The sequence below is a fragment of the Balearica regulorum genome, chromosome 3, assembly GCF_011004875.1.
Source record: "Balearica regulorum gibbericeps isolate bBalReg1 chromosome 3, bBalReg1.pri, whole genome shotgun sequence".
NCBI classification, from domain to species: domain Eukaryota; kingdom Metazoa; phylum Chordata; class Aves; order Gruiformes; family Gruidae; genus Balearica; species Balearica regulorum.
Genome location: NC_046186.1, coordinates 16,509,522 through 16,581,610, shown reverse-complemented (window position 1 = coordinate 16,581,610; position 72,089 = coordinate 16,509,522). Strand labels below are relative to the sequence as shown.

Below are 72,089 nucleotides of genomic sequence, written 5' to 3'. Positions count from 1 at the left end.
TGCAGAAAACCCTAAGAGATGTCTCCCTAGGTACTAAATGACCACTTTTTTTTTCAGGTCGTGCCTTTGTATTACGATGACATCTTTAGCATTTAGAAAAACTGGGGTGCAGACACTGGACAAACAGTGAGGCACAGAAGGGACAGTAACAGCGGCAAATAAAATGGGCCCAGACCCATCCTCTGATCCTGAGGTCAACGGCCCACCAGATCACATCTGTCCAGCTTAGCTTTCTGAAGCAGGGTGGCCACATCTGAATTGCTTGGTGAGACTGGGTCCAAGCTGATCCCCAAGCCATGGGCTGGACATTGCCTGAAGGTCCAAGTCGATTCAGGTCCAAACCACACTAGGCACAGCAGCAGCAGCTCAACAGGACTCCACAGACACCACACCAGCAAACCTCCCCCATCTTTGGGGAGGGTGCCCAGTCCAGCTTGGAGTGCACACACAGGCTGTGAACAGACTTTTAGGGTTATCTCTGCCAGCAAAAGGCATTTTCATTGCCAGGGGCACACCAGCACCTTCTTACAGTGGCCACCCCTGCGATCTACCAGCAGGAGGGACCCTCTACAGCAGGACGCCCCAACCTGCTGTTATCAAAATCAGCCAGATTATTTTAACGTACCAGAGCTGACTCTTCAAACCCATGCAGCTGACTGAAGCTCATCAGAGGTTGTTTGTATGGTCTTGTCCAGCATCAGAGCTTTGGAAATGGTCACCTCCAGCAAAGGGACAGTCGCCTGCACCCTGAAGAGGCAATAACATCTTCAAATGGCATAGCTGACATCAAAGGGAGGGTTTGCTTGTGCCCTTACTGCTGGGGCACTGACTTGTCTTTTCCAGTTGATGAAAAGCACTGGCTCAATTTTTCTGTAAAAAGAACTGTTGCAGCTACAACATGGGCAATGACAATGCGAGGAGAAAATTCAGACAGGACTCATCCAAAGGCTCACACCATCTTGGTGGGGATCAGGTTGAGAGCAGGTTAAGCTCAGTTGTGGTGCTGATTTACGACAAATGGGATTGGATTGATATGAACATGAATGAATCATATCAAAGAGACCACTAGAAAGCTATTGAAGAACAGCCTGTTTCAGTCATGACCGATCGGATTCATAGCCTAATCAGCAACCCAGATGGTGAAAGGCTCCATTCGCATCACCCATCCAGCCCAGAGGCTATCTTTAGACACAGCAGGAGCTCTGTCTGGTCTTCAGACCATCCCAGATCTCTGGGCGTGAGCATGAGGAGGTAAGAACAGGAAGGGGGAAATGTACCATGAAAAAAATAAAGCGTGTTTAGTCTTGTGGGCTGGAAGTGGAAAAGAGATCATAAAGGAGCATAACCAAAGTGCATTGACAAAAAGGAAACATTAGACCTTGAAAAGATAAATAGATTTAACGGTGTTGTGAAAGTATTTTTAACTCATGAGGACTTTCTTCTGCTTTACAGCATATAAAGAATAGTGGATACTTTTTTGGTTTTATTTCCTGTCTTTTTTAAAGCTTGTCTTCCCCAGTTCTGTCTGGCACAGTCTTAACTAGAAAGGACAATTACCAAATTTGTTTTCAAAGTATCAAAGAAGTATTTTGTCTTCTGATTTGAACTGCCACTGTTGTACAAGTAAAAGCTGGTCTAATGCAGTGCGAACAAGCAAACGAACAAACAAATCTATGCTCAGATTTCTGCACCAATGTAGTGCTTTAAAGACTGGTTTAGAAAATGGCTTAAGCAAAACCATGTTCAAATTGATTTCAAATTGACCAATTTGACAATATTAACAGGCTTTAAACTGTAGTTGTTAAATCAGTGCTAAACTGCCTTTGGAAGATGCTTCAGAGCTTCTACAAAACACTTCCCTGGTTTAACAGCAGGCTGTTGCCATTTGTGCCTGTAGAAGAGCCCTTGAAAACACGGGTTTGAGCAAAGCCAAAGCAGAACTGTCAACAGCTAAAATAAAGCAGCTACCTAATTTTAACTATTAACTGCCAAAACACGTGTTTCCCTTTGGAAACAGGAGGAGCAGTTTCAGAAGTAGCTGCCCCTCGCAGCTGGCCGCCTCTCTGCGAGAGGTTACTGCTCTGGCAGTAACCGTGTTGGCAAATTCAGCACGGTTGTGCTCCTCACAGCACAGAGGAGGCTGCTGCAGCTCGGTCTGCTTGCAGAGGGAGCCCTAGCTAGGACATCAAACTGCCTGCTGGAGCAGCTAAGGGCTGTAACCTCTAATGCTGGATGGGGCTGATGCTTGGGGAGCAAAAGCATCTTTAATTGCTCAGTGAAGATTCATTGGAATACAGCTGCCAGTTTATTCAAACAGGAGGGCCACCTTCATAAATCACACCGAAGTATCCTCACACCTAACTTCTTTTGACCTTATTGCTTATACCTGAGGTGCCCTCTCTACAGGAAAAAAAAAAAAAAAAAAAAAAAAAAAAGAGAGGGAATTTAGCTTATTTTACCATCAATCCCTAGCAAGCTTCAGAAAAAAATCAGGTTTTTAAGCTGTTGGCTCCCTCTCCTTAGAGAGAAACACTCGCAGTCTGCAGGGCAGATGACTTGAAAAGAGCACCAATAACTTCAACTGGCTGAGAGTATGGCTTTGTAGCAGCCCACTGCTGTTCCCACGGGTCTTGTGATCCCCCAGCCAAAGTCACTTACGCGCCTTCCCTTCTGGCTCTTTGTACCGGGCTCAAGCTCCATCTCTGCAGCAAAGCCCTTCTCCACCCCAATCTGGGCAGCACCATTTTATTGACAGAGGTTCCCACTTAAAAACACCTTCCACAGAGCAAAAAACATGGAGGACAAAAGCCAGATCAAAACCACTAATTGTGAAATTCAAATGCCACCCGAAGCTGCCGGGCAGTTCTCCGAGGTGCATCCTTGTCTTCTCACCACGTCCTCAGTGGTGGAGTGAAGGCAGCAGGGACAAATCAGCTAATCAGTCTCCATCCTGATCACGCTGCAGTTCTGGTGGCCAGTTCCCGAGACCACTTTTACCCAAAACAGGTGTTTCTAAAGAGATTAGCAAGTGCCGGGCCTGTCTGTTGGTGATGACAACATTGCGGGAATGTACTGTCACAACAGCCTCATGCTAACCATGAGGAAGGACTTTTCTTGATGGGCAAATTTGTCTACACACAGATCCTTCAAAGTTATACACAGCAGGGTAAAGTCTCTCCTTGCTATTAGACTGCATGCTCTAAAGATCTCCCTAACGACAAAAAGCTGAACTTCAGGTGTCTGTAGGAGACACCTCCGGAAAAAGCAAGAATGCCCACCAAACTCCAAGGACTCCTGCCGCTGTGATACCTTTACCACCATCAAATGGGATCCCCGAGTGCCACAGCCTACCAGCTTTTCCTCCTCTCACACTTGTTACTTGTTCAGCTCTCCTGACCATGTTCTCCAGATAAGCCACAAACTTTGATGACTTTTTCTGCTCTGAAATAGGGAATTGCTCCTTTTCCTGAAACACACACACACACACAAAAAAAACCAAAACAAACACAGTTTAAGTAACTTTCTCAAAATCACACAGGAAAGTGCAGGTAGAAACTAGAACTGCAGTTCAGTCCTACCAGCCTAGCGTCCCAATTGTAAGACCATCCTTCCTTCCAGATGCTCAGCTTTAACAGGAAGCCAAGATAAAGAAGAGGTTTCCACTGCTGCTGTCCCCACCGCTGCCTGCTCTGCAGGGCAGGAAGCACCACTGTTAGTCTGAGCTGGGCAATCCCCACGCATCCATCTCCGCGGTGAAAATACAGCCAGTATCAGCAGCCACAGCCAGGGACACTGCTGAAAAAGATGCCCCGTTGAAACAGATGTCTGGGATGTTTGTGATCATCAGGGTTGGGGGTTCTCTGCACCCAGACCAATTCTGATGTGGAGTTTTAGAGTCCTCAGCAGCCCAGATCAGAGCTTGCCCCCTTCCTGGCTCACAGCTGCTCTGTAGCTGAGAGTGGAAACATTTTTGCTTGTGTGTAGAAAAACATGGACAGAGAGGAATGTCCTTTGCAACACATCACACGAATAGGAACGCTCTGCCGCCATTCCCACCTTCCTCAATTGCCTTAATCGACATAAATCCTATAGCAGCTAAATAGACACGAGGGCCCTATCTGCTGCCACAGCCCTGGGAACAGGGAAACTCTGGGGACTCCAGGATGAGATGTGGAAACAGAAAAAAAATCCTGTGTCTGAATGCACGTTCACAGTGGTTTCTTGAAGACCATTGCTGGGGTGCCAGGACTGTCCTGGACTCCAGGACTGTCCCAGGTGGGCTTTTGACTCTGTGGATTTGAGCTTGCACGGGTAAAATTCTTGCTGCCTTCCAGCGACGGTTGCATTTTTACAGCATGCAAAACAAACAGATCCCCATCCGAATGAACAGGCCTTTCTGCCAAAAGGCTCAATCATACAAGCAGTCTCATCGACCTTGCGGGGGCCGATCCGATGAGTAAGGACTAGTCCCATGAGTAAGACCCATGGGACTGGACGCAGCTTGTCATTTTTTTTCAAGTGCGTGCAGGCCTGCTAAAGCTGACCTGCAAATCAGGAAAGAAAGCAAACATTAAAGGTTATACTGTCCTCTCTTCTAAAGCAAACCCTGGGATGCCCGAGGCACTCTTCTTCCCCATGGTACTTCCTTGGTCTCTCCAGAAAGCCCCAAACTTGGCAGTTACAGCGCCCTTGCCTGAAATGAGAACATCATCTGACAATTTAGATGAGCTCCACCAATTTCCCAAACCTCATTTACTCTCCTTGCTTGGCCTGGAGTGCCTCCAGTGCAGTAGTCAACATGCTAAACCCCCCAGCACGTACTTAGAAACAATCTTCTCTAAAAAACGCATGCAAAAGTGTTAACGCCTGCGTGGTGAGAAGGGCCGGAGCAGGGGCTGTGGGCGGGTAACACCACTGGCTTTCCTCTCGTCAGACATTCACCTCTGTTTTCTGGAGTGGGTCTGAATAAGACCCTCTTGCTAGACCTCCTTGGACAAATCATTTTTCCTTTAGAAATGTTTTTACTGATCCTACCACAACTGAATAAACCCAGACAAGGAGAGTTTGCTGGAGGCAGGTGTGCCATTCACGTTCCCTGCTCTTTCAGTAACGCATTCATACACGTACATTTACAATAATGTATGTTCACCATGTGTGACAAGAAACGTAACTTCTGCAGTGTCAGCAGCATTGTTAGCTTCTGGGAATGAAGAGCAAACAAAAGCACATTATAAATGCTGGTTTAGCAGGGAATGCCCCAAGACAGGAGTCACTGGAATTTGTCATGTGCAAAATCACAGTGAAGACATGTTTGCATTCTTCCTGCTCATTTTTGCATACTATTCTCGGATTTGTTATCACCAAATAGCATATGCATGCAAGATGCATATATTATCAGCTCCTGTACGTACACATAATCATTTAATTTCCTGATCTCTCTGAAACATCTCCTGCTACACAGCTGACACAGGACAACAGAGAAAAGAGAAAATATAGTGGTGACACTGACCTAGTAAAAGGTTTGCTGCAGCCTGTTTATGGGGGATTACTACAGTGTGCTGATTAAAGAGATTACGATTATCTCTTTATAAGAGATTTATCTGCTGTGATTGTGTGTACGTAAATACCTCACTGCAAGTAGCTGGAGGAAAAGCTATAGTCAGATAATACCAGATCCAAGACCATAAGTATTTGGGATGAGTGACAACAAATCTCTTAGAAAGCAAAGAACGTCTAGCCAGATGCCTCTAAATCTTGGCTAGGTAATATTTCATCTGACAAAGCCAGTGCCCAATCCCCATCTGGCAAGAACTGGCAAAGCTCCAGTGACCGGCTGAAGAGCTAGCCTATATCTAACAGAAATCCCATCTTTCCCTTCTGCTTCTGAAATAAACCGGGCAGAAAGTCAGGAAACCTAGCAAAGTGTCAGAAGTGAGCTAATGGCTGTTATGGGTTGAGGTGGGCTGCCATAAATCAGCTTTCAGATTAGCCTTTGAGAGGCCCTCTGCAGTTGCAATGACATATTATGCAGCGTACACAACACGGTTGGGGTAGGTCATGTCAAATCTATCACGTTGCAGACGTGAAGCAGGGGTAAAATCCAGACCTCTACTTTTTTTACGCATTATTAGTCCATGTATTATTTCAGCTTTAAAAAAACTTGCTGTTTGAAGATTAAAGGTCACACGAAGGTGATGTCAAGCTCACCTCCAAATAAAAATCACAAGAGATGAATTTGCACCATTGCTGACCACAAAGCCACAGAAGGGCCACCCCAGGCGATGCAGACGTGGGCGCCAGAGCAGAGACTGCGGCAGCGGCTGCGTTGTTCTGTGCTCCCTGACGGAGCAGCTACAGCTGTGAGATGCACGTCCCTCCTGCAAAGCTTCCCCAGTAAGCAGGACGCCTTGCCCGCTTGATCGGTACCCTTGGAGTCACTGGGGGATGGAACTGTTTAAATTGGGGTGTTGCAAAAACTGGGACTTCAGAGCAGATCAGTGGCAGCCAGTTGTTTGTGATCATCTCTTCTGGCATGACTACATGGGAAAAGGCCCCTTTTAACTCTGGGCTCTGGCATAGCAGCTCTAACAAATTTTGCCACAGTGGTTTAAGACATCCCCTTTATCTTGCAGCACATCCAGACGGGGCTCACAACTGCACCCCAGCTACCCAGTTCAAGGCATAGGGAATTAGTCTGTCCACCACACGGGCACCGAGGCCAGCTGATGGCACCTGCACTGCTCTGCTGCCATGTTGCCTCATCCTTCACCTGGGACAGCACGACAGTTTAGGGGGGTGACTACAGGGAGGATAGCACTGCAAAGCAATTCAGTGACAAAATCGCCCCAGTGGAGAACCATGGTGCGCACCTCTTGCTGTTTGAGATTTGTTGTTAGTGCCCCCGGCTCCTGGACAGTCCTGCTCAGGAGGGGTCACCTGCAACGGAAATCACTGACAGCCCAAAAAGCAGCAGCCACCTTCGTTACAACAGAGAAGCATCCAGCGAGCATCTTCTGTGCAGCAGCCCAGAGGCTAGTTCGTACCTCCTAAGAGATGGAAAGATGGATCCTAGGCTCTCACAGCTCCTAGGCTCTGCTCCCACGCTTGTGCCTTATCTTGGCACCTCTCATTCCTGGGTAGCCCTATCCAATAGCCCCAGGGACAGGTTCCTCTTTGGCTGTGAATCTCGCTGGCAAGAGGTGTCCTCCTCCAGCCTTGACCTGAGCGCTGGGATACAAGTCAGAGGTGGTGGTTTCAGAGATAGTCCTCTCATCATCATCTTTGATTTGCCTGTCTGCTTGTGCTAACTGGAGCAAATCTCAAGCTTATGTGACCTGCGCCATAGAGGGAATTAATGCTCCCCTTTCCCTCTTGAAACCTTTTCTGTAGCCCATGCTTTGGACTTCTGAGTCCCCACAGTAAATCCAGCTTCTGTCTCCTTTCACGCTTGTTTCCAGTTACAAGGGGTATGAGCAGGAGGTGGGGTGTCCCAAGGCAGGCTGGTAGGACCATCAGCTGCGTGCTGGCAGCTCCCCGTGCCCCTGTCCTGACTGAGCTCCCGCAGGAGCTGGCAGGCTCTCCTTCAGACCTTCATCTTCATCAGAGCCTCCAAGCTAGCAGAGGGTCAGGGCAGAGGCCTCATGGCTGATCACACCACTGTGTTGCTCAGTCCAGATTCAAGGGCCATGGAGTTCCTTTGCTGGGAGCTGAAAGGGTAGATAATTTCTCTGGGAAGCAGGGCCTAAACACAGAAATACTTTAAAAGAAAGCAGTTACTCTTATCTTCTACTTCAGTGAAGGCAAATGATTTACGGTTGCCTTTGTCTTCTACATTAATGAGAGGTGTTATTCCCTATCCCCTTAATTCTTTCCACCTTCCACGTTCAGCACTCCTCAGTTGTGAAACCTGGCAACTCGTCCCTGGGCTCATCCAAATCTGCTGCCCGGAAGACTGAGCTGTGGCACTTGCTTTTCCTCTTGCTTGCAATGCTACAGAACAAATCAACATCTGCTACCAAGCCATGTGATAAAAGGAGACCGTTGCAAAAACGGTCTCTAACACTGAATGCAGACTTTTATTAAAAGAGATAAGAAAAAACAAATTATTAACACTATTCTGCTTCTCTCCATGCTCCTGCCAGGGACAAACCCAATTACATACCATGCTGCAAATTTAAAAGCAGCAGTAATCCATGGATCCTTGCAACTATGATTAATTCTATCTGGGAAGGAAGAAAACCTCAGAATTCAATGAAGAAGTTACCACATACAAAAGAGATGTTGCCTAATAGTGACCAGCTTTTATTTTATTAGAACTATAACACTGAAATTAGTTGCTAATGTTTTGAGGTCTGCCTTTGTTCTTAATAATATATGTGGTGAGAATTGGACAAATCAGTAATTGTCTCCAGCTGGAGACAAAGCAGTTGGAAGAGAAGTCATTTCAGGATTCTCTGTAGTTGCTTAAGTAAATCCTAGGATTAGGGACATGCAAATTTTACTGGGGAAGGCAAAAGAGGAGGGATTTGCAGTGTTGAACAGAAAAAAGAATAAAAATTATTTTAAGTGGGCCAGAAACTGAAAATGCTTGATTTTAATTAACTTCAAGAAAATGGAAAACTCAGTTTTGGGCTGCTCTGTCTGCAGTGAAAGCCAATGGCTGAGTTCCCAGCTGCAAGTGACAAACCTATCCAAAAGGTTTGGCAGAGGTGGTACCAAGAGGGAGAGGAGACACGACAGAGAATTGGTTTTGCAGGTTTCCTCTGCTATATGAGAGCAGTGGATGAAGACCTCCCTCTGAGCAGTGTCTGTTAACCACTTCCACAGGCCATTCTGAGTAGAGTTATTCCAACCTCACCTGATGAAACTGTCCTGGGATCTGCAAAATATTTAAATATTAATTTGGGCACAAGTGAGTAATGCTTCGTAGAGGAATGTTTTAACCATAGGCTGTGGAGTACTTGTTTCCTTCTGCAGTCCAAGCTACATTTTTCTGTAAAGGACACCTGCCCTGCTTGCTGAGCAAGGGCAGCCCTACCCTCAAAATGTCTTGCTCCTCAGAGGTGGAGAGATGAAGACTTCTCTAGTAGCTGCTGTAAGAGACCCCAGTTTTCTTGCCCCTGTTGTGAGCGATGCCCAAATCCTTCATGAGTCCTGCCTAAAAAATCTGGGGAATTCAGCTCAGAATGATCAGTAACAGGCCAAAACTGCACTTTTTAATGAAAAGAACACTCCCTATAAAGACTCATTAGGATCCTGGTTAGGATGTTGCAAGGTGATCTTTGGTTTCCCTAATGCTGGGAGCTAGTAAGGACACACAGACAGTAACACATCATCTTCCTCCTGCAGCTACCATGTGGTGGCTCCAGGATGCACCTAGCTTAAATGGATGCGATTCCTTCAGTCTATCTACATTAAATACAGAAGTACTTTTGGAACAGCAGAGGCATGTTACGTCCTGTCAGGCTCTGTTTTCCAGCAGGGTTACAGAAATGCCACCTTCAAGACTACTAGCAGTCAGACTGGCATTCTTTCAACCAGGTTTTATTCCACAAACACATTCCTTATGCTCTAATTTTTTGTGCTATGCCTGCATTTAATGAATGCAAATAACATAACAAAAAGTAAATGAAAGAAAAATGCTCTCTAATCACTTCAGAGGTTGTCAGCAACAGTTAAAAACAAGCTGGAAATATTTTCATTTGTTGCTCTGGTTTCAAAAGCATTAAAGATCTTGCCCCACAGGAAAAGGAGAAGGCTTGTGGAGGTGGAACACATTTATGGACTGCAGGGAGCTGTTTGCAATTATTATTTGTAGAACATACCTTAATGGAAGTACACTGAAGTGGTTTACTTGTGGTTCAAAGACTGGGTGTTACTCATACTTTATATGTGGTAGACACTATGAGGTTGGCTTGGGCAGGAGCCATCAAACACTTCTGACTGCTCAGCCTCATAACATGCATGATATGGGCATGGAAGGCATCTTCAGGTTTCTTCACACTAGCTACTCAGTGCCTGGAAGCTTTTTTGCCTCTGAAGAAGAATTTCCAGGCTTGAGTATTGTGGTTAGATGCAGGTCTGGTCTCCTGGACCAAGGACCGATGAGCTGGACTGAAAGTTAGGGGTTCAGCTATCTTCCTGGCAATACTACTTGCCTATAAATAACAGAGGACCTGAAACTAAGTCTCTGGAAACAAAAGGCTGTAGATCACACAAATCTTCAGACATCTTTAAAGAGGACATAAGGGAATATGCACTAATTCACTGTTTGCTTATACCTTTTCTTGCATGTAGTGATTTTCAAATGCCAGTTCTTCTTGTTTTGAGTTACTTGGGAGCTCGTTTGTCTCTGTAACTGCACGTTATGGAGGTTTTTTTCCATCTTTTTCTTCTAGCATAGTCTGTTAGCTCTTCAAGTTTGTTGCTGTCCAGTTTCAGTGCTATCTACAGGCATTGGTTTTGTTGGGGGAGAGGGAGCAGGACTTGGTCAGTGTTAACTTGCCCACGATACTGCCTTGAAGAACATGCTCTCTGAAATGCACAAGCATCAGCATCTACTGTAGCTGCCCTCCCCACCATCAATATTGCCCTGCATCTGGCCACATGGTCCTGCAGGTTAGCTTACAGTCCAAAACCACAATCACACCAAAAGGAGAAACTAAGAGCAGTATGTAGGGATGAGACTGCTATCTGTCCTGTAAGCCCATTCCTGTTTTGTCCTTTTTCCCATGGAAAGCTCATGGGCCAGATGTCTTGTGAAACTGCTCCTTAGATGCTTCATTTGGATCTTCACCACTTCTGCTGTGATGACAGCTCATACATACAGGCTCAGTGGTTGCAATTCCTTTCCCCCAGGGCCTGAAGCCACCTCGTTCTGCTGCTTGCCCTCCTCCGTAGGCAGGCTGCCAGGAACACAGCAGACTGACACAACGTTGGCTCCAGCTCCTACAGACCCGGCTTATGGCTTAGCCTGGCCTTTGAGTCACATCCTGGAGTGTCTGCTCTGGTGCACTTCAGAGGTGTAACTCAGCCTCAGCCTCCATGGTGACTGCAACAGTGGGAAGATGACATGCTGGCTTGTTTCAGCCTTTCCTTCCCTTTAGCAGCCAGGACCTCCTCCTGTCGTGTCCTGATGACAGCCCAGAGGTGGGAAGAGGAGAAGTAGGCACTTTACTCGTGGTTTCCACAGAATCACAGGGAACAGGACCAAAGTGACATTCAGAGGTCCCTAAGTCTAGGGACAGTCTAGTCTTTAGGCAACCTGGTCTAGTGGAGAGTGTTCCTGCCCATGGCAGGGGGGTTGGAACTAGATGATCTGTAGTGCCCCTTCCAACCCAAACCATTCCATGATTCTATAAGTCTAGCTTCCCTTCTGAAGCAGGATAAGCTCTACCTACCCCACATCAAATAGACATTTAGCTAATCTGCTCTTAAGCTCCTGTGATGGAAATCTCACAGCCTTCAGCATGCTCACAGCAACATACAAATATAGGCAGACCAAAGTTACCTGCTCCATTGCAGATACGTAAGGAACAGTATAAGGAAAAGGACAAGTACAGAGTGATCTTTTCTTCAGTAAGTGCTTCCAGCTTCAGGCAATCACTGGTTTAAGGATTTCTTGAGCTGGAGATGGCATCTGGGTTCTCAGGTACAGTAAATCTCAGTAGATTTATCGCTTGTGAGCATATCTCACCCCTTCTAGGACTAATACCTGCATTTGGCCTCCATAATAGCCTATGACTAGCTTCACAATGTACCTATACATCATATACATAAATACTCCATGTGTTTGTCAAACATGATCATTTCATTTGATGGTACCTGCATCTTACATTACGAAGAATATTTAATGGTAGTTCTGTAACCTTCCTCTACACACCATTCCAACTATTTTATAGGCTTCTACCATACGGCTGCTCAACTGTCTTTGTTTCCATGCTGAAAAGTCCCACACTATTTAATCTTTATTTGCAAGCAAGCTCTTCACGTCTGTCATAAAAAATACTGTTTGTCTTCAGTGCATGGCTATACCACCCCCTTTCTTAAAGTGAAGTGATCAGAACTAATCATAACACCCAAGATACAGGAGCTCTAGGGCTTTATGTATAGCACAGACATTTATCAATTTTTTTTTCTCTTCCTCTCCTTTCCAATAACATTTGACTATTGCCGAACACTGAATCAATGTTTTCAGAGAACTTTCTCCAGTGACAACATCTTTCCTGAATACCAATAACCAGTTGAGAGCTCCCTGTTGTGTCCCTGCAGCCAACTGGATTTTCCTGCCTGTCTCTGTGACTTTGCACAGCTGACGTGCCACGGCCGTGTCACAGCATGCCACGGTGACAGCTGTCGCTTTGGTTTCTACCCAGGTTTACTGAATTCTCCTACAGCTCTTTGCAGCCTTTATTTTTTACTTTCCTGGGTGATGATTTATCTTTCCAAATCACTTATAAATATATGGAAGAGCACAGGGCTCTACACAGATCCCCGGGAAACCCCACCGCTACCCTCCTCCCGCCAGGGAAACTGCCCTTTTACTGTCACCCTTTCTTTCCTATCTGTAACAACTTATTAACCCATGGGAGGGCCTCTCTCTCCTCTTACTCCATGACAACTGACAGAAATCAAGCCTAGTTTCCAAGCAAAAGGCAAAGTAAATTATTAATAGCATTTCAGAAAACCAAGTGCTCTGAATTGTTTTCGTGTTGATGGATATCCCAACCATGGGGCAGCTTCTGTACAAGGAATAATTGAATAGTTCAGGACTTCAGTTTGGAAAAGAGATGATTTAAAAGGGTCATGAAAGAAGTCTACGACATCAAGAGCATTGTAACAAAGAGGACAAAAAGGGAACAGCTGTCTCACTGCTTTCTGAAAGCCAAGAACTGGAATGAAGCTCAAGTGAAGCCACGGAGCCGGGCGCAGCACTAGCAATAGGAAGTGTCTCACCATGCAGTGGCAATAGATGTGGACGTTTAGATCTGCAGGCTTCAAGGGGAAGCTGGAGGAGTACAGAGAAGCTGAGGTACCAAGGACACAGAGACCACATCCAGCTAAGGCTGTCCCCAAGCTAAATAGTGCTGATAGCTGGGTGACTATTAGGTAGAACCTGCTGCTGTGGAAACAAGCGTCACATGGCCAAGTAGACATGGGCTACACCATAACTATCCACTGCTCAAAGAAAAGTTTCACAAGAGAAGTACCAACTCATCTGAAGCTGCAAACATTCACAGGGTTTTCATCTCTCCCCAAGTGCTCTGACAGTTTGCAATCCCATTGCTGTTGTCTAATCCTATAACCAAGCAGGAAAGCTAAGCAGTCACCTACAGATACTGAACATGTTCTCCAGGTGAAACTTCAAAGCCTTCTACATATAAAAGCCAACCAAAAATGGCATCAAAGATCTGAACTGTTCCTATTGTGGCTGCAGACGTCTTTGTGAGCAGGATCCATGGAGTTTTAAGGGCACAAACCACACAAAAGTAGACTCTGCTAGTCTCCCTTAGCTCATCAGAAGTAAAACAGAAAAAAAAAAATAATCAGTGAATCGTTTTATTTATAATTTTTTTTTTAAATATTATCTTTTTTTCTCCCTCCTAAATTGTATCTTCTCAGAGAAAAGGGTATCTTTGGTTTAAATCCTTAGCAACAGCAACTGAGGCACAGAGATGTTTTGACAAATACTGTCTCTAATTAAATCACCAATTTCAAAGGCGCATTCCCTACTCTTTTTTCCTGCCTTCTGCATAAGGCAGAACCCCTGTGCACTTAATCACCTTCCAGGTGTACAATGTGCCATACTGACAGGAAATCAAAGCAAAGATGTAAAAGGTCTTGTCTATCAGAGCAGACCAAAACTTCAGCTCCTTCCCACACCAGTTAAGGCAGTGTTCTGACAGAACCACTCAGTGGATGCAGAGACTTTCACCTTGCTCTTCCGAGACACAGGTCTTGTCTCATCCCTTCTGATTTTGGGACCCATCCATAGCACATACATCAGGAATGGGTGCGAAGTGAGGGAGCAGCAGAAATCTTACAGAGCTTCCATAGTTTTCCTGCATCCTCCTTCCACTTTGGGAAATTATGTGGCAACCAGGAACTGGGTCTACGCAAAGCATACGGCAGGTCCGACTCCCTGAGGAGGGCACCCTGCTAGATATACTCCTCCCCCTCAACTCCACCCGCCAGAACATCCCAAACCAACAGTCAATCAGCAAGCCAGACAGTACCTTGCAATTGTCACAGTAAACATACGGCCAGCATAATTTCAACACAGGCAAGACTCCTTTGATGTCAATGAGAGTGTGGCTTTGGTCAAAGCAGCAGGATTGACCCTGTTGTTTTGGAGCTGTGTAGGTGGAAAAGACAAGACCTGCAGGTGGAATAAAAGCCCCAAGAAAACAAATTGAGAAATTATTCAGTAACAGTTCAAAGCCCTGCATGTGGGATGAAAGCTGGCTTATGCTTAATAAATCTAAGAAATGATTCAGTAATAGTTCATCCTGTGCAATGAGTTCCCTGTAATTAATGTAAGCAGCATCCACAGGAGCCAATAGAAATTAAGTATCGGTCACTCAGATTAACTCTCTGCCTTTCGGGTGCTTTAGTTACGTACCAAAGTAAGAACTTTTAATTGAGAGAAAAGTAAGTCTTTCTTAACAGTAACATGCTAGTCAACCCAAGCTACAGATCTGTTGTGGAGGTATTTGGAGCATGGTCAACCACAGCTAGCTCTCACGGTATCACTGTTTCTCTGCTTAAACATAAAGAGATCACGTTGATGTAACAGAATTTCCCTCTTTCAATGCTTGAAATCCACATGCAAAAGGGGTGTTCAAAGAAAACTGTTTGAGTAGTTTTCAAATTTCTTGCTTTATTTTGAGGCATTTGTATCAGATGCTTTAAGAGACTGACAGTGAAATGCGTCAGAATCATTATTAGCCCTTGTTTACTTGCGTCCTTCTGCCTTAGGGGTTAGTCCTCTCTCTGAACCCAGCGGCCAGCTTTTCTTTACTTTCAGAGACCCTTAATAATTATGGAAGAAAATAAAATCTATGGCGGACAGTTTTGGTTCTACTGCCTTTCAGCTTGGTGGTGAGGAACATTGCCTGGGTCCCACAGGGAGCTTGTGGTAATTTTCTGAAACACCGAAGATATTTCTAGATACGTTGGCCTCAAAATGCACTGCAAAACTGAAGGCTTTCAAGAAAGAGCAGGATGATTGCTCAGAGAATGCACGGTAGAGGGAAGGCTAGAAGCATGTCTGTTGCCAAGTTCCTAGGACAGCCTTGTGCTGAAGATTTCTGTGCTGTGGTCAAAGCAGGGATAGGCCTTTGTTCTCATATTCAAGCACCTTTGAACTCGGAGCAAGCCTGGAGGCCACTCCGAATTCTTGCCTTAGCCAAGAGGCAGAAATTTTGACCTATAGGAATTACACAATCAAATACAGTAGAAGTTTGTTGGCCGTACGAGTACCTCACACAACAACAGATTCTTAATCCCACCTGGTTCTTCAGCCTGGTTTGTATCCTGGTGTATTAGTTTAGATGCCCTAAAATGTGTTACTCAGTATGGTGAGACAGATGAAGTGATGCATGAAGCAAGCCAGAAATAGGGACGTCTCAAAGTCAGAAGCTCCAAAGCTTCCTGTAATTAAGAAATTATTTCTACTTAGCTCCTATCAGTTAGTTGTCACCAAATCCCAGCTACATTAGGAAAACAGCTATCGGCACTGATAATAATTTTCATTCCTGCTGTTCCTACCTAGTACAGAAACTGGTTTGCTGTTAAGACTTAACAGCTAAAGACAGCTTGAAGAACTGAAGAGGCTGTCTATCAAACTTGCTATGAATGTTTTATCCTCTGAAGAGTATTCACTAAAACCATTTTCCACCAGCTGAAAGGAGGCTGGGAAACGTGTTGCCGACAGCTGCTGTTGGTCCCTTTCTTGATGCTGTCAGTGTCAAAACACGCCTACCCAGAAGGAAGGGAAGACAGAAAGGGTTCAGACAGCTCGGCACTCCGGTGCTCACAACCTGCAGGCACTTCAGACTGCTGCTCCACACGGGCACTCACTGACTCAGGCCTTGGGATTGCATAGTGCCCGCCTATCTAATCCCTGGTAACTCCAGACGTTGGGGAGGTCGGGAACCAGAAAATAACATTTGAAAGAGTTTACATTTCCATTTCTACCTGACCAGCTCTAGTAACCTTGTCATGCTGGCAGGAGGAATCTGGTTTTTAAAAGACACTGAAGTGCAAGAAACCAGAGCAGGTCAGGACAGGATTGGACCCTCTGGGAGAAAATGGTGGTAAAATTAAAAGCTAGAAAGTCTTCACAGAAAACCCCAAACCAGAACAGATTAGTTTCAGCTCTTGAAAATTTGACGTTTAGATCGATAAGCTCTTTTCTCTGTTGGAAAGTGTTTTAAGAAAAACCTTTGGCCACATCTCATATGATTTTCCACCTTTCTTCTCTCCCTTCCTTCCCAGGTGCTTTACTGACTGCCTTACTAGACAGTTGCTCTTTTTCCAAATTATCTCTTTCTATGAGAAATTCCTGTAATTTCATGGGGAGTGGTGGTCTCTTTGAAGGAAGGAGCTCTGCTTCCCCAGATCTTCGGAGCGAAGGGGAAACAGTACATCTTAACTGACAAAAAAGATGAATTACTTTTCTGTGATTAAGAGGAAGCACATAAGTAATCACTAGAGACCAAGACAGACATCCACCATTGGGTATTACTCTCTAGAAATTGTTTCAGTAGGCATCAAGTACACATCATGTAACAAGGGAAAGATATCCTCTGGGAAAATGGTGGAGAGACAGAGCCACCTGCCTCAACGGATTGGTTATTTCATCCTCCGGTACCCTGAGGCACAGTGTTCTCTCCACTTGGGTCTAAAATCTCCCCTGCTTTGGTCACATTAAATATCCACCATATACTAGCAGCCCTGTCCTCACATCTATCCAAAATACCACCAGAGAAGTCAGCTTTCATTGCTACCACTCCAGGGAGGTCAAGTGTTTCTTGAATACCTGAAATAGCCTCGTGCCTCATCTCTGCTCTGGAGAAGTTTCCATCATCTTCTAGTTTTGACTGGAACCTCTCATGGTTTGAGAGACTGACCACAGAAATAAAGGACTGTCTCCTTTGAATTCTCCTAAAATAACTTTCTCTGAACTTATTGATACTTCTAATTTCTTTCCTCAACTAGCTAAACCAAAGGTAATTTAGTGATGCTAGTCTCCAGCTACATGCACATATGGGATATTATACACGATGTTCTTGCCCATGTCTATACTCATACACCAAACAGCATCAGGCCCCGTCCTAAGCACTAATCATCTATGCTCTGCTTCTACTAATATTTAAATTGCAGCAATACAGTTACCATGGCATTGTGCAAAAGTGATTTGTTGTAACCTGTCTAAAATATCTCAGATAGAGGATATGTATTTGCTGTGGAGATTTGTTTAAAATATTGCCTCATATTTTCAATGCAACAGTGTCATAGTTCCATTGGGCAATCTCCTGTTTACATCTGGGAAAGGAGAAAAACGCAGTAGCTATGACGGGAGTGTTGCAAACCTCCCTTTTGATTCAGTTTACAAGAATATCAGGAAAATCCTAATAGACAAGATAATTACTTTTCACCACATTCTCATTTGCATAAGATCATTAAATCTTTACAGGGAAGCATGTAGTCTTTTATGACCCCTACTGTACACACGTCACTTGTGATATAAAGTTGCAATATTACAAAGGTTAAAATACATAAGAAAATATATTTACAGAAGAAACATTGGTAAACAGAATGGACATAATATTAATTACTGAAGTCAGATGATGTGTAATTTGAATGTTGAATCTTTTGTGTAACTGTACATAATGTAATTGTGCATGTATGTAATTGTACATTGCTCTTGTACTAATGCAGTAATAAAATTCTTGAAAAAATTACAAAACATAACAATCCCACCCAAAACACTCAGACCCTTACTGAAGTAGAGCTAGCACAGCAATACAGATGTACACAGAGCAGTAACAGTGGAATTTTTTTGGGTTAAAGCAACATTCCCCCGCTGCCTGTCGCCAACGATGTGCACAGCAGCACGTGCCAGCTCTCCGAACTCCCACCGTGCACTTTGATGTCACAGCTCTCCACATCTCCAAGTTCATACAAATCCATTCTGCTCAAGATATGCCTATATATAATCCATCTATGCTTACCATTTTAGTGCTCAATCTCAAATCTGTGCTATATCTGTACAAATTTGTAGTATGCATCCTGGTATTAACAGAAAAACTGGAGTGTAGAGATAGGCATCCCACAAGAAATAGCCAGATGTTAAAACAAGAGATAATAAGTAGGAGAGACAGAGCAGCTTTGGCAGAAACCGCTGTAGGGAAGGGAAGGGTGGTTCCAGGAATTGGGAGTATAAATTTTGATTAGGGCTGGGCTGGTATTTCCCACTTCAACTGCCTAGTTTTCTCTTTAATGAGGAAACGGGATTTTCACTTTTGCCCCACTCAATGAAAAATGGGAACAAGGACTTGCCTACATAGGTAAGCTGACCCACATGTCGCTTGTAAAGCATGACCACACTGGGAACGAGAGTCTTCTACACTCATACCTGATCTTGCTGTAAAATTACTGTACTTAAACTCTAATTGAATGTAACTGTCAAAGGAAATGAAGCACTTATCTCTGCAATTATTTCTTTCAAACAGTAAGAGAAAAATTACTCCTTTCTGAACATGCTCAGGGTCAATCTTCACCCCATGCACTGCAATCTAAAACACTAGGCAGAGAATAGAAGGTGAGATCCTGAAAAACAGTCAGCAACAGATACATTTATGAATTTATGCTAGTATCAATGATTTACAGTCATTGCAGTTTTCATTCACTTGTACAGAAATCAGTTTACCTCTGCTGATGTGCGAGCGTGCAAACTAGTCCGTACCATGGGATGCTCACAAGTATTTCGTATGGAAATGCCACGTACAGTACAGACACAGGATAACGCATGACATTATCCACAGAAATTTGCTACTAGACCCCATGTGGATCAAGGACCTGGGACAAATTAAAAAACAGAGGAGGAAGGAAGCGATACTAAAATGCAGTTAACACAAACAGAATCATCAGAGAGCGGAATGGGGCAGAGAGAGAATGCCTAAATTGTAGGTGGTGGAATGGGTGTGGAAATCAGCAATACCCCATTTTGTAGACAGAATGACTTACGAACTACGTTGCAAGGTTTACAGTAATCTACTACAGAGTCTTTAAAATGCAGGAATTCTTTTTCCTCCGGTTGTGTGAAGTACAAGCTCTGATAAATCTGATTCTTTTCTGCAGGCTGTACTATAAGTTGTCATTTTGGTGATAGGACTATTCTTTGTGTTCATCATAAAGAATCAGTTGTTGAGTAAAATGGGCTTTGAAACACAGAGATAACAATCAAGAGCTAAGGTTTATTAATAGATTTATGCGCTTCATTCAGCTTAAAACCCCCATACTTCCCAAGATCAGACAAAAAATATTAGCTGTGGAAACAAGCCAAAAAATGTATTTAATCTTTATGAAAGAGATAAAAAGAACTAGTGAGGAGTTCAGTTGAAGGATGGGACAAAGGGGGAAAATGACACCAGTCAATTAATGCTGCACGCCTCTTCCTTATGCCCTACAACCATTCATAGAGTCATTGGGATGGAGAGGTCCTCTAAAGTTCATTAATCCATTCCTCCTCCTTCTCAAGGCAGGCTTCACTATACCTGTGGGGTTCCTGCAGATGTTTAATCTGACATTGCAAGTCTTTCGGTGCACATTGCACAACCTCCCCAGGTAAGCTGTTGTATTGCTTCAGTCGGTCTGCATCTGAAAGTTGGTACTTTCTTCCTGGAATTCAAGTCCATTACTCATTTTCCCATCTGGAAACATGGAGAACACAAATGTAAAAGGCTGCTGCAAAGCAAGATGGAGTAATGTGAAAACTGGTACCCTCTCCCTCACATTTCTTCCTGAAACTGGTAATGTCAAATCATACCTACTTTAAGCTCTGTACATAAACAAACCCCATGAGTATAAAAATGTGTGTATATACATTTTACACACATCTGCTATTTATACAGGGGATATTTTAAATCATACTTCACTACAGTAAATTCATTGTTTTGTATAAACTGATGGATGCTCTCCATTTCAGACAGTTATACAGCCACAAGAACACAGCATGCTTCTTGGCTTGGTAATAGCATTTTTGAAAGAACATTACACAAATAATTTTGGTTCAATGTTTGTTCAATGACTAATAGCCTATCTGAAGTAGACTATATTACTTGTGGAGTAAGAAAATACTGAAGAGAATACCTACTGAAGTATAGGTGACAGACCTGGATCAGATCCAGGTCTTTTCTTTCTCTAGTATTTTACTCATATTTAACCACTATCTGTAAATTTATAAGGAGTTTTTAAACTGATTGTCACCACTAAGTCGTCATACATATGAAACAATCAGGGTTTCCATGAAGCTACAGCATCTGATCACACTTAACCTTGAGTATGAACCTTCAATGTCAAAAGGGGTCCACGGAGCTGTTCCAGCTTCAAGGAATGGCAATACTGGATCAATACTGATTCCTATGGTGGAAAATGAAGTGCTGTTAACTGAAAAAAAGGTCAATACCTAAGAAATGCCTGCTTTGGTTGCATTATGAAGTTAATTGATTGCAATGATGTTGCATTAATATGTCAGCTTCTACTGAAGCTCTCAAATCTTCCCCCAAATAGCTGTTCAAGGACATTAACCTGCTTTATCAATCTCAAGAATCTAAACACGGTTTATGCCAGACCTTGGGGCTCTGCTATGGCTCCCCGACCTTGCCAAGGGTTTGGCTGGCTGTGCTGAAAGCCAGCTCTGGTAACAGTATGGCCAAACAACTGGGGACCAGACTGCTACGAGAAGAGATGTGTGAGACAGAGCTCTGAGCAGCCTTGCCAAAGGCCTGCCCCCGCTCTGCTTGGCAGCTGCATCACCCTTGGTCCTCACCAGCGCTATGTCACAGGCGTGTCCACGCCTGCCCAAGTACCTCACTGATCCTGACCTGCTCGCTTGACCTTGGACCTGCCTTGTCGTTACGGACTCGTCCGTCTGGTCTGTTGGTTGAAGCTCACTGCTGTCACCCTACTGCTGCTCTTGTTCCATAACTGCAGGACTGCACCTCCTGTCAGGGGGGTCACTGCCCCTGCCTGCCTTGTCACCCCGAGCTCCCAGCCTGCCTTTCCCCACAGAGCTGCCCACTCTTGCTGCTCCCTGATGCCTCAAAGGCCAGGCTTGCAAGGACTCTTCGTCCCTATTTCACCAAAAAAGCTCTTGGGCTCAAATGCGTGCCAGGCAGCTTGGCACAGCCCTTCAACTATAGCTGACCTGCGTTCCAGAGCTGGACACCCTGGAGAGCCATGCCTCACTATTTGCAAAATGCAAACATTGAACACTTCTGACTGAAGCGAGCAGCACAAAGAACACCGACCTCTTTCAAACCTTGAATAGTCAGATCAAGGCTAGGAAATCCACTTTTCTGGTATCACTGGTTCTAACTGCTGCTGGTTTGTGGGAAAAAGTAGCCTGAGATTAAATATTCATTCAATTAATTTATGAATTTTTAAATTATATACTATCCTCCTGCTTTAGAGACATGCTGGGTATCCCTCTGCCTGTATTAGAATGACATGTCCTTCCTTCAGGAATATGGCTGCAGCAGGATAAACACCTTTGGCACTACAGACCTGGTTTAATTCTCTCTAGTCTTTCAAAATGTACATCAGCCACTGGTTATCTAGTAGAGCACAAATTCAGTCACAGCTAAGATGAAGAGCGCAGAGAGCTTTGCCTCTTCTTCACCTTCACCAATGTCCTGTTCCACCAGGGTCTCATGCAAGCCCTGAGCAATCCAGTGCACAAATGAAGAAACTGTTGAACAAAGAACCGTCCACAAGGCAGCTGTTCCTGGGCAAAGACAAGCAGATGAATTTACAAGGCAGTACAGTCTCCCTCCTTGGAGGAGCACATCACAACCAGTTGTAATGTATGCCTAGTACATTTAAGCACCATTTAAATTATATCCCAAATATCCTTTATGTGAAATAAACAGTGCGCATTTTGCATGTGCCTTCTCTCTAGCAGTATGAGGTATATTCCTCTAATCATACAGGCGCCAACCTAAATACATTATCAGTATTATCATAACAAGGTACTCTATAAGTGCATGAAAAACAAAGCATACACTCACCAAAATGGGTGTCAGTCATGAGAATCTCAAAACAGAAGAGACATGCTTTTTAAGCTGAAAGTTAACCATTTCAAAGCCTGTTCACTACTGTCCTGCAGGTGAACCAGATTTCTTTTTACTGCTCTTGACAGCCAACAAAATTATTGCTCAAATAAGGATGTTTTAAACCATAAATGCACGTCTACCTCTTGATCAAACATAAAAGGGATTTAGGCCTACCATGAGAAGGAGCAAACTCCTCCAAATTTCTGTTCTTACAGTGCCAGTTCTGTCCACCTAATCCCCAATTCTCCCTGTATCAACCAGAATCGCAGCAAGTTTCCACCATTAATCTTTCCATGTCTGGTACAGCCGTGCAGCTGAAGTGAATGCACCTGAATTGCATGCAGGTAATTTCTAAGAGATAACACAATGCTCCAGGGGAAAGATGTTGCACTAGTACAAATTTTAACTTGTCATTGCACTTGGATTTCAAAGGTTTGAATGTTATCAAAAGACAAAGACTCCAGAAAGAGAGACATATCCTGGAGCAACCATAACTGCACTAAATTTTCTCAGTGGCTAAAGAGAAGTAATAAGGGTACTTCTTGACATGCAGCACGGGTGAGACTGACGTTGGAATTCTGGATAGTTCTGTGTTAAATAGAAAGCATGAGAAGCTCATGGACAATGCAGAAATTTGACAGCTAGAGGTAAAAAATAGGTATTGAGAGACTCACCCTTTAGTTGAATGCAAGGACAGAGAGGTGATGATTACAGTGTATGTTTTAAAGATGAAAATACCAGGTACAAAAGGCATTTTTAAATTAAAGGAAATAATATAATTAAAAACAGCAGTAAGGAATTAAAGCAGTTAAAACTAAATCAGGGAGAAAAACATAAATTTAACCATGTGACTGATTATTCTACCATATAAATAAAAAATAAAAAAGCATCTGGCTATGGGAAACCAAAGTTTTTACTGAAATAAGTGCAAAAATTCTACAGTAAATACTGTCCAGGAGACCTGTCTAGATTAATCAGCTCTGGTTTATAAAGCAAGACACTTAAGAACCTGCAAGTCTCTTAAAAGATTTACAGTGATGGAGAGATTCACTGATTCTTGTTGGATCCAAAGTTCACAGTTTCTTGGATTTTGCAAAAAGACAATTTATAAAGCCTTTTAAAAAGTAATAAGCAAAGCTCCTTTAGGATCAAAGGTAAAAATTAATTTCCTTACTTAAGTAGTGAACTACTAAAATAAAAGATGGTTTGCAAGATAAAAATCAAGAAGAGATGCTGTATCCCGGTTAGCAACAAGCATTCTATGGGGAATCAAAAAGAAGACATAGAAAAGAATCAATCATTTCCCTTTTTAAAGAATCAGAAGCTACTGGCATGGCCTTAAGGTGCTTGTTATGTGAACACATACCACTTGATCTGCATTAAGCCATGGCTAGCTTATCGAAATATATTAAACCTGGTCCTAAGGATTTTGAGTAAAGGCAATATTCACAAAATTTAACTTAATAAGACTATCCTTGTGAGATTCCCCTTTGTGCACTGGTGTGGCAAGAGACGTTTCCTTACAGAGTGACTTAGAGGAACCTAAATCAGGCAGTCTCAATTGCCCTCATGACCACCATTCGTACCTCCTCCTGGCTACTAAGGCAACTCAAGAACAAAGCCAAAGTCAGTTTTTGAAAAACACAATTGTGTGTCATCCTTCAAAAACCATAGAAGAAAAATTTGTTGTGCCCTTGTAAAGATAAGTTTTCAGACTAAATAACTTACCCTTGATCTTCTATCTAAGCACAAATAAAGATCTGAGAAAGCAAAACCCACAGATCTTAAGTTAAATAAAAGACAGGCAGCCTCATTGTATACATAAATTCTTATATAAAAAACATCCAGGGTTACACAATAACCAGTTGCTGGTGATTTCTGCACAAATACAGTTCACACTGGAATTTATAACACGCCATACTTGTAATGTCCATTGGTCAATACTTTTACTTTTATAAACTTTTCAATAATTAACACAGGGTTTAACAAGTTCTGGTTTTTGCGTTCATCAGTGAATCAAAATACAAATACATTGGTACTGTGTCCCAATTTGAAAAGGTCCCTTTTTCAAATGAAAAATGAGATAAAAGAAGTTTCTTTAAAAAATGATATAAAATAAATCAACGAAACAGTCGTCCTCTTCCACGTTTGCTCTTGAGATGACTAGCAGAACGCCTAAGAGTTTTCCTTTCTTGACGATGTTGTTTCTCAGCTTCCTGCTGTTTCTTCTGCTGCTCTGTCTGGAATATTAAAATAAAAATAGACTCAGGTTCCTGTAAACTTATATAGATACTTGAAGAATAAGGTGATACGCATCAAGTCAGAATTCCATTTGGGAAATCTGGAAATGTTACTGTAAATGGTCCCATGCTATCTTGTCTTATATCGTACCTGTTGATTCTGGGTATCCTTAGGCATTACCATTCCAAATAATTCATAGCAAACATTTAAGACAAAGATATTGAAAAACAGTGAATAAAATCATGTATTTCAGATGAAAACCAATCTCTAACAACAGACTGTAAATTTACACTCCAGAATTTATGTTTTAATGCCCTTAAGAAGGTAAAGCACAATTTGAGGCTATTTAGGGTCTACTTTAGTTAACTAATATTACAACATCTAATATTTGCACAAATGCATTTTAAAAAGACAGAACACTTAATTAAATTTGCTGAAACATACAAGTTTTCTAAATAGTGTTCTTAAAGGTACTTGAAAAAGTGTTTAACATGCTGTATGCAATTCTAGAAAGACTTTCCACATGAAAATAATTTAAAATCTCTGCTCCTGTGGCACATGCTCTATGAATGTTTTTCCTCTTCATCAAAAACACGCTGAAAGGATTTCATTTACATGCCACATAGATGAAACGGCTCTTACAGCCATACACTACTATTTTCTTTGGAAGACTAAGGCTTGTCTTCAAGCTAAGCATAAATTAGAACTAGCAGACTTGAACTAGCCAAGCTCAGGCAACTGTCCATGCTATAAAATACTCCAGGAATTAGAGCAATTTCAATGGCAGCACTGGATAAATGCATTAACAGTGTGACAGAGTTACTGGTTACGCAGCTGTATCCACACTGCATCTAATTCTGCAATCAGCAGTGTCCATACATCAGCCCATCTCTTCCAGAATCTCCCATTAAAGTACCACAGACAACATTTTGGCTGAGGTGAGATATGACCCAATTTACCAAACCTAGCAATAAGCCCATACCAGTATCATGGTAATAAAAGCTAGTGGTCTTTAGATGTTGTTGAAATTTATTGACTTTGGTTTCCACTGCAAATAGGGAAACAAGAAACCCACACTGTGACAATGTAAGTAGTTTCTCTTTGTTTCCAGATTTTGTCTGAAACAGTCTTGAGAAATCTTATTTAATATAGTGTTGACTGCTACTGCTCGTATACTGAAAATGAATGATCTTGATTTGCATTTGAAGTTTTGGGTTCTTTTTAAAAAAATTCCTCTATGCCTCCCTAGTAGTGTAAGTACTTGGGTCTTTTAGAAACCCTGCTATTTTGTTATATCTATTTGCTATAATAAAGCATGCTGAAATTGGAAAACAGGATGCCACACTGTAGGAACCATACTAAAATCCCCTGAAAACTAAACTGTGAAATATCAATGACGAACAATTTCTTCACCGGATCTGACAGTTGTTGCTGGGCATTTGGGAGGCTGCTAACATACCACAACTGTAGCAGCCAAGTTCAGTCTCAATTCTACTGACTTACAAAGTCAAGTGATACCAATCCTATGGAAGCACAATTCTCTCCCACACTAAATCTTTCTACCCACTCCTAAATACACCTGCAGTTTATGGAAAGGGGTGCAGAAGCTGATGATCAGAGTAACACTAAAATCCCTTTTTTAGCTTGCCAACTTCATCTCTTCATCCTCTGACAAGGAGTGTAGAGACACAGCATACTGCATAGCGTGACTACTTCTTCCTAGCTCTCCCTTCCCTAGGGCTTCAGAATATACACACAGGGTCTGTTTATTTCAGAGAAGACTTGTAAGTCTTATTTTGCTTTTCTGTCGATAGGAGACAAGATTTCTGCTGTAGATGCATTATTTTTCTTTTAATTAGACTTAAAAAAAAAATATCTTTTTAATGCAAATGAACACCACGTAAGTATTTCAATAAAATGACATCAGTTGACACTCAGAGAAAAAAATCCATATAGGTTAGCAGCAATGTAATTTAAAAAACCCCCTCAAAGCTATAGCACATCTGATGGAATCAGGTAAAAATGGCATTCTGAACCACTGCCGTATCTGTCTTCTTCCACCTTACTCCCAAATTTTCACAAAACTATTAGTGAAAGGGGACAGTTCATTGTTCACCACTAATTTAAAGCTACTATTAAAAAAAGACTGTGCTTTCAAAGCCCTGCAAAGCCCATTTAATTAGCTGCAAGACACCGATATATCAGTTACAGCAGTTGGTAAAATCCCCAGATGGTTATCCTACACAGCACTGCAGAGGAATCCGTGACTTATTCCACAGTCAACGCATTTTAAATTCCAGCAATACAGGAATAAAAAACAGATGAAAAAGGATATCTGCAGACACTAATCAGGTAAAACAAGTAAGGTAGAAATAGTCCAATAAATCTCACTATTTGTTTTTTTTTTTCAGGCATACCCAATGCAACAATAAAATTACTACTTAGCCATTCTTGTGACAGCAGTTTTTACAGGTGAGAATCATATTTGACCACTGGTAAGGAGAAATGTATTATAGCAAAGAGGCTTATCTGAAGAAAACCAGTTTAATCTGAAGTACATTTTGCAAATTCAAGTATCAATTAATATGGGTCCTCAGCTTTTATAATGTGTCCTTTCCTCAGTTCTAAAGCAATTTTAAAGATTTTTTTTTTTTTTTTTTTTGCTAGAAGTGTTCTACAGCAGTAGCAGATGCACACATGCATTTAGTTCTGCCCACACTACAGAGTAATCACCTGTCTGCCAGCTACAAAATTCCTTACGAGGGGAAATCAAAACCCTTTGGGAAAGGTAGATAGCCAGCAGTCAATCACACACTTCAAATGGAATTTGGCAAGCAGAACAGGACCAGAGCTCGTTCTTGTGATCTGTGTTACACAAGTTCAGTGACAAAGGTGGTTAGGCGCTCTGTTTGTAACATGCTGAGACCTAGCAACATTACCAACCAAGAGCAAGCCTGTCACCTACAGCATCCTGACCGCATTTGGACCTGCAGACCAAGATCTGATCAGTCCTGGCACAGAAGTCAGGTAAGGTCACAAGCTTCTGATGGTATGTCTGCAAATAAACTATTAAAAGATAGAAGCCAGTATTTTCCACCGGAACACAAGATTTTATGAGTGCTGCCTGAGTTATAAGGGTATAAACACTCAGAGTACTACCGGAGGCTTTCATTCTCTTGGCAAGAAGCAGAAGAGTTGGCAGCTTATAAAGAAATGAAGAGGGACATTTGTTTGACGGTTTTAAAGTTCCTGTTCTTTCATGCAAAAACTAAAGTTACTTGTGCATTATCTTAAAAATTATATATATAGCTCACCTTCTTTAATTTGAATGTTGCCTGTTTGCTGCCTACTGTGGTATCAGACACATTGAGCGTGCCAAGTTTTTCTTCAAGCTTTAAACGATCTCCAAGAGTTTTCCTGCAGAGAATAATTAACATTAGTTCCTATTCTTGCCATCTTTTTCCTATAATAAAGGCTGATAATGCAGTCAAAACTAATCTCAATTTCTCTGAAACCTTGAAATGCCATAACTCTAAAAAATAAACATTCAGTAAACAGAAAAGAAACACAAGTTCAAATCATTCCCTCCAGATACTGCTTTCAGTAGAAACATTTTTAAACATTATGTAAAGTTCATTGTTTTTTCTGCTAAAAAAGCAACAGAAGTCTGGCTGAGAAAGAAACCACACCCTTCTATTGCTGTAGTTTCTATGAAATTTTAGAAAAAGCCAGGAATATTCAGCTGCAGTAATAGATACATACACAAACAAAAAAAATAAGGGTAGATATATCCAGTTTTCTTGAAATCTTACCACTTCTGAATTGGAAACACTTTTGAGGGAAGAAAATAATCTTGACTATAAATCAGAATGAATTCACCACCAAATGAACCACTTCACTGATAGAGGCAAACTACTTAGTCCAAATACAAATGACTTTTTGGACACCGTGCCCGCAACAGTCTAAAGCGAATAGTTTTCTAAATAAAAGACCAACGCAAAGAAGTGCGTGGGATAAATAAGACAGACCCTGACCCCAGAGAGGAGCTCCACGTGAGCATAGGCCTTCAAGCTCATGGTGCTCGTGAGTTTGTTTCTGCAAGCAAGCTGGTGTAGAGCCTCTCCCTTGGGCACCAACCTCCAGCATTGCTACGGAGGAGGAGGAAGCAGCTGTTGTGGCCAAAACCGATACTGCTTTCAGTTCTCCTCCACAGGAAGTTAAAGCCCCTACAAAGGCAAGACACATGGACGTGCCCCAGTTGCTCCAGGTTACGAGCTGGTATTTAACATCACCCTTGCTGACTTCGCTAAGTCGGGTTGTAAACTGGAAGACTGAGGACTGGAAATACACCTTGTTCCAGCATAGCCCCCAGCACAGGGGTGAGGCAGGCAGGGATGGTGCTGGTGTCAGCCAGCGTCCCTAAAGGCACCTGGGACTCCTAACATGGCTCGTCCTTCTTCTAAACGTGGGTCCTACGAGTAGTTAGTGCCGACTGAGAATATGACGTGGCTTGCATGATCAAATTTACTCTGCGATGTGCTCGGAAAACATTCGCCTCACTATAAACGAACTCAGTTTCTGCAATCTGAGATGCTGCTATTAGTACCTTATTAGATCTCTCTGAAGAGGGCTAAGAGACATTTTTGTACAAGTCTTAAAGTGGAAAATAAGTCATCATAAAAATACAGACGATTAGCAGCCACCAAAGCCAATGGCATTTACTATGGATGAAGGGCTCACGGACTAGGGCCGATGCGTGAAGTCTCTGAAGTTCGCTGAATTTTGGTTAATGAGCCATTTTATGTAACAAAGACTTTTCAGATTAACAATGAAAAATTACCGTCAAGAATTACTTTATTTCTCATGACTAGGTACTTTGATTGTATTTTTTTCTGTAGTATATTTTTCATTGAGTACATGTAAAAACTTGTTCCATCTGTGCGAATCGGGAAGACAAGCTAAGCCTTAGAGCTAACTATGGCAGAAGATCAGTCACTGACATTGTGGTGGGATTTCTACGTTCAAGTGAAGTCCCATTTTTCTCCCCTTTGAAAGTGAACCGGAGAAATATGGCTACTACCCAGCAATTATTTAGCATGACTGCCTAGATACTGCTTCAGTCAGGAGAAAAATTAAAATGAGGAGATATTAGCAAAATGCTGTGGGGTTGCAATTTTACTGAATAAATGCAGGTATGGCTATATTTATCTGCAAGTGTGCAGACCTCAAATGATAGTGAATTGCATACACTGACACACAAACACAACAGCTGGGTTGGCTGTTGTGCTGTTTTTTGGGTTTTTTTAAACCATCTTCAACAAATTGATTCAAGGGCTACATTAACAACGTTATTAAAAGCAACCCCTACCCTACAGTAAAAAACCAAACAAAAAGGTTGCCCAGGCACTTCTTTTTTCCTCATTATAAAGAGAGCAGTTTTTCAGGACTTTTCCTGCTGTTTTACTTCAGCAATACCTCGGAATGTCAACTATGCTTTTGTTGGCTTTTGTTGACTTTCTTGGCCACCTCTGCAGACATATACATTGACTGTCATACTTCATAAAGTACTACTACTGTGGTTTTTAATTCTGACATGCTCTAACCTCAATAACAAACCTTTTAAAGGGACATCAGTAAAATCAAAAGAGCTCTTAGCACACAGATAAAAACTTTCCTTTTATGGATTCCTTTTAAGTTACCATGTAAGGAACTTAAGCAGTAAGTAAAGAAAGCAAAGTTTTACAGGTTTTCATGTGTAAGCATAAGTGAGCAAAAGGAAAAAATGAAATGTGGATGGATTTGAGACAAGGCGCCTTTTTTTTTTTTTTTACAATCATGAGTAAATTTTGCAGCTTTCCTGTGCTAAGAAATGCACAGACTGTTGGTCTATAAAGAAATTCATAGTACGCACCACTGCTTTAAAAGCTGGGCTCGGAGCCGTGCTGAGTCAGGAACATGTTGAAAGAAACACCCAGTTTTATATAAGTCATAAACTGTTTCCTCAGGTAGAACATTATATGATTAGAGGAAAAAAAAAAAAGAACACCTAGCCATTAAATGCATAGTGAAGGTATTAAGGTACTTAATTATATTGGTCACAGACCATCATTCCATAACTTGGATAAATCAAATCAAAGACAAACATGCCAGCCTCACCAAATTGTACATGCCACTACAGTCTTTCCAATTTTCAGTACATTACTTGAATTAATTATTTTTATGCTGACTACTTATCACTGAATCAGGCCAGCAGAAAACATACTTAAATATTTTCTTCATAAAATTCTAATATGTAAAAATCCTTATTAAACAAACAAGTTAGCTCACAACACAGACTTATGATCAGTCATTATGATCACAGAACCATATCAGCTATAGGTTATGAGAAAAAGATACCAGCTCTTAATTTTAAAATTTCTTCTAAGAATTCGAGGAATATCAAACTCCATACTAAGGACAATGCTTGGATGAGCACAAATGGGATCAGTGGTTATAGAGCTAATTGCTTAGACAAAAATAGAAGAAAAAAACCATCAAGGACAGACAATTCAATGATAGCAACTCAGAAAAATATAAAGGATGCAATGCTATCACATCCATTTTTTTGGTCATCCTAGTTTATCTGCAATTTTCTCTCTTTTTTTTTTTTTTAACATTTTACATTACATCCCATCTGTGCAGCTATCACTCAGAGGGTATCTAACCTAGCCACCCTAGTTACGCAGCACGCCTTGCAAAATATTCTGCAGAGAATTAGCAGTGAATCTTAAGACAGATTCTTTTTCTCCCCTAAAAGCAGTCCTTTAAAACTCTTTCCATTGTTTATGTCATCACTGATATTCCTTCATCCACTAGACAGGTCTGTGGTATTTGCTTTCATTTTTCCCAAGCTGAAGCAATGATTTTTTTCTCCCTCTATACACCAGATGAAAGAATTTACTTTGTCCTGTGTCACACTGTACTCATTTTTTCTAAATGTTTCTCTTCCTTACACCTGTCTTGGCTTATTTACTTAACTTTCAGTATCCTTATTCACATTTAAACCTTCCATGTTTTGAACAAAATGAAATCTTAATACTTCAGATTGAGTGTCCTTGAGAATTTCCTTTAGAGGTCAGCAGCTGAATTTGTGTAAAAGAACAGCATGTGAGTAGGCTGCAGCCTTACTGCCTTTAGGGAAGTATTTCAATGGTAATGAGAATACAGTGCCGTTTGATCAGCGTCTCAGGCTCCTTCCAAGTCACTTGCTAGCAGGACCATAAATCTAAGAATGATGTAAAAAATATCCTTAACCTATAATACTCTGTGAGAGTGTCCAGAGGGGATTTTCTCCTGACAAAGAAGAAAAATTGACAAAAGTAAAAAGTTGCTTCATCTTCTGGAAGAAAGAAAGAAAAATAGTCAGAACAGAGTGGATGAAGTAATCTAAGAAAGTCAAAGTCCAGAATGAGTGGGTATATTCAATATAAAGAACAAAGAAAAATCCCTGTGTGAAAACACTTGCTGATAAAAAACAGCTAAGGAAAACTTGGGAAGCAGTTCTGCAGAACTGCTATAAATCCCAATTTATAAAGACTTCTATTTAAAGAGCTCTTACAGGTACAACATGGAAATCATAGACTACTGTAGAAACACTGTCTCAGTAATACTTAAAGACCACTGTACATGGTAATTCCAGTTAAAAACTCACAGATTTAAGGGACAGGCTGAATTTTATCAAATGTTTCTTGACATATCTCCAGAAAATTTCCATCATGAAACAACTAGATTGTAGAGTCAGTCATTAGTGACATAAAGAAACAGCCCCATTATATATATTATTCACTTCCTTTTCTTTGACTGTATCATTTCATTTTAAATAAAAAATAATGGCTATTACGAGATCCATCTAGCCTAGCAATCTGTTTCCAACATTAGTCAAAATCCTGCATCCAGTGTGCTGCAAGAACTTTGAAGCTATTGTCTTTCACGGTTTTAATACTAGTGTCTGAGCTACAAATAATAAAAGACTATTAAATCTCATTGTCTGAAGGGCTCAACTCACCTTTGAAAAAAAATAAATCAATGAGATTTGCTGGCATTAAGCACCTCAAAGCCAAGTCCTTCAGTTTCACAGGCTCTTTATACAGTACCCGATTACTTCAGTTGATCATCAATTTAAGGAAATCCAAATTAAAAAAACAAACAAAACCAAATCATCACCCAACACCCCCCCCAACCCCAAGTCTGATTTTTTTGTACTAAGTAACACCAAAACCAAACCAAAACTAGTAAGACTGGATGATGTAAGGACAGTATAGTTTTCTGAGAGTTTCTGGATGCCATAAAAATAACCAGACAACACAATTTTTCTTTTACCACCTTGATCCTACCCCCAAAACAGTAATTAGTCATGCAGCATTCTACGTCCTTTTAGAGGGTCAGATAAAAAACAGCCAGACTGTCAACCTCATACTGACACTGGTGGAGAAATATAATGAGTCTCTCAGCCATCAGCGATGTTATTTGTGAGAGCAGCAGTTCACCAACACTAGTAATGGATCCCCAAATCTGGCTCAGAATATTAATCTCTTACTCATCTCATTTGTGTTGTCTCTCTGCCATACTTTAAACTTTGCTGGTTTTTTTTAACCTACAAAACAAAGCTTTCAACAATGATGTCGCTTTAAAATATATCCCTGAATTGCCAGATGTGGCTTTACTAAGCGCTTCCAAGCCAAAACGCCACTGGCCTGTGTTGTAGAGAAATACTTGAGAATTGTCCACCCCCAGCTATTAAAATAGGAACATTAGTCTTACTTCATTAATTTTTGTTTTTTGGCAGAGTCTTTGAAGCTTCTGAATTCCTCTCCTTCTTTAATCTCAAAAAACTGAGGTTTCAGTAATGTTTGCTGATCCTCCTTGAACCTTTCCTGCCGCTTTACTTTTTCCTCTTGGCGTAGAAGCTTGCGCTGTTTCCTGACCTCTTCAACCCAGCCTTTTTCATCATCTGAACTCTCAGAACTTTCTGCATCACTTGCTTTTCCTTCTGGTTCTTCCTCCTCTTCCTGCAGACAAAAATAGTATAAACTAAGAAATCATCAACTAATTTTCTTTTCAAACTATTCCTGCAATTAGAGTACGTGACAGCTTTTACATAGATACAGTTGAAGAGAACTAAAATTTGAACAAAAGCAGTAACAGCAAATGAAGCAGAAGATATATTATAAAATTGTTTCCACCTACATATTTTATGTTTTTCAAAGGTATATTCATGTAGACACAATATTGGTCACGTCTAAAAACTAGGATAACATTACAAATTGCACTTAATTACTGTAGCTGATAAGAGATTCTTGCATTGCCTCCATCTTTCCTTCTTTCTAGGGGGAAAAATATGAATGCTTGAAACAAAGAAAAAACCCAACGAACTATGCATTTTTCCTAATCAAAATGGAAAATATTTTACCTGGTTTTGTGCTTCTAGTTCCTCTAAGATCTTTAGTTTCCTCTTTCTTTTCTCACTTATTTTAGAAACAAGTGGGTTAAGTAGCCTAAATTCTTCACTCTGCTCATCCACCTGGAAATCTGGATTCTCAAACATGACCTTAAAACGATCATCTTTGAGAAGGCTAGGCAGGTTCTGGAAAAGAAGCAAAGTATGAGTGAGTTATAAAATTCTGAAACAGCCATTGGTAAAGTCAGTAACACCTTTTAATTAAACAAAACCCAAAACCAACATGTGAAATGCAGGTTGCTTTATCCTTCCAGGTCATATAAAATTAAGATTTATGCTTATTATATTTTATTACTTTCACAAAGATCAAATAAATATCATTCTAAGCTACCTGTAAGCAAGACAGGGTTTTTATGCACACTATAGATACCTTAAATACACAATTACTAATATTTTTGAATTAATGTTTCTCATACATTCAGCCAGCTTGTCTGGAGATGTGTTGATATCTATTGACTAATCAGCAGTACCTCCGAGGCAAATACTCTGCCTTACAGGGATGATTCTATAACATGTATAACAAATTATCAGGGTAAACATGTCTTTATGCAATGCTATTACTGTTTTACTGTAAATACATAAGAGCAAGTTTTTCTATACATCTTATAACACTTTATTTTACTGCCCTTGCCCACAGAACAGAAAAGGCAGTTTCATTCATGTCAAAGTAAAATGAATTCACTGTAAGTTATGCTATTGTTGAATTAGGAACAGTTCAAGCTACAATTTCAGCTTACGTGAATACCTGTTCTTGTCATTTTAACATCATTGAATACATAGCTTTCTGTTATAAAAAGCTGATCTTTCAACATTGCCAAACTTATCCCAGCACATTCATCCCACCCCAGCATTAAATTTTCATTGTTACCTAAGAAGTGGGAAAAAAAAAAAGATACAGGAAACAACAACAAGTGTAAATTTCAAACACAGAAACTGTTGCAAATGTGTAACTTGCAGTCACACAGCCAAAAATTAAATCCCAAAGCCTAAAATAAATTGCTCTTCATAAGACTCTAATGCCATTTCAGGAAAATAACCAGGACATGGATTTTTATGCATAGTCTTTTTATTCCCTTAATAACACAATCTATATGTGCTCCTACACAAATCAGCCCCCATGTATTGAACTCCTATTTCCATCTCAGCACTGGCCTAGTCTGCATTTAAGGTTTTACCACTACCTACTTTTTCAGTAGTTTATGCTTCCTACTAACTGTAACACACAGGATATCATTAGATGCCACATGAAGCTAATGTCTGCCTTTCAGGAATGCTATAGTGCTGTGAGAATGAGCATCTATGAAGCGCTACCTATAGAAAGTCTGCGTCCCCCACCCCTCCAGACATTAAACATTAACTCTTTTTTTCCCTTTAGACTTCACTTATGACAAAAATCGGATTATTTTCAACATCAGGAAGAATTCCTGTTGCTGTTTACACAAAGACAGGCAATTCTATCTTCAGTTTTACAGGTAACATCTATCTTGTCATGGTCACCATCAAAATCTTTTTGGAACAACTTTGGTATTGACTCTGCATTTAGCTAGCTTCTGGAGTCCTATGAAACCCATATCATCTTCACAGTGAGTATTTCATCATTTTAAGCTTTAAGTTACTACATGGCCTTTTTGGTGCTGCAGCTACAGTGAAGTCCACACCTTAAAGCCACCTACTAGAAGAAGTTATTTATGAGAAACAGAAACAATGGAATTTTCAATGTGTCTGGCCAGATAACAAAGAACCCACATCCCAACAACAAGAAATTCAGTACTGTAAGCATTACTATTTATGTGCTCCCAGTTAGAGAAGTCCCCAAAACAAAAGCTCACCTTCTGTTTCCTTTTTCTAGTAACCTGTTGCTCCTCCTCTTCTTCAATCAGTTTGAGTGCAAGCTCTTTATTGACTTTTGGAAGTTTCTAAAGAGAGGAAAACAATTAATGAGTAAATTAATCTTTTACACAAGCAAAACCTACATGCTTTACATTTGTAAGAGTGGTGAAGAGAGAATTCTTATTCATTCTTGCAACTCTCACTGAAAAGCTCTTTGACTGGTTCCAAATATTTCTAGCTACTAGTAAAGCAACAGCGCTGGGAGAAAATTTAAGCAGGACTTCTGTATTGTTCTTCACTTGCAACGCATCAGCTTTAGTACTTTAAAACCAATTATTTCTCCTTGTAGGTTGAGTAAATTCAATCCAGAAAGCTACTAGTTATAAACACAATACTATTTTTATATATTTCTTTCCAGAGTATTATGTTTTAATGGCTTAAATCAGTTAGTTTAATGACAGAAGTAGAAACTGCAAGTTTTACCAGTGGGCTATCTGCTCAAGTGGCAAATGTGATGAGGCCTGCTCTTTTACTGCTTGATATCCACCTTTCTCATCTGTGGGAATCACACGCATGGGAATTTTACAATTCCATTCAAAAAGTTCTACAAATTACTTGGTGTCTCTGATGATAAACAGAATCAAATCCTAAGTCATTACATCTCTGAGATACACTTAAGAATGCATTGCTCATTATGAATAGCTTTCCCAGAAGCATACTCATTGTTAACAGGATTTACCTTTAGTTGAACTCTCTGTGCACGTGTTTCTTCTATCTTCTGCCTTATTTTCTCTCTTCTGTATTCTTCGTAGGCAAAGGGGTTGGCCATCATTTTTGCCTTTCAACAAGCAGGAGGAAGTAAAAAGAAAATACCATTAATACACGACACAGTCCGTTATTTGGAGAAAACAAAACCAAAAAACCCACAAAACCCCACAAACCCAAGACACATATTTTATTGTTAAGAGTAAAAATTGACAAGGATCAGCCTTATTTACCTTATGATAAAGTCTTATGTCCATGAAAAAGCCATGCATATATGCTCTGAGCAATGATGATCCAATAAGATGAGCAAGGCCTGGGAAAAAAAAGTTACAGAGGATTTCAAAGAGCTTTCATATATAAAGAACTCCTATTCCAAGTTAGCCACTTCATTTACCCGATCCAAGACAAACATGCACTGCCAACGCAACACATCACTCTAACAGTCACATCCACTACACCAAGACCAAGTAAAACCACAAGAAAAAAAAAATTGGTTTGGCCAGCAAGAAATTTGAGCTGCTTCAGAGCAACTCAATCCATTTTTCTTATCATAATACATGTCACTGTGCAATTTTAAGAAATGCCCAGATGCACTATGCTCCAGAAAGGTTTACAAAGAAAAATTCGAGAGGATTCTTTTGGAAAGTCCATAGATGTTTGACAATCACTTTTTTTAGTGTTGTATAGAGATGTTTTTAATTAGTTTTGCCTTGGGTCACTATCTTTGAAGAATCAACATGTTGGGGGGAAAAAAAAAAATACAGTACCACATCAGGTCATAAAACTGTCACCCTAGGCCCTAACCTGAGTAGGAATAAAAATACTTAGGAGTTCTCTAATTTTCCTTCCATGTATCTTCACAAAATTCCAAGACTGAGAAAAGAAAAATCTTTTAATAGCAAAATATCCTCTACAGACCTCAAATCCTTAGAAACTAAGAATTACCAAACTTCTTTTAGGACTAAACGGGGTGGGGTGGGGTGGGGGGAAATGATGTGAGAAAAGCTGCAGGTCAGAAAGCAAAGTTGTCACTAGAACTTTTTTTTTTACCTGTTTCTAGGAAACAATCTTCCTGCATATTCCAAAATGAGAGTATTCCAGCTAATGGCTAGTAATACAAAGAAACCCTGACATACGAAATACAAAATAACCTTTAAGCTGGTTCTTCATTTGAAAGCTTGCATTTATGGAGAAATTAATTTGATTAAGTTTGAGCAACAAAGCTGGTGAAGGGTCTAGAGAACAAGTCTCATGAGGAGCAGCTGAGGGAACTGGGGTTGTTTAGCCTGGAGAAAAGAAGGCTGAGGGGAGACCTTATTGCTCTCTACAGCTACCTGAAAGGAGGTTGTAGCCAGGTGGGTGCTGGTCGCTTCTCTCAAGTAAGCAGTGATAGGATGAGAGCAAACGGCCTCAAGTTGTGCCAGGTGAGGTTTAGATTGGATATTAAGAAAGATTTCTTCACCAAAAGGGTTGTCAAGCATTGGAACAGGCTGCCCAGGGAAGTGGTTGAGTCACCATCCCTGAAGGGATTTAAAAGATATGTAGCTGTGGTGCTTTGGGAGATGGTTTAGTGGTGGACTTGGCAGTGTTAGGTTAACAGTTGGACTTGATGATCTTAAGGGTCTTTTCCAACCAAAATAATTCTATGATTCTAAGTTATAGTGAATTTAAAGCAGAATAAGTATTCCCAGTCAAGTGTCTGTGTAGATAATACTACTTTGCCTTATTCCATAATGACTGGGATAGGGGTCTGTAAGCTACATTGAGACCATCTACCCTAGAACTCTAATGCTGAAGATGCTTTCGATGATCTCCTCCTTGTATGGCCTCCTGCCAGGCCAAACCGCACTCTCATATTCAGAGGTAAATTAATTAAACTGGAGCAAAACATTGCAATCAAAACATGTAACAGACAGAAAAAGGACTAGCTACTTTGGGAGAAGCATGCTTACCATCTCTACTATGTAATTTCTAGCATTCGAATTCCTTGAAACTGTGTTTCTATTAGCCGTAAAATGATTTGTATTTTCTGGAAATTACTACATTCAAATAGGATAGCCTTTGGCAGATTTTGCTGTGAGTTCCAATGCACTATTTGAGCACCTCAAAAATATTTTGAAAACTTCTCTTCCTATGCCTTCCATTTAGTGCCTGAAAGCACACACAAGAGATTCCTAGACATATTAAATCAGCAAATATCAATCATCATCTTGGGATAAAAATCTGAGAAACACAAATGTCCAGTCTTGCACTGGTTGGGAACCAAAGAACATAAAGCCATCAGTCTGGTATATTAATAACCAAGAAGACTGCAGGAAACTACTGTCAGTGAATTTCTAACAGTCCTCATATGTCACATAGGAATTACAAGACTTACATGTGTAAATGGTCAAAAACTGAACAAAGAAGTGAGCTAAAGAGGATAGTAAATTGTTTTACCTAAATTTTCAAGATCTTTTCTGGTAACAAATTTGTAATCATCATAAACTGTGCTCTCTGGATTCTCTTCCAGTTCTTCAGTCAAGTTGTCCAAGAAGGAACACCATTTTGGGGCAGGTCCTAAAACCTGTGGATATTACAGAAAGTTATAACATTGTATATCCTTACAGAAAACAAACTACAGTTAGGCTTTTGGGCTACTGTGCTGTAATGGAATAACAAATGAATCCCTCTGAAATCAAACAGACCTTAAAAGCAACAGCAGTTAGAGAACACAATTAAACCTATTGCTTGCATTACCAATAAGAAGCACTATAGGTTAGGTAAGCATTAATTTAGGTCATATATGAGATCAACAATCTAGAGGTTTCAAGTTTAACTGTTTCAAGTGGTCCCAGTCTGATTGATTAATTTATTAAAAGCTCAGGGCCAAACTTTATAGATAAAATAATGAATTAATGGCATTAGACAGCAACTAATCTGCAAAGCACTGCTGGATCATGAACTCATCAGGTTCACTAGGCATTCATGTTAAATCCTATTCTGCTCTATTTATTTTAATTAAAACACAACGGATATATTTCATGTATTTTTATTCAAGGATAAACCCAGACTGTATGAACAGATAATGGGAAATATTAAAAAACTTGCATATTTCCACCATGAGGCAAAGGATTTATTTGAACAATATTATGTTGCACTATCAATGTACTTTTCCATATAAGCTTCCTCCAATTTCCCAAGTTAACAATTAGCTCCCTTCACTTTTTCCTCCTGCTGTTCTGATTGAAATCCCTCTCTATCCTGATGCATGCAGCCATACTCAACTGTTCCAGTACTATTATTTCAGTAGGTGAGTTAGCTGCATGGAAAAATCCAACACTACATTTCTCTCTCTAGAGCAAATCAGTTGCCATTTTAGAACGTAAAGCGGCCAGTTAACTCCTAGAGTGGAACTTTTAATAAGGCTTCTGATTTGTTTGCTAAAAATTCACATTAAAAACTTCACAGTCAACATGACCATAGGAATGGTTGCGATTCAACCACATTATACAATTCTATTTGATTATGGAAACAAATAGAAATTATTTTATATATATAAAATACATATAGTTTGTTTTAACATAATGTGGTTATAGCATGAGATAATGCTGTTCATTTAAAAAGAGTTATGTTACTACTCATTCAAAAGTCTTCTTCTGAAGACAACTACACACAGAAAATTGTAAAATTGTATTCTAGACCATAATATCCTACTAATATTCTAGACTGTAACACTCCAGATAACGATATTGTATTCTAGACCACTATTGTCTCTGTATGAAGTATGATTTATCTTTGTAAGTTTTCAGCTGAGAACCATAACATGCCAAAATGATAAACTGCATTTTTTTTTTTTTTTTTTTTTACAGTGCTGCATATTTTATTCCAGTTAATAAGAGCTTCCAAGGAAAGACCTAAGATGTCACTAACAGGAAAGACATTACCTACTTAATGAATTAACCAAATCCCCACGTCTGCTCCAGTAATACTCAGCTCAAACACCGTGTAACATTCAGATCGAGTTCTTGCCAACATTGCAGAAGCTTTTGTCTCCATCTAGATTTTAAATTTTTCAGTTATTTCCCCCAAACAAGTTGCTTACTAACTAAACAAAACTTCTCTTCCAATAAAATTTAAGTACAAGTTTCTCGGCTGAAGATTATTAGAAATGAGATTACAGAACCCTTGACTCGCATCCATTCCCATTAAATAAAAAGTTCCCCTTCATTCCATCTCGCTGACTCATCATGCACAGATCTCTATCACTTCAATAAACCTTTTTCATCACTTCCATGTCTACGACACTATCTGCTCAAGCCTTACAAAGCGCAGGTTACTCATTAGAATTCAGGCCACTCCAACCAGTTAGGGTAGTTCTCTGATGGGACCTTGACTGGTGTAAATCTTTGCACAAATAACTAAAGCAGAAGTCTCACAAGTAAGGGAAAACAGTTTACCTGCTCTTCAGCTGTAGCTCTACTCACTGTTCCAAGTATCCCTGTACTCAACACCTGATACTGAGAGTAAAACCTTTCACGGCATATAATCTGTGCCATGAAACACATAAAGCCAAAAGATCCAATCATTCATTATAATCTGTGGAGCGAGTTGGATGATCAGATCATAGAAAACAAGGGGGTGGGGGGGGTCGGAAATGAGATAATTAATGGAAAAAAGCAGTGGCAGAATACCAGGAAAAAAATAGAAAGTCCAACCATTATTCAAATTTCATGTGTAAAGTGACACAAAGGAAAACCCTACAGAGATGTCTATGTATGTTCTATTGCCTTATTTCCCTCTCTCCTACCCTACTGAAACCTATTCTACCCAGTCTACCTATTCTAGGACAACTTAGGAGCTTTGCTTTGTGTATTAAAATGGAACAGGTTTTAAAGCTCAGGAAGAAATTTAAAAACAGAAAAGGCAAACAATACCAGCCACAACGACAAAAACATAAACGAGAAGTGTCGTCCTCTTGCAATAGTAATTCCTCACAGAATTTAATAGCCACTGCATTTTCACTGCAGAGTTTAATGCTTCACTATCAACCAACAGACGTCCCTGGACAGTGCCGAGAGCTCTCTGAAACGTCAGGCTCCACCACTCCTGTGCCCAGGTACAAATGCCACAGCTTCGAGGGCTGGTCTGCACCAGGCCACCAACGATGAGGCGGGTAGGTGTGACCTGTCTGTCACCCTTGTTCCACGCATGGATTCCATACAGTGGGTGTGCACCAGCACAGGTGGGACCCCGGGGACCCCTTGGAGCTTCTGGCACCCTCTCAGCCTGCTGTGCGGTCCCTGCCAAAACCAGCAAAACAGCCACGAAGCGGTGGAGTTTGGGTAGGCTAATATATTTCTCAGTTTAGATTGGGAATGTACAATTCTACCATATCTAAGGGAGAAAAATGCACTGGAATTCAGAGCAAGAGTAAGAAAATGTTATCAAGGTAGGTAATCACATGCAACTAAACTGACAGTCTCGTTTTTACAATATTTATGATATACCAAATAGGTTTCTCTGCAAATTTTTGAAAAGTTGCACACAGCTAATGGGAAAATCATTACTAAATGAGTGCACATCTACACTTGGCTTTTGCTCAAATATTTCCTAGGACAAGAAAACCAGACATCATCACCAACAGTGATCAAACCAGTGTTTTTGCTATTTTTATTATTACTCTGTTTTCAGTAGGGTAAGCACTTCTTGAGACAACATCCACCAATTGCTGGTGAAAGTCAGGAAGACTTTTACCCTTACAAGGGGTAATGGCTTCAAGCTGAAGGAAGTGAGACTTAGATTAGATGTTAAGAAGAAATTCTTTACTGTGAGGGTGGTGAGGCACTGGAACAGGTTGCCCAGAGAGGTTGTGGATGCCCCCTCCCTGGAAGTGTTCAAGGCCAGGTTGGATGGGGCTTTGGGCAATCTGGTCTAGTGGAGGGTGTCCTTGCCTGTGGCAGGGGGGGTTGGAACTAGATGATCCTTGAGGTCCCTTCCAGCCCAAATCGTTCTGTGATTCTACGATTCATTCTATGATTAAGATTGTCTTTGAAAATATTTTTGCCTATCAACAGCAGAGCCTCACCTGTGGGCTGGGCCACGCTGACAGCAAGCTGGATAGGCTGCTCCCTGCTCTCCTCCTCCTTGACCGACTAGAAACAGCACCCGTGAGGTGACCACGACCAAACTGCAGTCATGCCACGTTGTCTCCCACCACCACATTGCGAGACACAGTGGTGGCTAGGTCATGGCCGGGCAGGAGAGGAGCAGCAGCCAGGGAGCGTGGTCCTCTCCTTCCCACGGCCGCACTTACCACAGGGGCTTCCCACCACAATACACTGGCAATACAGACATCTTGCCATTGCCTTTTGTGTCTTACACCAAGCCAGAAGTAGTAAAGATGTGGACTTTATAATTATTAGTATCGTGCCATCTAATGCCAAATTTTTGTTAGCATACATTAGAATGTTTTTGTGTTTTGGTTTTTTTTTAAACTTTAGACACAGAAAACACAAAATATGATGAGCAGTCTAGCATGCAACTAAGCAGAGATGACAAGTGCAAGGCCAAACTGTTCAAGAAAAGAGAAGAATGTTGACAGAAAAATATTTTTAAAATATTGTAAAATAATTTCAAAAAACCCAGTTCTTTGCATTCTATTTTACAAGATGATTAACTTAATAGTTTTGCAGCACCACAAATGTTACGTGGTTGAGCTCTGCAATGCCCTGTACTTATAACCATGCCTAATTCCTGAGCACGTCTGTAGAAAACACCATCCTGTCATCAGTTTGTAACTCTCCTGGAATTAATGAACCCTAGGACAGGGTAGGTATTATTCCCAACTCACAACAGATGCTCCTTATCATCAGTCTGGAACACCAGACAGCACTTACACACTTTTAAATGCCACTCAACAGTCTGACAGCCAGCTCCACAAAGCCCTTAGGGCCACAGAAAGACTGGGTCTAACTAGCATTAAACATGCTCCACAAAGCAGCCCAGGATGTGTAGCAGCTTCCAGAGTAAGACGTCATGAGATTTAAACTAAACGACTTTGAATGCACATACAGACAAGTATCGTTAAGTATCTGTTTGAAGGTTTCAGGGATCAATTCTACACAAGTGAACCAAACAGTTGCTCTTTTCTTCTCAGGGAGTCAAAACAGGTTCCATCATCTATTTTTCAGGATGTTAAGTAGCAAGTCCCTGGAAGATTTCATACAAGGCAGTGATAAACTCTTCAGCTGTAAATAAGATGTCAAAATATATTAAGACTCAACCAGCAGAAACTCTTCCCAACCTTCATTAATGTATTTTAGCAATCAAAAATATGCAAAATGTTCACAGAGAGCATAAGTCAGATTTGAAAATAGTTAACTAGATCGTGCAAAGTTTACACTACCTGAATTCCCTCTAGAAGACTAACTTAATGTATGTGGACATCATTCAACAAAACACTTCCAGAGGTTTTGGAAAGCAGAAGTATTACCTGCCATGGCTGTACAAGACAGCAACATGCAACATCACAAAAATTAAGTGCAATGCCATTATCGTGCCAGTCCATAGCAATACAGTTAATAACAAATAAATATGAAAAGACATCATATCACTGCTCTTCCATAACATATTTTAGAAGTAAAATTGTATTTTAAAAAATGTTCAAATTGTTTGTTGAGGTACCTTCTATGGATTTTAAGTTAGACTGTAAGACCTTTACCAGGTAGCAAAACTGTACTAGTTAAATCATTCACTGCCATACTACTTGAATAATGTCAATTACCACCAAAATAGTGCATTTTTAAGGCCTTCAACAGAACTCTGAGTATAGTGTGTTGTGTAAGATTACTAAGATAAGAGTTTTAATAACTGTAAGGCAAGATAGGAACTGGCTAACGAGAAACAGTTATGCTGAAAGGGCTGCTACCGCACAGAAAGTAGGTTACAAGTGAAGCTTCAAGGACTATCCTATTAAATATTTTCAGTAATGACTGCCACAAAGTAGGAAAATGCCAATAAAATCTGCTGATGGCAAACTGTCACACAAGAAGGGTCAAAATTTCTCAGGGGAAAAAAGCTACCTTGAAAAGTAAGCTGCTGGAAACCAGATGAAGTGTATAGCTGATCACAATCAGCTGTAAAGAACAGAATAGGAAAAAAATGATACAATCTGATCACAAGACAACAAAATAGTCATAGAAGGCCATTGTATTAGTATAGGATGGGAATAATGACTGAGGGTACATCTTGTACAACTCCAGGCAATAATGTTCAGGATACATGAACACAAACTGTAGCAAGTACAGTGAAAGGCTGCTAGGATGATTTCTGAAACAGCAATGCCTGCATAAGAACAAATACGCACGAAGTTATCACAGTGATGCTGTAAATTAGAAAAGTTAGCTAACCATCACAGAAATGTGATCTTGAACAGACTTTTAATGGAGGTAATGAGGAAGAAACAAACAGCTAATTTTCAGATGAACTCTGACATATTCATGGAAAAGATTATACAAACTGATCGCCTCTGATAAGATGGGACTGGACTTCATGATCCAGGGAAGTTCCTCCATTCCTCTGTTCCCATTTAACAAAAACCAAACAACCCAAACTTAAAGGACTTGAAGAGAGATTCTTTTCTAGATTACAGTTCCTTTAAATGAAATATTTTATACATCTGACTCAATGACTTCACATACATATTTAACTGTAGGAGACAAAAATAATTCTTTGGAGCATAATAATAATAATTAATAATATTTTTTTTAAAAAAAAGCACCATAAAAAGCATTTTAAAAATTTTAACAGTACACATTTGCTGGAGAAAGCAAATGCACATCTATGCATACATATTCTCAGCTTCAACCATGCCATTTAACAGGAGGAGATTACAGAGTCTAATGAGGGAGGAGGAAAAAAATGGGTGATCCCCAGGGTGTGGGCAGTGATTGAAATGTGCAATTGCATTTTAAAGATAATTAGCTCCCTAACTGCATAGCCAAATTTAATTAATGCAATTACATGAGTAATTAATTACTGTTCATTTTAAGAGTACTGTTTTCAATGTTTTGTTCTCTAATTTTAAGAATTAGATCTCAATATGTAATAACTTTGAAAAGTTTCCATCTATATGCATTGAAAAGGCAAAAGAAGAAAGAACACCTTGTTGTACCTCATTAAGAGTCAAGGTTACATCAATTGCAATTGGTAACTCTCAAAAATCAGATGGATTACTTCTAGCTCGCAGACATGAAAAGCTGCGGCTCTCCATTTTTGTGTCTATGCTTTTGGGCTTCAGTCATACCCAGCTCAAGAACTTCAGAGAGCCCAGGAGATTAGCTCGTGTTAGAAAGGAGCCTTGGGATCACGTTGTTATGTTTCTATCTAGTACGTTTCCATATACAGTGTGTTTCCCTTAGCAACCAACCTGTTCCGAACAATTTGTGATGTGGAATTTTATTCTGCCATTCCTTTCCAATCTATTTCCTCCCTATGAAGGGCTCTACAATTGACTCCAATTGTGCCCTGTTAATATCATGAGTAAACCCATTTCATGCACTGAATAAAATTCTTTCATTCTCTAAATCAAATGGGGTTGGGGAATAAACTCCAAAAAAACCTCCCATATATTTTAATTTTTCATAATTTCATGCTTCCAGTCACCCTACATTATATGGTGAAGACTTGATGCTTTTACAGTAACTGAACTTCTTGGCCATCAAGTAGCTCACTGGAGTACAGCTATGACCAAAAGAGACCGAACAGCACATTTTTCCTTTTCGACATACTCCTGACAACAGCATTGCGTTTGGTTTTAAGCCCACACACTCATAAATTCCACTGAACTATACAACGAATTGGCTCTTTCTTTCATCTTAACTCCAGCACAACCAGACATTTTTGGCAGATTCATTAATCTGAGAGAGGTTGGCTTTCCTTCCTTTCACCATGCTGTGGAAGCTGCCAAATCAACAATTTGGAGGTTTTACTCCTTAGAGAGCATGTTAAAGGAAATGTTGCTTTTAAGATCTTCCCAGTGTTAAACAAAAACTGCTGCAGGAACTTGCACGCATCTTCTAGGAATGAGATACTCAATCTTTCTGCCATGGTAGTTATCAGATAGTAAGTACTTCTTTTTCTAATGCTAAGCAGTTTGACTTTATAGTGGGGATTTTTTGGTTTGGGTTTTTGGTGTGGGTTTTGGTTTTTTTTTTTTTTTTAAATCTCATATTCTCTGATCTGACAGGTATTACAGTCAGTTAACCAGGCACAGATCTGCTCTCACTGTGAGTATCTTCTTGGTGAAGCCACCTTCTTTCAAAGGAGGCAACAATCCTCTTGTACCTAATGTTGAGAAAAAAACCCTCCAAGATAGGAACAGCAAATAAGTTACTCCTTAATAAATAAGAAAGAAAGATCAGCAGAATAGTTCTCTTCGTCACAAGACAGGAAGAAAAAGGAACACTTCTCAAGTCATCTGTAACTTTTCAGCCATGGCATTAAGAGTAAGGAGTCTGATGCTTTCACCAGTACCCCTATCGTGTTCTGACATGTTGACATACATAAAAGATAAACACTCGTCACTATTGCCATGGATCTTTTTATTTATCGGACTCCCTACATGTTTGAGGTCTTTAGACAATTGGAGCCGGATGATTTGCGGTCAGAAAAATAGATAGAAACTTGGAAGTAAAAGAATCCACTACTTTCACACAAAGTCAACTAATCAAATGAAGCTCAAGAGGCAAGAAGAGACTGGCACCCCAAAGCATGTGTTACAAGCATGACCTGCTTCAAGCACTTTCCCATAAATATCAGCTGGAAATTAATTAAAAGTTCCTGAAAATCTGTTCTTATTCTGACATAGCAGCTTCTACAGCATATTTGCCGTGATAATAGAGGCACTTAGGCAAGTCACTTACGTATTGTGCAGTAAGTTCAGCTGAGACTCCCTTCACAGGACTTTTTTACCTGTGAATATCTACTGATGGTCTGTTTCTTTATCCACAAAAACACATGTGCAGATCAGGTATGATCAGCTGATCTAGTGCCTCCATATTTTCCATATTTTCCATATATTTTCCAAATTTCCATAATTTATCATATTTTCCATTTTGATTTACAGCATGTGCAAGAGTACTCAAAATAACACTGGCTAGAACAAGTTCTAACAAACATTCATTGCCAGTGACAATCAAGACAATGAAATAATTTTTTGGCTAAGTGGCAATGTTGGATGTGCACCTCTAATGTACTATAGCTGTAAAGTTCATATATCATGCACACCTGTATAAAAATGTCTCAGTGCACAATTTTCAGAGAGAACCTGAACCTTACCCTTAGTGACAAAAGGAATGTTTTTTCCATCTGAATTAAAATGAGTAACTAGTCCATTCAAGTTTTAAAACTCAGACTTTGAAAATATGGGAGTTTGACTTCCCCAATTCATTAATTAAAAAGACAATAGATTTTAAAAAAAAAAATGCATGGAGAGCTACTCTCTAAACCTTACAAAGGACAAGGTAAATAGAAACAAAGTGTTCAGCTTTAACTACAGCTAATACTTTGTCTTATATACAAAAATATTTGTTGTTTCCCCGCCCTTTGTTATCCAAAGCATGGAACAGCTCCAGTTAACAAAATATAAGTTGGTTAGAGCTGCATTACAGAAATAGATCATTTACATCCAAAGAACAACCTGACATAAATGACACACAAAGAAGTCACATATCAAGCTTTACCTTTCTTTAAATGCAAAAATCTAGTAATACAAGGAAATACAACCAGACTATAGAATTTTTAGAGGGGTATACTGTTGTGTTTAGACATGTACATACAACAGGTATATAGGGTCTATTACATACAACAGGTACATAGTGTCTATTCCACCAAGAAATATGTAAACTGAAGAATCTCTATCTTAAATGTAATCAAGACCATACAGGACGATGGCCCAGAAATAAAACTACAGAAAATGAAATTAAAATTAATTTAAATTGGATTATCTGAATGAAGACTTCTTGGCTGATTTAAAAACCAGTTAAAAATATATTTCAAAAGTAACAAATTTTATAGTTTGTCCAGAATGTGAATAAAGTGACTTAAGAAGAAGTGTACATATTTTTAAGAGTCTGGTCAGCTATTCTACATGTAGTATTTGCATATATATCTTACTATTTATCTCCTACCAGGCCAAAAAACCCCCAGTGAACGTGCTGTAGAATCAAAAACGAGAGTGAAATGCTGGTGTAGTTTTCTGTACCATTCCCTACCACCAGAAGGCTTGCTGTTAAGTCTCCCTAAAACCAACCTGCAGAGATACAACACAGTCAACCTACAGTTAAGCCTTTCAAGTGAAGAGCTTCTCAAGAGAAAAGCTGCAAATTCAAGGAAGGCACTGAGCAGAAGCTACAGCCAAGAGCCATACTTGAAGCCACACAATAACTTTTCTTTGTGGAACAGAGAAGAATATTTACTGCCATGATTATGTCACTATATACCATATATTAAAGACAGTATTGAAGTATTTCACAGTAAAGCAAAATTATTAGCTTGGAAGTAAGCTATATAGCTCCTATTTAGGAATTCTTTTCTGATCAGCTATCAAAAACTGATGTAGATGCAGATGTAATTTTCCGACATGAATACCTGAATGGCACCAAACAAGTGAGTTTTAAAAAAGCAGTATCAGCAACAATTTGTATTACTTACTGGTATATAATAGATATTCATTTTAGGGGCTTCATTGGCAGTCATTAGCATTCCTAAAAAGAGATTTCCACATTTAAAAATATTGGTCACAAAAGGATAACACTACTTTTTAAAAATATATATATACACACACACACACACACGGCATTTAATTGATGGGAAGTAGATTTGTACACGGGACTTAAAATACCTTTTCAGGGAAAGAAATGGGAAAAATGGAAAGCTTGCTGGCACCAAAAAAAGAAAAAAAACCCCACCCCCCAAAAAAAAAATTAGAATGGCAACCTGAGTATTTGTAGGGAAAGAACCTGTCATGGGTTAGGGGAGGAGGGGTTGTTGCCCTGTACCGTACTGTGCATTGCTCATACAGTGCATATTCTCAGCCTGCAATGGAACAGCTAATTGGGACCCATAATAAATTGTTGCATATAACGCTAAGGAAAGAGAGGTCCGACAGCGGCACAATCAACGAACTTTCTTTTCCTACATATTCATCCCCTTTTTTCCTCTACCTTAACAACTGTTCAGCACCACTTCAAGCAACACTAAGTCCTGACCAACTGTGGGCTGCCAATTTTCATAACAAATTTTAATAGCTCATTCCATAATACTATTTAGAACAAATCCAGTTAGTATTGCACTTAAAACCTACCTTGAGCATCAACTTGTACTATTAATACAAGGGGGTTTTGGTGGTGTGTGTGTTTTTTTTTAAACACACCCCTATAGTCTAAACAAAGACATAAATCATAGCATGGTTTACAACTTTATTCCTATTTCACCTTGGGAAATCGGCACAACAGTCGCTTGTCAACACAAAATGAGACACAGGATAGTGTGACTTCAAATGCAAATTCATTATATTAGCCAACCGGGGCAAATGTAAAATTTGAAATACCTATGAACATACCTAAGAAACACAATGAATAAGGGTCGCAAATACTCTAAATATAAAAAACTACTGTAGAAATATTAAAATCCATGGAAAATCTCCAACTGCCACAAGACCACAAGACTTCATTTAAGTTTAAAATGAGAAATACTCTCAATTTCCTTCTACGTAAGAGAGTAATAAGGACATTTGGCATATACTTTCACCTTTATATCAATTCTGGCTTTCCAATGTAGCTGATCACCAGGTAATACAAGAGAGAGAATATGAAGAAGAAAAGAACAATCAAGTTAGATAACATTCTGATCTAAAAGTACTGTAACATATGCCACTGAGACTATGAATAATTGGGTCAATTACTACACACCTAGAGGGTAGAAATATAATTTACACCCAACTAGAGGAACGCAATTAACATGGGTGGAGTAATCCTTCCTACCTAATCCTTTCATTAAAAATACATAATGCAGCTGGACTTAAAGTGTCAGAAAAAAGGGGGCTTGCTTTCCCGGCAAAGCAAGGAATTTGTGAAAGCTTAGTCAGCAAACTGAGGCTAAAAACTGTATGTGGAAAGGTTTGCAGGCAACTTATGGAAAAAGCAAGACTTTATAGTATATACACACATATACACACAGAGTGTACTAGATTCTATAGTATATAGATTACACGCTCCCTTAATATATCAGCATGCTCACTACTACTGCAGGAAACAAAGCATTTCTCCATTGACTGAATATGAATCACCAGAGATAAAAAGGATAGAAATTAATTCTGCAGGTGCTTCAAAGACGACAGTAAAGGGAAAACCTCCTCTTTGAGAGTCTTCCATCAAAAATTAAAGGAAGGAAAAAACAGACTTCGGAACAGTGCATGGGAGCATACTAAAGGGGAAATAAAAGAATAAAAAAGGAGCAACTCTGTGTAAGGAGATGCCTGCTCCATGCATTTTCATTGTTTCAGCTTGTTAGTTTTAACCAATTTTTATGGGAAGAGACACTGCACCCTAAGAGAATACACAGCAGCCTAGTCTGATCACTTTAAAAGGGAAATAAATGAGAACTCTTTTTTTCAGAGAAAAGATTTTAATAAGACCATCTTTGGAAGGTGCTGTACAACACACTATCATCAAATTAAAGGAACAAAAACACAAGCATAAAGCTGTAGTAAATGGGAGAAGCAGTTTTAGAAAAAGCAAACTTTTTACTTTAAAAAAAAATTTACAATAATTGAAACAAATGAGGCACAAATTTCTATACACTGAACATGTTGTTAAGTTTCATTTATATCGTACAACTTAACTGAAGCTGAGTCAAGGCTAGTCAGTAAGCAGTAAACCTTTTTTCCCCCCCCTCGCCCTATTCTGTGCATGTGTGATGAGAGAAAAGAGATTCATAACTACTTTAAGCATTCCACTAAAGTTTGTCATCATGTAGTTTGGTCAAAGATACACAAGGGTTTGCTTCCCATGAAAGGTAGTAGTACTGAAGCTGGTTGGTAAAAATAATTTAATTAAACCCCTCCCCAACTACAACAAAACTCCCACAAATCTCCTGAAAAAGCGTAATTCACATTATACTGATCCACAGTTTACCATAAATATTTCAGAATGTTTTATGTTACAATGTAGTTTCACTTTTCCAATTCTTTTTTTTATAACTGTGACAATTCAGTGTTAAAATTACTTCATTACCGCACATGCAGCAGACATTTGATGTAAAACAGGGCTGCAACCAATATAAAGTATCAGCTACCTTCAGTGGTTTTAAAACAAAACTTATTACACCTATTGCAATAAAATTATAAAGATAAAATGGAACAGTAAAATGTTTAGACATACTAGACAACCATTTTTCCCCCCCAAAAAAGCATTCTAAATGCAGATTCAATTACTTCTGGTTCATGACATTTCCGAAATTCATAGAATCATAGAATGGGTTGGGTTGGAAGGGACCTTAAAAGATCATCTAGTTCCAACCCCCCTGCTGCAGGCAGGGACACCCTCCACTAGAGGAAATATTTCTCTTCAATTTGAAACAAAACATGTAAGTGTACGAAACAAATTCTGAATTTTGACCCTCATCAGTGAAATAAAATATGAAAACGTTTCCTTCCATGCCATGATGAACTGCAAAGCTCTTTTAAGCGAATATGAGTGACTATAAGGGTGAGATTAGGATATGGGCTTTCTGAGCACCAGTGTCACATGAACCGTTAGAGCACAAGCAAGGCAAGTATCTCTTGGGCTTCCTGTGCCGTGCTGGCTTCACGAACATCCAGGGGTGCTCCAAGAATGCCGGGGCACCAGTGACGGCACTGACCCAGTAACCATACCGGTACTTAAATCATATTTTATTTCCAGCTCTCCACAACTGCAAGTTCCTTTCACTGAAAGTATTTCCTTATTTTCAGATAGTCACAATTATTCTTTAAATTCTAAATGAGCATGAGGTGGTGCTAGACATCTTAATTTCTGCAGCAACAGTATTTATGACAAAGATGCAGTGTGCCATCTCTTACCACAAATCTCTTAATTTTCACTGCAACATGTTCGAGTTTTTCCCCTCTGTCTTCCGTATGATTATAAAATAAAACCTAGGTTTCATCCCATGGCAGTTCTTATCAAAAGACATCAACCTGCTCCCCTAACAGACATGGTTGAAGAAAGAACAGTAAGAAAAGCAGAACTGACTTGAGGAGGAGATGTGGGACACAGGACTGGAATGCACAATCTAGATCACAGACACGTGAAACAGTAATGTCCAATAAGCAAGATATATGTGCATTCAATAGTTTATGCTACAAAATTCTTCTGGCAGAGTCTCATGAAAATTATTTCTGCAAAAGTACTCGAGGCATGTCTACATACCACAGAGGCTATAGAGCATCCATAGCTGAGTAACGTCCATCCTTGTAGATATTCAAACCTGACTGGTTATGACCTGAGCAACTTGATCAGCTTTTGAAGTTGGATCTAACTTCAAGTTTGGCCTTGCTTTGAGCAGGAAATATACGACCCCCAGAGGTCCCTTCCAAGCTAAATTATGCTAAGATTCTACACTGTCAAATAGCTTATATCTGTTTCAGTCCCTGTCATGAGCCCTTCATTATCAATGCTGCATGGATGTTAATTCACTCTTGGGTTCTCTTTTGGATAAAATCCAATGAGCTCAAAGGTGAAACCTGGACGAAACGCTAAAGATAATTCACTCCAATAACCTACCCTCACCCCTCTGTAACCACTATGGATGAGAGAAGACCAGGTTTGTCTACTTCCATGTTGCACAGTCCACACTTTTACCACAGTTATTCTCAAATATCCCAAAAGGAACTCATACACACAACCAGGGCACACAAGATGTACTCTCAGCACCGTGCCGTAAAGTCCCTGTTTTGGCAGGCTTCAATTCTTTGCTTACATTATTTTTGGCACTTTGATCTGGGACAAACAAATATATGGAACATAAATAAAATGGTACTGATGCCTTTTTGAGGGATCAGAAAAACCTAGCCCAGTCTGTTGCAGAGGGGGCTAAACCTGAGCAGCACAGAAGCAAGTTAATATTTTCATCAGCAAAGTCCTGCAGACCATTACAGTTTTGCTGCTCCATAAGGTCAAAAATGCCCACCATCTCACAGGGATCAGTATTTAAGTGCTCATCTTTAAAAAAAAAAAAAAAAAAAAAAAAAGACACATTCTTAACTGAAGTTGGCAGAAAAGACAAGATAAGTTTTAACTCGTCAGAAATCTCAAACTACAATCTTGAATTCGAGCTGCTAGTACGAATCAAAGTCCAAGTCACTCTGCCTTCACTGCTACCTCTCTCTAAAATGAAGATAATAGCAGAGTTTGCAACATAAGCATTCTCTGGATCAAGAATCTGGTCCTGTCCCATCTCAGTGGCTCTAATTCTTATTTCATCTTTTTCAATACTGCTTTCTAAAAAGGAAGTAGGTGTCACATACTAGTTAAGAACTAAGTAACTCAGATCAAGCAGAGAAAATTAAGGCCAGTTGCAACCTGAGGTACAACCAAAGCAAGTGCACGCACACGAGCACCATTTTGTAAAATATTTATTCTCCTAAGGTAGGATCTGGAAACTTTGGTTAAAAGCGACCCTCAGTTTTGACCTCTAAACGTAACGTTATGACACCGTAGATCTGAAAACAGTCACAAAAAGCATGCAAATCTGTGCACTTAGGAATCTACACTTAAAACCGAAGTACTCAATCTCAAGGAGAGCACAATAAGTACCATATCTAAAATGAGGAAACATCAAATAGTTGTAAACACTTGTAAAAATTTGTAATCTTGCTGTAAATAGATTTTTCCTAGCTCTAACTCATCTGGGACTTTGCCGACACAAAAGGACAAAAATCCTATTCTTATGAAATGAAACACTTCAGATATTTGAAAGGGCAAAAGAGGTCGATCACTCACTAGACAGCACAGCAGCTCCTAACTGCAAAGAGGCTCCGATTTAATACAGATGCAGAGGAAACAATGACACTAACTGACAAGTAACCACTTTTTCCCAGCTCTGTCACAAGGAGGAAAGTGTACCTAATTCTTATCACCTAAACAGAAAAAACGACCACAGCATGAGTTAATGCAAGCTTTCCCTTTTGAAGTTACCAGGACATCAATATATCTAACGTACCTGAATTTGGATACAGGCAGACATCATTGATATCATATTCTGGCTCCATTGAAGTAAATATCTTCCCCTGAAATCGTAGGAAGAAAATATAAAGAACTCCAAACAATATAATTAAATTTAGTGAATCTAAACATTAGGAATAGCCATTATAGAAGCTAAAAAATACGATGGAATAAAGATTGAACAGATTTTGCAGAACAATGAAATGTTATTAAACGTATCTGAGCATAACACAAGGAACTCAATATCGTATTTTGTCTCTGATCCGATCTCTTATAAGGAAATGTAGCCTACTGGTTAATTCAAGACACAACAATGTACAGTGGCACTTCTATTTTCTCAGCTCACGCTTCTGCGTTGAAAACACTTGTGTCAGCTCCACTTTATTTTATGCCATAGGGGGAGTGAGGTCCATAAGTTCCTGGCACATTGCCAGTGTAACCCTCCTTTTGGTCAGTTCTGAATGTGGTAATTCTAAGTAATTTTATTTTGGTAAGTATCATCAGCTGAACCGATGGATTGGGAGTGAAATTTGATCCTGGAGCTCGGTTCTTCCACCCTGTTCATGTCTACATTAACCGAAATATAGCTCAGCACTTTGTCTGTAACTTAGAAACTCCGTACTACAGGTGTCTAAATGTAAAATAAAAGTAGTAAAAACACCCAGTGGTATCTAGCTTAGATCAGAGTTGAAGTTCTAAAGGTTATTTAAGAAAAAGGTAAAAGCAGGAAGCTACATTCTCAAAAAAAAAAAAAGAAAAAAAAAGAATTGGAACAGAGTCTGAAAAACCCAGACAAAATACAGGTGCTCTTATAAGCCAACACACAAGACAGCCAGTAAAGGAAGAGTGTCTAAGGACTGGGCCGCAGATTCTGAAGCATGAGAGTACATGCCTACACGGTTCTAAACGAGGGACAGGAACAGAGCGAATTTTGATCCTATTCCTCTTCTTTCTTTCCCTGCAGCAATCCCACCTACCTTTCTGGGCCCTTCCTTTCCCTCCCAGTTACAAGCTGTTACCCCACCCACCTCTGGTCTCTCCCCGATGATTAATCGGAGTCCTCCCACCCCCGGTCTTAGCAGACAAAAGCCTCACGCTCCCCACCCCAAGGCACGTCTCAGCATGGGGCTATTCTGGTATCAAAGCCATATGCTCTCCACCCCACAGTCTGCCTCTGCAGTTGGTTCCCAGCCAGAGATAGTCAGGAACCAACATCTGGGAGAGGTGGAGCCAGCTGGAACATACTCTAGGAAAGAGTCCAAAGCTATCTGTGCCTTCCAGCAGTAAGAAACTCTCCTTTTTCCCAATGCAGAGGCCACCTGACAAACCTTACAGTGCTTCCTTCTCAATGAGGGAAATATAGATACCTAAGAAAAATGGAGAGAGGCCACTGCAGATGTTTTAAATAATAACCAATAATTTATTTGCTCTTTTAAACAATAAAATGTAACTGCAGAGGAGCTTACAAAAAACTGCTTGCGATCACAGAAAAAATAAAAGGGGCTGTTGAAAGTTCATGAAGAAGCACAACAATAGAGAAATGACTGCCTGAAGTAGTCAGAAAGAAGTGCCTCTTGACTACTGCAACTGCTCTTGGTTCATTTCACTATAAAGTTAGAAAAGCATAGATGGAACATGTTTTCTAGAAGGAATACCAAAAAGAGAGTCCCTCAAACCGAATCAAGCTACAGTAGCTATGAATCTATGGGATAACATATTTTGTGCAAGCTGCACTGATGGAAAAATAAGAAAAAGAACAGCATAATATACTGAAAGGAAGTCTTACAAAACTTAGATATTTCAATTTAACTTGGAGGTGCAAAAGGCAGGGACAGATATGCTGCCTACTGCAACATAATCCATTAACAGAGCATAGTACACGTTGTTATTTGGATCTAGACATAGTATCTGCTTCAATATCCAAACAAGTTTCTGTGAAAGTAAGCAGTACCTGATTTTAATAGGCCATAAACTAACTGATCTACCTTTGGAGTTGGTTCTTCTCTGAGCAAGGAATTGCAATGACCATGTTTTCTCTAATGAAAAATCATACCTGGATGTGTTCAAGTACACTGTGAGAAATACACAAACCAGGGCAATGGCTAAAATACTAATTTTTATGTAAAAATCCTTCTATTGAAAGAAGCGTATTAGGCAGACATGTACAAACAGCTTTAAAAAATATAGACCTAAGACTATATCTTTATACCTGACAGGCTGTTGAATACCTTCCCAGATGTTGTTTTATTTAGTCAGACAGGACAAAATGCTATGTAAATTAGGACACTTTAAAAACCCAACTTCCTGCATTGAATTTTAGCTTTATTATTTAAGCTGCATGGAAAAAAAAAGAAAATAAAAATTAAAAAATTTAAATACAGCAACACATAAAACACTTACTGTATCTTTGTTCCACATTTTTATGATTCGAGAATCTGCAGAGATAATTAAATCCAACTGATGCTGAAACTGAATTGACTTAATAGGCAGGCCATAGTGGTGATCTTTGACTATTAATGGATTACTAGACCGGAGATCATATAATAAAACCTTGAAAAATAAGAAACAGATTAAACTTACAATATTGTAAGATCAAGAGGAAGTCACATATACTAGATCTTCACTAAAGATTTAACTAAACTTGAATTTTTTTTTACTTAAATACATAGAGAGGGTTTACCTAAGAGAAATAAGTTTACATTCTGAAAACAGCTTATTAAGTGAGCCTAGTTTATTCTGACAATATATTTTAACTTCAGAATGCTTCAGTCTAGAAGAATTAAAAGCAAATTTAAGAGCTCACCATCTTTCTAAAATCTTTTTAATTTCTATTGAAAAAAATGAACCATTTTCAAGGCTCTTAGTATTTCTTAATTACTAATATTTAACTGTCAGATTCTTGTGCTGTTCTCACAAGATCTAAATTTTCAGACTCCCTTCCACATTTGGTGAAACTCCACACAATGTAATTTGTTATTTTAAGGAGAGTACAGGCCCTGTCTTCCAGAAACATGCATTTTTATCTCCAAAGTTTCCTGTGGAACTTGAGAAAGACCTTAAATTTTTCAAATGCATAATATGAATACTAATAATTTTGGGGGGAAATATTATATATTTTAATAAAAAATATAATGTCCAATAAAACTGGCCTGACAAGTATACTAACATTATGAAATGTTATTATCAAACTAACAAATACAACTCCTACATACATATCTGCTCTTGAAGAAGCTACATTTTTCTAAACCCACCAAAATACTGATGAAGGCAGAAAAAAATCCCCATACTACACTTTACAAATATGATGGTAACAATTCATAAATGAATCTAAATGATCCCTTATAGAAAGATAAGACAGTAAAAGCACTGGCTGAAAGACAATCACTTCTGCTTTGTTAGTCACTGTGAAGATAAGGGACAGCATATATGTTGCATTGAGATGGTACTGAGTCTCAAAAAGCAGCAACTTCCCCGCATACTTGACTCAAGTCATAAGAAAACCGCAGAATTTGAAGTTATATAGTATGTAGGTTGTGATGATTTTAAGTGGTCCCTACAGTATTCTGAAGGGCAAGAGCATTTGAGAAAATTAATTTGCAGATTAAGAATGACTATTACTTCTATATACATGTAATTTATGCTCTTATAAATAGTTCTATTAATATGTATTTACATTACAGTAAGTGCACTCAATGTATGATAGACCCGGACTGGCAGTTGCAATAACAGAACCTCCTAAGAACTCTTGTAGATGAAGTTAAGTCTACCTGTCCAGTAGATGTTCCAACAGCCATATTCAAAGCTCCATCAAATTTCAGTGCTGAAACGGATGGTAAACCCTCTATCCTGCAAAGCACAATGCTTAGAGTTAGACATTCTTTCAATAAAGGCTTCAAATAATTTTTTCAATGTTAAAAATAGAGAAGATAATTAACATTAAATTTATTTACAGATGTCATTCAGAAATACTACTTCAAAAAGCTGTACTGTTTACATTCACAACTTGTAGCTGTGAATTTTCTATACAACCATTTTCTATACAACCAGATCAATAACTAAGAGACTCCTCTATGACTAAGAAAACCCTTTATTCACACTAGCAATGAGAAGAGAAGACCATGGGCAGGTGATTTTAATGCAAAGTGGGATTTGTTTCTAAAAACAAACTTCTGAAAAAACAGAAGAATACACTTTGAAAAGGTAGCCTTTACTCACTCTGTGTCTGCTGTCACACTGCTTAAAGCACAGTCCAATAGCCCAACTCGATTTCTTGTTCTAGGATCCCAGCATTCCACTTTACCCTAAACAGTTTAGAAAATAAGTTTCAAGATTTTGCAACAGATGTCTGGTATTCTGAAAATGTTTAAATAAAATTATGAGTTATATCAACTATGAACAATTAATCACATTTCCTAGGTTGACATGAGTTGTTCTAATAATGATATGCAAGCTCCACACATTTCACTTATATTTTTTTAAAAATGCAATGAAAATCATTGACACTAAATTTCCAAAGATTAATAGGGTACACATGCTAGCTAACTTCTACAGATGGCTATACTGTAAAGCAAGATAATGTTATTTTCTCTCCCATCTGCAAAATCTCAGTATCTCAGCAACCAAGGTAGCTCAGAAATATTTGCACTATGCTCTACAAAGTCATCTTGTTTAACGGTTCTATACTTAACACAGCAAATAAGATCAAATTAAATAATTCGGCTGCTGTCATGATTTCTTCCTATCCTCATACAAACTAATATAAAACAAAATAAACACTACTGTCCTTTTTATAAAAGGAATGCAAACATTTACCTCAGCCGTCCCCATAGCAAACAAGAAGTGTACAGGATTTATGTCACAGACATTACTCTCTCTAAAACAGAAAAAGGAGCAAGTTTAATGACCTCAGAACAATTTAACACATGAACAACTAAAAAGTTTTCTGTAATCATGTACACTATTGCTCAGCCTGGAAAAGCAAAATGCAGAGGGAGGGACAGATGGCCACCTAATAGCAGCTTCCCATACTTATAAGAGCAGCTTATGAAGAATTTTGCGCCACCAGAGACAGTTCTGATTACTTGAAACAGGTACGGTTCCAATTGGATGTAAGGATAATATTTTTATGCCATGCAGATAATTAAGCATGGGTTGCCCATAGAGGCTGTGGTATTTCCATCCTTGGAATTTTCAAGGCCCCCTGGGAAAATTCACCTGAATTCAGTATGATCGTGCTGCGAGCAGGAGGCTGGGCCCTGAGGTTCTTTCCAATCTGAATGACTCTCCCCATACCCACCACCAAGCCTTTCCTTATTGCTCTGGTCGCTATATTCTTAAACTACTCAATTATGTCAAAAGGTGTTCCTGATTACTGATGTTCTGAAGCTTACATCTCCCACATATTGTGATGAACTGCCTGTCTTCCTTTCCCTCCCCCAAATATCCTGTTTCTCTACAGGGCACCCAGGAGTCCTGTATTGCTCCAATAATTTTTTCAAAGTACAAATATTTCTCTTTACACCACCCATCCTGGCACCTTCCAATTTCTTCCTTTCAAAGCCCTCCACCTCTAATTATCCAACTCCTCCAGTTCCCCTACCATCACAACCTTCTCAGAACTTCAAGTCTCATCTCCCTAATTCAGAATTTACACAAGACTCTTAAGCATTGCCACTCCAGGATTTTCGTGAGTTTGTTTCTTTTTTGGTACTGCTCAGTTTCCGTAATTATGCCTGCCCAAATATTCCTTCGTCCATTAAACTATCCTACCCACTGAGCACCAGCTGCTGCCCACCAACTGCAGTTGAGTCGCCATCCCTGGAGGTAAATACGTGTAGATGTGGTGCTTAGGGACATGGTTTAGTGGTGGACTTGGCAGTGTTAGGTGCACTTGATGATCTTAAAAGTCTTTTCCAACATAAAGGATTCTGTTATTCTACCTACTCACTTTATCTAGTCAAGTCTGTTGTTCTCATCTGCCTCTCCCCACATAAAAGAAGCCCAGCTCCTGCTGGGTTTTCAAAAAAAATAAATCAGACACATGCTGGAGATATAAAACTTCTCTTTGGGCTACTCCAAGAGCAGAAGGACAAAGACATGCCTGGGAAAGTACATACCCTGTGGGTAGATCTCTATATGACGGCTAAATTGAGCAATAATGGCAAAGTTTTAATGAAATGCTCTTAAGATCAAGTTATGTAATACCTACTGCAAGTCTATATTAAGCAATTTTAAAATATCCACAAAAGAAAACTCAATTAAAACACAAAAACTAGAACAAAGAATTACAGAACATAAAATGAGGCTCAGACTCGGCATATGTTCCTTTTCAACTCTACAATGCGTTTGGGCAGTATTCAGATACAGTAGTGATGGTGAGCATGCTAGGAGTTTGCTTCCACCTGGTGGAAAGACGACAGACGTCATGCATTACAGATAACTTACGAGGCATCAGTCTGCAGGGAGTTGAGAAACCTTCCTTGTTCTAGATTTAGCCTGTATACTTCAGAACTACAAAAGAAAAATCCAAAATTACTCCTTTCCCTTACAGATACTGAAAAATACTGTTATAAGTTAGGAGGAGTTATGAAGATTCTTGCTGACAGCCGAATGTTACCAAATACACAATTTCCAGACTTCACATTCTAAACATAAGACACATCTATCCTTCAGTGTTAAAAATCCAGAGAAAAACATGCATGTTCACCAAAGATATTTATTACACTGCAATATCCTACCAGTTACTCTTTTTCCAGGGAAAAGATGCATTAACTCCTTTTTAAGGATCTTTTAATTTCCTATGATTTACGTTACAACTTGAATTGCTACTTATTTTGTTTGAAAACCTAAAGATTTCATTTTTACTGTGTCTTCTCACAAACTCAACTTTATGTCATTTGACTCACACTTAAACAGCAACAAAACACCAACTATGATAGAAAAAGTTATTTAATTTTCCTTACTTAGATGCTAACCACTTTTTAAAACAGTACACAGAATTGCAATTTTTGTAACGAATTTGCAAATACATGATGTACCTGATTTAAGAATCAAAGAAAAAAAGTCTTAAAACAGTGCAGGAAACTAAATTAATCTTAGCCTGTCTCCATTATTAGTTTGGAAAGAATTGCCACTTCTTCCAATTTTTAAATTTTCTGATATTTTAATTTTATTCTTGGAAAACATTGCTAACAAAGTGAAAAAAAAATCCACTTAATACCTTGCTCCTACAAAATACAGGTCACACGATGGATAGTGATAACAGAAATCTCTACCAAATCTCGGTATTCTTGTCCTGTAGTAATGGCCATGTTGTGAATGAAACTCCACAAATCTGTCACACTGCAAGAAGACAATCTGAAAATAAAATAGAAAGAACTGAAACATACAGAAGCAGACAACAATCTCCCTAACTTGTCTTGCAACACAAACTGGTAATTTTTTTTAAGCTCACACAGGTTTATCACAACCCATTTAAACCATTTCTACTAAAACGATAGAATCAACTAGTGCTTCATTGTTTCCACTAGCCACAGAAAAGTGCTTTTAATGATTAAATGAATATTCACAAGAGTATATGCAATACCCTGAAAGTGACTCTGTAATCAGAAGCAGTATAGTCATCTCAGTGTTACGATGCACCAAAATTAACATCTGCCCTTCTTTCACACACCAGAATTAATAATTTCTTCCAGTTACGATGCCATGCAGACACCACTATGTTCATGTACTACACATCCTGATGCACAGCAGCGTTCCAATAAATGACATCAATGACCTTGTGTATATTTTTTTGTGGTTTTTTGTCAACTGAATAAGCACATTTAAAAGTTCTAAGTGCTGAAACTCAGACAAACATCTCAGTCCTGGAACAGCCTCCAGGAAGGCATGACTAGAAGGCTAGATCTATACTAGTAAATAAAATAGGGCAGAACCTGCCCCCGTAGTCCTGCTGGCAAGTTAACATGGCACAACTCATATCGATATGAAGGAATTCTTCCCACTCCAGAGACGGTATCATCCACACCACCCATACACTCAGGCTGTGCCTCAAACCATGCCCAGGCATTGCGTGATGGAGGAACAGTTGGCCTGGCCCAAACTCATCCCACGATGCATGCAAACAATTAAATGATACTGATAATCACAGGCTAACTCTTGACTCTGAGCCTCATCCCTACTCAGCTTAGATTAGAGAAGCAGTAGTTTGGTTTAGAATACGTATAGTCCATGCATCTTCTAAAAGTAGTACATAATGAAGATTTTAAATGTCCTACTGTTGGACTACATTGTTAGCAACGCAAATAAGGATGAGAAGCTCAGGAAAGGCGAGGTACAAAAGTTATTTTGAATCTGACACCTATCTTTATATACCTGTATATTCTTTCCTTACGAGACATGACGAGACATGGAGAAAGTACTGATCTGGGCCAGTACCTCATACCTGTTTATCATTAAGTTCCCCCCTTACTTACACTTTTTTCTGGTATCGGAAACCCTAGTGTTTCAACTTTTATTCATGGACTCACTCGTCTTGGTCCAGGACCAAGCACAGTATCATCTTTCAGCAGTGTAACTATGATTTCATACAAGATTACAGATGCAGCTCGACAGTTGATGCTATATAATGGTGTTTTTCACATACATCCTAATCAATCCTTTGTGTGTCCTGTTCAAGCATTAAATGATGCCTGAAGGTCCCCTTCCAATCAGTATTTTTATGATTCTAAGCATTTCAAGTGTAATTTCTCAAATATTGTTCCCTGTAATGTGTTCAAAACATTATGACAGCTACCTGAAATTAGTTTTCTTTCTAATGATTTCATAAGTTTTAGGAAAATAAAATTGAAAATAAGGTTGTATTAAGTTGTGAAAGTAGAGCTTCAGTCTGAAATACAGTACCAATTTCAGCTGAAAACACACACAAGCCTTACTGTTCATAACCTGTCAGAAACATTTGCGAACACAACGTGTTCCTCAGTCTCCCAACTAACTTTTGGTCTGTACAACCAGAAACATTCTCCCACAGACAGGTAAGTGGGAGGCTACTGTATTCTACCACTCACCTTCTGCTCCTTGAATTCATGCACATTCTTGGAAATCTCATAGGGGAAAAGTTTTGAAAGCACTAAAGCTAGAAGGCTAGATGATAATGTCCCTGATCAAATAGAAATATTTATTAAAACAAACCTGTATCGGAAATGCTAAGGTTTCTTCTCAGACAAAAAGAAAAGTACTAAAATAACACTTTTTTTTTAAAAAAAGGCTTGTCCTAATGAAATCAGCAAAGTTATATGTTTAAATTTCATATTTAATTTGGAACAAAACACCTTAACGAATCAGCAAAGTTTACAGAAAGAGGTAGCATCTTTTATTACATCAACTGCTGCTGGAGAAAACAGATGAGCTTTAAAGCACCTAAACACTCTTCTAGGTGTTGAGCAGAATTAGAAGTGGTAATTGTATTGGGCCTGAAAAGAGTTTGATGGTCCTAAGAACCCAACTATTTCCTCCAGGCACAGCACTTAATGAAGGGAAAAAAAAAAAAGCCAACACAATACTTCTCTCCACAATTTCTGCCTCATTCATATGCTCATCATCATCATGGCTACAACGATGCTGACAAATCAGGCAATTAACTTATCTATAGCTATCCCACCTAGCAAAAATGGTCTATCTGTGTATCACTCGCCACAAAGTATTGTGACTTAACGTTATGCTAGAAAGAATAACTAATTCAATTTTTCACATTATTTTGTTAGTAGGATAGATCATTATTTGAAGTTTTTCTCTATTACAGACAGAAGACTTTAAAAGTGGTAAGGCAAATTACAATACAAAGAGACAAAGAAAACAAACAACATTTTGAAGGTACAAAAATGTTTATCCTGTTTGTTTTTCTAAAAAAACCTTTTTTGTTCCAAAAGTTGTGTTGACTGACTGCCTTTACTATATATGAAAATGCATTTTAATATACATTAGACAATTTTTTCATTTATACATTGAAAACATTAAACATACCTTTGAGTAATCATCTGATAAAATCTCAAACGTAACCACTAGAGGAGAGAGCAAGAGAATTTTAAGTCAACCAAGTAAGCAAGCTTATTTGCAAACATTGGCATAAATCCTGAAAACATTTACACTCACGCTAACCTTTAGTCATGTAAGTATTCCCCACAGGTGTCAATGCATAATGCAGGCATTGTGATAAAATCTTTAATTATATAACTTTATTTGCAAAATAGTAGGTAGTTTTCTAAAACTTTAGAAACATATGAAGCATCTTGTAATTTTTTTATCATTCTTGTACACTTGACACGTTCCTCAACACAACACTCAATCACGTAGTTATTGGCTTGGGGAAGGTCTAATCAAATGGTTTTCAGTGAGTGTGTGGTCCACGGACCTTTGATAATCCATCAAAGATGATAAAAAATGATGGGAGTTCAGATATACTATGCACAAACCTACACGCATGATCTTTCTAAGGGGTCAGCACTTCCACAGAAAAAGTTTTAAGGCTCAAAAAAAAAAACCCACCACAAATTTGAAAGCTACTATCCATGCTGAACATCGGAACGTATTGAACTTTGCGTAGTTTTAAATGAGCTGGGTTGGGAACATTAGGGAGTAGCTGCTTCAGCTAAATTGGTTCCATTTAAATGAGGTAGCTCATTTAAAAGTTACCTGAAGTGACTCTATGCTACATTTCAAATTAAACCTACTTTCGCAGTCTAGCAAGATGCCAGTTTAAAAATAAATTTACTTTAAGCTCTAATTACCAGCCAGCATTTACTACTACAATGACTCCTACTCTTTTAAAGCGGGTCTCACTCTCACCATACCTTCCTCTCCCCAGCCTCTCTGAACCCCTACCACCTCTCCTCTTACCACGTTGTAGCACTGTCCCTTCACCCTACGCAACTCCTTGTAGTCCTGAGGCAAAGGGTAAAGAAACACTACCATGCTCTAATCCCCTTTTCCTGACCTAATTCAGTAATTCTCAATTTTTATTTTTCACATCACTTTCACGCACATCACAGACCAGTTTCGTTCTTCTATAATGACTTAGGACTTCTGCCGCTCTACGCTCATTCCATCACTGCTTGGGTCACCCCTGTGTCCCAGTTTTCAGACATCAGTCTTCTAACAAACAAAAACCAAACCAACCCCCCCCACGCACCATTCCCCAAATCCATGCACCCAAAAGCTCAGAGGCACAGCAGCTCTGACCTCCTCCCCTAGCCCGCCAGCGAATTCTCTTTCCCGTTGTCTAGATGGCTCCTTGCCTTCCTCACCATAGTTGCTCTCCCTCCACATTATTAGCAAATAAGGTGTAATTAGGGCCTTGGCCATGCTACCATCTATCCCCGAGTACAACAACCAACCAAACCACTCTCAGAGAATTCGCTTTACCCTATAACTCACCTACTAAGCTCGAGCTCCAGTGGGAAAACAGCGAGAACTCACGTCAGTAACGATGGTGCAACCACGGAGCATTCTCCTACCTTACTGCTTCACAGAAGAGGGAAGAAAGAAGAACTGGCCGCTACCCAGCCACTCTGTGCCCGCACAGCAATACCCAAAGAGAGCGTAGCCGTCAGCCACATTCACTCTGAGCCTCACACTTACTGGCTCAGGGTAAACCCTACCTTCCTCACACCACTACGAGAGGAAAGAACTCTGAAGGAGGAGGAGGAAAAGGGAAAAAATAGAGAGATAAAGAGTAGGTGATGTTTTACTTCAGATTCTTGTGTTCCCCCAGAGTACATTCTGTTCCCTCAGCACAGGGAGGGAAATTTCTACTTGATTCCAACCTGAATTATGTATGAAAGATATCTTGTACTAACAGCCAAGGCTTATACTAACCTTCAGAATCTAAGCATCTTTCAAATTTCTGGGATAACTGGTAGGTGTCAAAACAGCGGATCCTTGGCTTATAAGTTCCTGAAAGAACAATTTGATCTTTAATTAAAAAAAATTAAACAAAAAGATAACATTAAAGCATTTTTTCTTCATGTCTTAGATATACAGGCTTTACTGCATCGCAACTGTAAGTATTCTGATCTTACCAAAGTCTCTCTGACTGGAAAAACATGTCTCTAAGTAACACAACCTTATGGCCTGGTTTTTGTCTTTGGTACCCTACTTGTATGCAGGTTCTTCTGATTACCAGATACATCATACAGAATTTAATACCTCCCAGTAAGTCTGAAAGACAAAGTGTCCTTATGCTATTAATGTCTGCTAAAGTATTCATGTTTGGATCCTGCTTTGACAGTTACAAAATGCAGCATTATCCTCCATCCTTTCAAACAATGATGTTCAGAAGTTATGTACACACAATAAAAATAATTAAGAACTTAGTTTTTAACTGTATTATAAACTGTTTAGTCTTTAGCTGTACTATGAACTCCCAGTGGCAGAGGAGTTGGACTAGATGATCTAGTCCAACTAGCACACAGAAAATAAGGTGGTGACTGGGGACAGCCAACACAGCTTCACTAAGGGCAAATCACGCCTGACAAACTTGGTGGCCTTCTGTGATGGGTTTACAGAGTTGGTGGACAAGACAAGGGCAACTGACATCATCTACCTGGACTTGTGCAAGGCATTTGACACTGTCCTGCACAGCATCCTGGTCTCTAAATTGGAGAGACATGGATTCGATGGATGGACCACTAGGTGGATAAGGAATTGGCTGGATGGTCGCACTCAAAGAGTTGTGGTCAATGGCTCAATGTCCAAGTGGAGAACAGTGAGGAGTGACGTTCCTCAGGGGTCGGTACTGGGACCGGCAGTGTTCAACATCTTTGTCGGCAACATGGACAGTGGGATCGAGTGCACCCTCAGCAAGTTTGCTGACGACACCAAGCTGTGTGGTGTGGTCGACACGCTGGAGGGAAGGGATGCCATCCAGAGGGACCTTGACAGGCTGGAGAGGCGGGCCCGTGCAAACCGCATGAAGTTCAACAAGGCCAAGTGCAAGGTCCTGCACGTGGGTCGGCACAATCCCAAGCACAACTACAGGCTGGGTGGGGAATGGATTGAAAGCAGCCCTGAGGAGAAGGACTTGGGGGTGTTGATTGATGAGAAGCTCAACATGAGCCGGCAGTGTGCGCTTTCAGCCCAGAAAGCCAACCGTGTCCTGGGCTGCATCAAAAGAGGTGTGACCAGCAGGTCGAGGGAGGTGATCCTGCCCCTCTACTCTGCTCTCGTGAGACCCCACCTGGAGTACTGTGTCCAGCTCTGGGGGCCCCAGTACAGGAGAGACATGGAGCTGTTGGAGGGAGTCCAGAGGAGGGGCATGAAGCTGATCAGAGGGATGGAGCACCTCTCCTATGAGGACAGGCTGAGAGAGTTGGGCTTGTTCAGCCTGGAGAAAAGAAGGCTCTGGGGAGATCCAATTGCAGCCTTCTTGTACCTGAAGGGGCCTACAGGAAAGATGGTGACGGACTGTTGATCAGGGAGTGTAGTGCTAGGACCAGGGGTAATGGGTTTAAGCTGAAGGAGGGTCAATTTAGATTAGATGTTAGGAAGAAATTCTTTATTGTTAGAGTGGTGAGGCACTGGAACAAGTTGCCCGGAGAAGCTGTTGATGCCCCCTCCCTGGAAGTGTTCAAGGCCAGGTTGGATGAGGCTTTGGGCAATGTGGTCTAGTGGAGGGTGTCCCTGCCCGTGGCAGGGGGGTTGGAACTAGATGATCTTTGAGGTCTCTTCCAACCCAAACCATTCTAAGATTCTATGATCTTCAAAGGTCCCTTCCAACACAAACCATTCCATGGTTCTAAGAACATCTGCATTCTAAAAAGAAGCATTTCACAATACCACTATGAAGACAGTCACTGTATCACATCTTAAGAGTAAGTTTCCAAAACCCTGTTCAATGCTACTTTTTAAAATGACCTCTTATAAATTCTACCTGAAATACTAAGTCATTCCGCAATCAAAGATGTTCTAGCACTTTTGGCCTCTGCTACAGAGAGACACTTTGTTAACTCACCAACTGCCATAATATACTGTCCATCTCTTGATACCTTAATCTTTGTGCTAACCGTGGGCATTTCAAAGTCTTGAATAAGTTCAATTCTTCTACGGATATCTATAAAGAAATAAAATAAAATTATTTTTTAAAGGTAGCGCTATTGTATCAGCACAAAAAACTGTAACAGTTTCTTACAGAAGGATGTTGAGGTAACTGAATATAGGGAATATCTTTTAAGATCTTTTAAAATATAGAGATCTTTTAAGTGCAATTAACACATTATAAACAATTAATACAGTCTGTTAACCCTGAGATGCAGGCTACTGCCATGCAAAGTAAATGTCTATTCTGAGGTGGTAACTATGTAACAAATTACTATATGATGTAGTAGCAAATATTTATCACACATTTTACACAACTAAGGTGTTGTATAATATACTCCATCCTCCTGTTAACTCTGTGCATTTTTGGTCAGTTGAGGTTTTTATACAACCCTTCTTATGGTATGCAAATAGCCATATTTTATTTTGGATAACAAGTTTACACAAAAATTATGATATTCCTACTCTCTCAGACGAGCATAATACGCATAAAAGAGTGTACAGCTGGACTTTATAACAAGCTATACATGGAACTCATCCATTGCATTTCTGTCTAATCTATAGCCCCAATATTTAATGCTAGAAATTAAAAGCAAAATTGGTGATACTCTATTTATACAAAGTTGTGTAGAAAGCTGAAGTATGGCCTTCTAACTATAACTATTCATAGCTTTAATTTCGTAGTTTTAAAAGTATGAGAGATGCATAACTTCCTTGTATCAGTAAAGCATCTCCCTCTGGACTTGCACGTTGTGTACATGCAGCTGAGTGTTACTGAGGACCCTGTGATGGGAAAACTCACCCACATCTTTCTTCTGTAAAGCTCTTTTCTTCCTGTCTGAAAGCCACTGTAAGAAAATACATAAATCAGTCTTGAGCTTGTTACGGATAAAGGATCCAGAAGATCGCTTAAAGCTTATCCAAGGTGAAAGTACAATAAATTCAGGCCATTAATTCTTTTTCTCTTGATTATTTTAAAATTTCCACTGGTAAGTTTAGCCATTCCACATCAAGAAAACTTAAAAAGCAGTGGTTTTTAAGGGTCTGAGGAATAACACGCTTACAGTTAGAGATGCGCGCATTCAAATTGCATTTTTAATTTAAAAAAACCCTTATAGTTGGTTTTAGTCAACGACGCCCAGGCTGAGCAGAAGGGGCAGCTCGGTGAGCCGCTCCGGCCCAAAGGGTACAACGGGCTTTTAAAGCCGCCTGGTGCAGGACCCGGCGGGCAGCCCGGGCACAGCGGCCCGCCTGCGGGAGAGGCCAGGCCAGGCCGAGTCAGGCCGGGCCGGCAGCGCGTCCCCTCGCCCCGCTCTCACCTCCGGGAGGCTCCTGCCGGCGCTGAGGCTGTAGATCTTCACCTCGTTGAGGCTGGAGACCTGCATGGCCGCGGCCCTGCCCGCCTCTTCCCGGGCGGAGAGGAAGCGGAAGGCAGCTCGCTTCCGGCCCGCCGCTGCTTCCACCCGGCGGCGGCGAAGCCGGACCGGGCTGGGTTCCTACGCGGGGGCGGCTCTCGCCCTCTCCTTTCCATAGGGAAGAAGTAAATCCATGAGAAAACAAGCTTTGCCAGTGCCGCTGCTTACAGCGAAACAACTTGTCTGCTACCAGTTTCCCCGGGCGGTCGTTTCTAACGTTCAGAAAGCTCCTGTGCGACGGGCTGCCCGGCGCGGAAACCTGCGGGGACGGGGGCGGCCCTGTGTGCCGGGCTGCGGGGCTGCCGCTCTCCTCCTCGGTAGGCCATCTCCTCCTCTCCCCCATCGTGTGGGGCGGGGTGCCGTGCGGGCAGGTTAAATCAGGATGCAGGAGTTGCTCTTCCAGGCTTGGTGGAGGAGGTTGATTTTCTGACCCAACAGCAAACCCGTGTCTGTTACCTGTGAAAACAAGGAGTCCAGGACTGGGTTGATCAGAACCTTGTCAGCAAATGTAGAAAGACACATTTTTATTGCTTTGGGGCACCACTGTTAAACAAGTACAGACATGCAAAAGTCAGACCGTTACTACTTGAACTTGTAAGAGCAACAACAAGGATCAAAATAACATATATCCGATCTATATGCATCCTCAAGAAACAATGAAAACCAAATACTTATCACAACGATAAGTAAGTCCAGTATAAGATGCAAATTGAAGTGTTTCAAGTAAGCCTTATATATGGTATTCCCTGGGTGATGTATTTCAGCAATGGTACCAACATCATGACTAGAAAGGACTATTCTAGTTCATATTAGAGGGTGTTATAGCCGAGATTCACTGGAGATTAACACACCTAAATACAGGTGCCTACGTGGGTGCTAGATACCTAAGCTGCCCTTTCAGAGAGCTAAGGCTTCACTTGCTTAAGTGTAGGTTGTCTAGCGGCATTTGAGATGCTGCATGGTATCCAGGACACCCAGATGCGGCTGACACAAGACCCATGGAAAACCCATGCCCTTCTGCAGCGTAAGCTGGTGGCCAGGCAGGATGTGCAAGGACATCTCAAGTGGCACTAGAAGCTCAGGCAGCTGAATCTCATCCCTAGTAAGTGCAGCTAATGAAGCCTGAGGAGCAACACAGCGCAGTAGCCACCAGGTGTCTTCTTCGAGGTGAGCTCAATCATTTCTAGGTTCCACTGTCTAATTACTTAGACCATCACTGTCTTTTAATAGACATTTAAGGCTGAATTCACTTGTCCATACACAGAGGTCTTGTGCCATTCGAGATGCCGTAAGAAATCCCAGACGTCTGCAGAGAGTTCGTTGGTGTGATGCAAGATGTGCAGAAGACCAGTGTCATCCTGGAAGAGTAGTTGAAGGCCCAACAGGATGCTGCAGTGTACCTCAAAAGGTATTAGGCAGGGTCAGGAGGACTGAACCCACAAAGAATTCATAGAGGTGTGAAACTGAAGATTCTTACAGGCTGGGGAGTTACGTGACTTTCTTAGGTGAGATAAAGATTCTTGACCCTTTCTGCTCTCCAGCTGCATTTAACTGACCCACAGCACAAAAAAAGAGTGGTAGAGCCCAGAGGGTCTGGCTGCACATCAGGAATCAGCTTCGTAGTTCAAGTTGCTTGAAATTAATTTTTTGTTCTTTTCAGTCAAATTCA

At 40.0% G+C, this 72,089-nt stretch overlaps 1 protein-coding gene across 1 annotated transcript; it reads right to left on the bottom strand.

The window, feature by feature from the left end:
• Positions 1–24,150: 24,150 nt before the first annotated feature.
• Positions 24,151–70,465, bottom strand: NOL10 (nucleolar protein 10). Its single transcript, XM_075750628.1, has 21 exons — positions 70,325–70,465; positions 69,808–69,853; positions 68,923–69,021; positions 66,789–66,866; positions 64,938–64,975; positions 62,137–62,273; positions 61,362–61,427; positions 59,730–59,790; positions 59,133–59,218; positions 58,685–58,763; positions 57,318–57,467; positions 54,916–54,982; positions 49,366–49,418; positions 39,112–39,238; positions 36,906–36,985; positions 36,647–36,745; positions 35,907–35,993; positions 34,030–34,203; positions 33,381–33,628; positions 27,896–27,998; positions 24,151–24,580 (listed from the first exon to the last, which is right to left on the bottom strand). Exons 1-21 carry the CDS (start codon positions 70,388–70,390, stop codon positions 24,461–24,463), a joined length of 2,064 nt encoding a protein of 687 aa, XP_075606743.1. The 5' UTR covers positions 70,391–70,465; the 3' UTR covers positions 24,151–24,460.
• Positions 70,466–72,089: the final 1,624 nt, after the last annotated feature.

Coding starts and splice junctions, on each gene's coding strand:
- NOL10 (XM_075750628.1), bottom strand. CDS start 70,390: ATGCAGGTCTCCAGCCTCAACGAGGTGAAGATCTACAGCCTCAGCGCC. Junction 54,983..57,317: donor AAATGTGGAACAAAGATACA/GTAAGTGTTTTA, acceptor CTACGATTTCAG/GGGAAGATATTTACTTCAAT. Junction 36,986..39,111: donor AAAAGATCTTGAAAATTTAG/GTAAAACAATTT, acceptor TTTTTTTCCCAG/GCCTTGCTCATCTTATTGGA.